Raw genomic sequence first — 72,089 nt, forward strand, 5'->3', positions numbered from 1 at the left:
GTGTTCATACCAGAAACGTGATTCTAAGGAGTGCAAACAGCATCGCAAACTGCCACCAAACTGTCCTGTCACCAGCAGCTCATGAAGTATTACCAAAAAGCCTACAGCTCTTGCTTGAGTTGCCCCACGTCTGCTAATGCAGAGTCACCAACTCAGGTTAAAGAAATTGCATGTCTTTTAAACACAGAGCATTCATAAAAAAAAAAAAAAAAAAAAAAAAAAAAAGGGGCATGCATCTTGTGGCCAGAATTGCCTAAAAGAAAGAAGGGGCATGCATCTTGTGGCCAGAATTGCCTAAAAGGCTATGAACTTGGTTTTGTGTGTACATGCTCAGAATTATGTAAACTTTTAAATGTTTATTTTCTGAATTTATACTTACATATATATTTACATTGCTTTTTACATGACTGTAACTATATAACAACCAAGTCCATACTCTACATTTATACTAAACGTTACTGCTTTGCACCTGGCATATACGTTTGATTAGGCTACAGAGTTTTTAATGGACAAATGACACAGGCAGTGCTCACTAGAAATGAGATGTGGCCTAGCTCAGTGGAAGCCATACTCATGGCTGATTTATGTTCAGTCTCTGAGCAAAACTTCTTATGAGGTCTCAAGAGGTAACACACTCTTCGTGGTCCCCAGCAAAAATCCTACCTAACTCAGTAGAAAAATTTCAGTGGCCTTCAAATCAGGTTATAAACATCCTCCCCGAAGTGTATTTTTGACCTCCCTCTGTGCTGAAGGAAGAGCTGGGTAGAAAAATCAGATGAGAACAAAGAAGGAGACTGTGGAAAATGTTTTTGTCAAAGGGATTGGGGTGACCACTGAGCTCTGACTGCAGTGTGAAGCCCTGAGCTGCAGTTCTGTGCTGCGAGGCATGTCCTGGCTTTGGAGGCTGCCCTGTTCCCACCTTCTCCTTCCCTGTGCCCTGCAGGCTCTGCAAAAGACAGAAAGGGGAGAAAGGGAACCTGAATTTTGCCGGTGACAGGACCTCACCCTCCAGCCCTGCCTCCTGCAGAAGCAGGGTTTGTTTCCTTCCCCCCTCTGGTGTGCTCTGGGAGGCTGCAAAACTGGCAGTCTGGCCAGTGCAAAGGTTTTTGTGGGTGTCAGTGCAAAGTCAAGCATTAAGGAAGGATTCAAGGAATTAATGCCATGGTTATTTACTTACAGAATTTGTCTGGGAGAAAGGAGAATATGGAAGAAAGAGCAAGGCTTTTGGTTTGAATATATCCTTCTGAAGGTAGGAGTCAGCAAGCAAAAGGTGAGTGAGACTTGGAGTAGGGCACAAGTGACTCTAAAGCTGAGGCACTTACCCTGGATTTGATAGGCACGGACTAGTCCATGGAGCTGGCATAAAATAGATAAGCAGCTGGGGAACAGTCTTTGCAGCATTGCTTTGAACACTGAAAGTGGGATGTGGCTTCATTTGGCAGCGCTGGAGGAAAAGCTATTGCTATTGAGCTGGCAGATGGGATACCTGTCATCTCACAGGTGCCTGGATGACATGGGCAGTGTCTTAGGTGGGGTGCAGCCAGCTGGAAGATGTTGAGGTATTATGTGGGGCTGTGGGCTGAACAATGCCTCTGGGTTGAAGGTGGAGCCCCTGGCTGTGTGAAGTGTCAGGTGTGTAGCCTTCATGGTGACCGCAGATACACCTGGGAGAAAGAGGGCTTCAGGGGATAAATGAGAGCTCCAATGACAAATAAAGCCTCAGCTGACCACTGCTTATCATGGGAGGAATTAGAGGGGCCGACTAAGAGTTGTGTTTGAACAGAGACTTCACCTTGACAGGAGTCCTAAATCAGGGATGAGCAAGTGGATGGAGATATAAACTGCCACGAGTCTCTTCCCAAGCCTCAAACAAACCAACCACTGACTTTTATTGTTTCCTCTGCCTTTCCACTTCCTTGACTTGTGTGAAACTCCACATGGAAATGTCAAATGCTGGTTTTCTAGTGTTTCCAAGAGAGATAAAATCAGAAAAACTACCAAAATTAGCTTGATTAATATTCTTGCCGTGATATTCCAGATGGACTTCTAGACCAAAAAGTGATTTTGATCTAGACATTTGGATACCTCCCAAACATCTGGATTTCTTGAAGTCAGATCAACTTTACTCCATCTACTTTTGTTGTTCTTCCTGTTGTACTATTGAAAGTACCACAAAAATACTTGAGCACAGGAGGAACGGGCTTATGGGGAAATTTTCCAGGAATGAAATACATGTATTTGGCTAGGTGTGATTGAAGAGGTGTGATGAGGATTATCTTCTAGGCATCCTGTCCCCTCCGAAGGAAAGTGAAGCATCCATGGAGAAAAAACAGTATGTAATTAGAAGTTATGCAGTCCTGCTCAGGCTTGGGCTGTGGCTCCTGGTTCCACTCAGGTTCCTAAAGCATTTATTTGTGGTCTGCAGTGAGCTGGCAGGACATGCCTCTGGCTCCTTTTTTTCCATACTATTTCTTGTCTGGGGAGAGCAGCCGGAAATTTTCTTTATACATTCATTACAATCTGCAGCTACACAAGAAGAAGATCAGCTAGATCAGTTGTGACTGCCAGTTATAGTCTTCAGCTCTCCCTATCTGCCTGGTAATGTCAGAGCAAATGCCTAAGGAAAAAGGAGACAAAGGAGCAAGACCGTATGGGGGAAGAAGCAGGGAGAGAAGAGCAGGATCAGCAAACTGGGCATTATTATAAACAAAAAAAAAAAAAAAAAAAAAGGTGTGTGCAGAGAAAGGGGGACAACAGATCTTCAGGACAGTATCATGGGAAGGCATTCAATCAGATGATGCTCTGATATGCTCTGATGTACACAGGGGAAAATCAGACCCCACTGGACATGAGGAATGAGGTGCTGAAAGGCAGTCTCCCAACTGGGTCTGTTGGCAGGCCAAAGCACATATGCTGTTCTTTGTTATTTCCACTGTATCTTAAGTAAACAGGAAATCCTCCTGACAATACATAGCCGAAATGGAGAATGGGTAGTGGAGGCTGAATGGCTGGAAAGACAAAGAGGGGGAGAAAGAAAGGTCAAGGCTCTTATCTGACCAGGCTATCATGTATCACAACACTAAAAAGGAAGAATTCTTATTACAGCTGTGACTTCTCTCACTGTTGTTCACACTTTCTTTCAAGTGCCTTTTTCTCAAGTGCCTATGGAGATGTCTATATTCTGTTTCTCAAAGCAGGGGGTGGATCTCTGATAACCTATTTGTCAGATGTCGATAAACCAGGACAGCTGCACACTAAGGAATTTCTTTCTGAATTAGAGTAAAAAGAAACTTGAGATATGATTATTATATGTTTACCTGGAACAGTTTTTGTACTGATTTATAAAGTTTATTCTCATCAGGTTTTTTTTTAGTGGGATTCATCCCATACCAGCTGTATGGTCTTGCAAATTATTCCTGCTCTCAATTGTAAAGAACTGTAGAATCACAGAATCGTTAAGGTTGGAAAAGACCTCCAAGATCATCTGGTCCAACCATCCCCCTACCACCAATGTCACCCACTAAACCATATCCCTAAGCACCATGTCCAACCTTTCCTTGAACACCCCCAGGGATGGTGACTGCACCACCTCCCTGGGCAACCCTTTCCAATGTCTGACTTCGCTTTCTGAGAAGAAATGTCTCCTCATTTCCAACCTGAACCTCCCCTGGCACAACCTGAGGCCATTCCCTCTAGGCCTATCACTAGTTACCTGTGAGAAGAGGCAGACCCCCAGCTCCCCACACCTTCCTTTCAGGTAGCTGTAGAGAGCAATGAGGTCTCCCCTGAGCCTCCTCTTCTCCAGACTAAACAACCCCAGTTCTCTCATATCGTAAAGTCACAAATGATTCTGAACTTCAAGTTAATCCGTACAGGCTGAAAATAAAATTAACACCCATTACAATTAAAGCCCAGGCTGAAAAGGCTCTTTAGTAATTCATTAGACAGCTCTTTCAACAACAAGTAGTTTTTTCTCTTCTTCTACTACTCTCACAACTACTTTTATTTTTTGTGTGATTTCATAATTAAAATGTCCTGGTTCAGAAATGTCATTTTGAACAGAGACTATAATCCCTGACTGGCCAAGGATGAAACAATACTTCTCCTTTTCTAAACTCTCTGATCCAATAAAGTCCTTAGAATAATCTAGCATCAAAGAAGCTATTTGTAGTTGCTTTGCAGTAGATCTCATGGCAGTGTAGCTAGTGTAAAATCCAGAGAGAAAGGTCAATATAACCTGTAAAGGTAAAGGTAAAAGAAGGAGTTACAAAAATCTACAATTCCTGTGGCCATCAATTGTACTTGATTTTTTCTCATCTTGGTTTTTCTCTGGTTGCCTGAAGTACATACTTTATACCTAGTTCATATGATGCTTCATGTATTTATGGTGCAACACAAACTTGGAAGACAAGGGTTCCTTTCTGTATGTGCAAATTATCTGTTCCTTTCAGGTTGTAATTGGGACTTTGGCTTCTTCTTTGGAACACAGTGTGCTTTGTGACTTGTTCTAATGTTTAGTTTTTTTCTATTTTACAGTGATCATAACTTGTGTAAGACTTTATTCATGGCCCAAGTAAAATAGGGGTCATACAAAATACTTTTAGTCTTTGATGATGTAATCATTAAATTGCAGCAATGTTACTCATAGCATTGCACATGGAGGTCCATAACATCTCAAACATTTCAACAGTACAGGTACACAATTTGATAAATAGTAAAGTGGATGCAGGTGCTTTCTGAACTGCTTTTGAGCTTGCAACACAACATTTTAGGTGGACAGAGGCAACAGTCAGATCTCTGGCAGCACAACAGAGCAGGAAGATAGCTGTGCCCTTTTCTCACTGTAGCATGGAAAGACAGGAAAGGACTAGTATATGAACACCAGGACACTGGTCTTGAGCATTTTATCTGCAGAGAGCAGGAGAGTTTGACTCAAGGTTTCAGGGAGCTGGCAAGTTTTGTGTGGGGACACAAGGCAATTTGACATGCTTTTGGGAATCTGAGGGCAGGCTATGTTGCTGGTGTAGCCATAGCCAAAGTACATACTAACATGATGAAGAGAATTCTGAAGCAGGTAGAGATTACCTTTGAAATGTTAACTCCTATCCAATTGTAAATACAGATAGCCAATACAGGAATTATCAGTAGATCAAGACTGCCAGGTGGAGTGGTGGAAGAGCAGAGATAATGCAAATACATCATAATTAATAATTAATGCAAGATCAGAAGAATAAAATCACAGAATCACAGAACTGAAGGGGTTGGAAGGGACCTCGAAAGATCATCGGGTCCAACCCCCCTGCCAAAGCAGGTTCCTTAGAGCAGGCTGCCCAGGTAGGCGTCCAGATGGGCCTTGAATATCTCCAGAGAAGGAGACTCCACAACCTCCCTGGGCAGCCTGTTACAGTGCTCCGTCACCCTCACCGTGAAGAAGTTCTTTTGCATGTTGGTGCAGTACTTCCTGTGCTCCATCTTGTGGCCATTACCCTTTGTCCTGTCCCCACAAACCACTGAAAAGAGGTTGGCCAAATCCCTCTGTCTCCCACACCTCGGGTATTTATACACATTGATGAGATCTCCTCTCAGTCTTCTTTTCTCCAGGCTGAACAGACCCAGGTCTCTCGGTTTTTCTTCATAGGGAAGATGCTCCAGGCCCCGTATCATCTTTGTGGCCCTCCACTGGACTCTTTCCAGGAGATCCCTGTCTTTTTTGTACTGGGGAGCCCAGAACTGGACACAGTACTCCAGGAAGGAAATGAGATACTGCTTATGGTCTTTTAATCCACTCCCCCCCCAACCCCAACTCCTCTCCAAGTTATTAGTGAGAGGCAGGCTGAAAAAATATTACCTGATCTTGTTTTTAACTCTTTTAATCTGACACTGTTCACGTGTAAGTGTTGGTATGCATGTATGTTTCTATATATATTTATATATTTTTCTGTGTAAGCAAATGTATACTACTATTACTTTGAAGCAATCAACCAACTTCAACTGTGATAGCAGTAACTGTCTTGTAAAATGAAGCATGCTGAATGGTCGCTGTGGAATTTTTTAATCTGGGTTGTAACAGATAAACAGCAAGACTTTTGAACTGCAGACAAGGAAATGTTTAGATCTACAAAAAGCCTCAGTTGTCAGCTCCTATCTGTAACTCATGTCACAGTGGGCACTGAAATGTCTTCTTAAAGTATTCTCTACGCCTGTCAGGTTGCTGTCTAATCCCAGAGGTTCCCAGTATCCATATGCATCAAAGCTGACACCCATAAATTTCCCAAGGTCCTAACAAGTACATCCACATACAGACTTAGGTACTTTAATTACATTAAATACATAATCCCAAAACATTTTGAAATGCTCCACTCATCTAAATTCCCTTGCCATATCATTTTATAATAGAGGGTTTCCTAGATGCCTCATGTTTCACTTCTTTTCATTCCCAATGTGCCCCAACTTTGGCAGAGCAGAGAAATTTAAAACTGACTGATATCCAGGCCTACTGGAACAAGGAGCTAGGTGTCTTTGCAAACAGGAGAGCTCAGTGCAGAAGGTGTTCACAGGGCACACCTAACTTGCACCAAAAGGATTAATGTTCTCATAAGAAAAAAGAGTTACAGCAACTAGTTCATTCAAGGAAACAATAGGAGAGTGATGGAAGGAGGTGTGCAAGGTGAGGAGGAAAGACAATGGGGCTCTTGTCTCTGCTCCCAAAACTGTTTATACATCTCAAATTGAATTACTGGGTGAAGTAGTGATCAGTGATAGGTCATCAGCCTCACAGGTGAGCTACTCTGACTACATGGTCACAGAGTAGAGTCGCCTAGCCTGGTTTCTTTCTGGGCTGACAGTATTGCGCCATATTACAGATGGTGTGACAGTTTCAGTATGAAGAGATGAAAGGCCTGTGACTTGCTGACTGAAGTAGGTGGAAGGTCTGCATTATTACTCCTCAGGCAAAGGTAGGAACTGGTGCTGTGTCTTCCATTTTATGTTGTCTAACATGAGGCCACCACCATTTTGAAAGAAAAATGCTCCTGAACAACAGGTGTAGGTACCTTGCTTCTAGACATGAGACAGCAGTGCGTGGTGAGATCAGGCCTGTTGGTCAGCTTTGGGCAGCTGTAAGGAATAAGGCAGTTGTCTGTTTACCAGGGGCAGGTATTTTGGGCTCCCTTCTGAGGTGCCTCCATCTCAAAGGGGTACAGAGACAGTTCAACGCTGGAGGTGGGTTGATCAGCATGAAAGTATAATAAGCATAACTGTACAGTGGTTAACATGTACTAGACCAATGCTAAGTATCTTGAAATGAAAAAAAAGCTGAGAAAAGAAACCGGTGATGACCTAAACTGAAATCCTCAAACTGTCTTCATTAGAACCAGGGCTCCACAGAGGGTCAAGACAGCTTTCTGCTTGGCTTTGAAAAACTGCTTTATATTCTTCCATTCTCAGCTATATTCTTCTGCTGTTGGTGGTTTAAGTAACAAAATAAGATTGAGAAAAAAAATAAAAACTTTTTCATTGTAGCTATTTTGTAGTGTGATTTTATCAGCTGGGGATGGGATAGAAACCAGGCTGTTGTGATCAGCCAGTGGTCCTCAGAGCTGTTGACACTGACTGCCTAGAAGTCAAGACTTTCTCTTCTAGATGGTTGTTCCTCTCCAAAGGGGTGGATGCAAAGGGAAGGATAAGATACGTGTGTAACTTGCCCTAACTGATTAATGAAACAATGGTGGGTAGAGGTACTAGAGATACAAAAATTTGCAAAGAGGATGGTTGCTAATTTACAGCTTCTAATGTGATATCTCCCCCACCACTGAAGATACTTTTAAAAGTGATGTTAGAATGACTATAAATGGGTCAATTTGTGAAAAGACAAATATGGAAAGCTTCTTTTTTTTTTTTTTTTTTTTTTTCTTCTCTTTTTTTTCCCCATATAACAACATTGATTAAGTGGTTATCACTTTTGGCATGTATCTTCAGCAGTGATATGTATGTAATGGCGTTGCTGCAAGGTGCTTCTGCAATCTAAGCTGTAGCAAATGAGTAAGAAATATCCTTCTCCTTTAGCACCACGCAGAAAACAAGGTTTTGTGGCTTAAGGGATGAATGAACAGTGTGGTTGCATACAATGTTCTGGATAAATAACATCAACTGACTACACTTTGGAGACTCCTTTGGGCTTTGCAAAAAGTTTTCCAGAGAGGCATGAGTGTCTTGAAGGACTTGAAGGGTTCTCAAAATTGGCCTAGGGTCAATATCAACATAAAGGAACACACTCAGCTTCAACAGCACTGTAGAGTAACCCAGGTCTCTCTGATGATCACTAAGTGATGTTCAGCAGCCTTCTCAGCTATCCCAAAGCAGAACCAGCTTGATGGCAATATCAAACTTTTTGGACAGTTTTTTTGGGCAGTTGGTTTCTTTACAGAGACCTTCGGAAAATCCAGTGAGAGAGAATTAATAGAAAAAGCACAGGCCAATTCATTTAGACAGATTTTCCACATGTTTTTTGGTTTTCAGTATTTCTAAAATGACTTGTCATAGAAATATATTTTTTTGTTTTATACTGCTGGATTTATGTGAAAACAATGACGTGGTTTCCCAGTGCAGTAAAGATGTAATTATCAAATCAGGCTCTGGCTGTAGATACAGCAGAACAAATAGGATGCTCATTTGTTTTACATGCACAGAGTCAGCACTCATTGATAAGACTCATTAACAAGAAGAAAAGAATACTGGCTGGAACCAGTAACAAAAGTAATTTTAGGTGATCTTGGAGGCTTCCTCAGTATTTTATGCTGTCAGAGCCTGGGTCTGCAACCTCAGATCTCTAGAAATACGTGGGTGTTAGCCATGGGCTGTGCACTGAGCATCTCACCAGAGTGAAAGGTCCAGGGTTTCGTATTAGCCTTGTTTTAAAATGCAGAAAGCACCTTCACTGAATTTTAAAAGCACCCTAGCAGATGGGTGCTGTTAATCCTAAATTGCTCTCAGAATTAGTGATTGACACATTGGTAAATCCTGCTCGATACTCTGGCATCTCCAGATACCAAAATGGATTTGAAAGGCTGGCTTTGATTCTTCCCAGTGGCTCCTGATTGTGAAGGCTGGCAGGTTACTTAGGAACACTGTGGGCGTTTTGAATGTTGTTTGAATTTTGTCAAAAATCTGGGAAGTCTTGGTTTTGACACTAGTCCTGTTGCTCCTGTTTTTATATGGAGTACTACACAGAGTCATTTGCAGGTCCATAAGTTTTAACGATAGGAACTGAACTTTGGCTAATCAGTGGCCTTACTCATACAAACCATTAGTCAACCATGCAGCCTGAGCTTGGTCTCTGAATTCTTTTCCAGTATTACCTTTAACATAAGCATATACCACAGCTACAGGCACATCAGTTCTAATGAATATGTAATAGTTATACTTGTTCTTTAATACTATTAGACAGGAGACTACTTTCAGGTAAATCACCGTAGCACAGAAGGATTCCAGGGATAGGGAATCCTAGAAGTGCTGACAACGTTATTTAGAACAAATCCATGCACTAGTTGCTCCAGATACTTCACTTTTACAGCCTGATAGACACTTGAAGACTGACACTGCTGTCACTCACCCTTGGCCAGGAGACTCAAAAGGTCATAGATGACCAAGCAAGTAGCAGTAACATTAGGAGGGCTGGAACAGCATTGTGGGTAAAGGAGGCATGTGATAAGGAAAGGATGAGGCCACGGCTTCACGTGCTGGAAGTCTTTCAACTTTCCACACTTCAGCAGGGCAGAGTGCCAGAACCCCACAGGTGTTTGCTTCGTGCAACTGACAACGAGGGGGCTGAGTTGTTCAGAGATTACTGCAGAGCTACAAAAGATCTTGGCCCTCATGTGCACATTTGAATTATTATTATATTAATATTCTTTCTTAATATTGTCAGAGAAGCCAACATTCTTCCCATGAGAAATTCTGAATCTTTTCCTTCACTGAAATCTGGCCAGGGCTCCTGCTGACGGAAAGGTTAATAAAGGAAGTGAGCAATCCAAAGAGCTCTGATAATGTTTATTACAGTTTGTGAGTGTGTGTGTGTGTGTAAGTGTAACATGCAGATTTGTATTCTGACTTTCAGGGTGTCAGGAGATACTGATGCAACGGAAAATGGATGTAACCCTCACCATAAATTGCGGGTGCCAATTTGGAAGTAAGTGAGAATTATGCAGAAGTTGCTTTTAACTTAAGCGTGTTTTTCAGACCGTGACTTGGATGCAGAAATGACACATTCAGAGCTCTTCTTTCCTCATAATCTCTCTTACTCTTTGTTTGCTTGTTTGTTTGAAGCACTTTCACTTCCTTCCCTGTTGTTACAGAGGATGCTGTGATTGCACAAGCAGAATTTCATATTTAAGGTGACAGAGTTGGACAAAAGTTTTCCCCATCAAAGGCCTAAGCCTGGGCCCTGGGAATAAATCGTAAAGCTTTACAGTAGTATTTTAGGGATTTGAGACCTGAGACTTTTAAACAAGCTTTTGTGGAATGGAGTTTTACTGGGTCATTGACTCATCTAAAATTAAACAGAACATTTCAAAGAAAAACTGCTGTGGTAGCAAAACCCAGTGAGAACTGAGAAAATATACAGCTTGAACAGAATTACTCTAGCAAATATTTCTAGCGTTAATTCTCCAGAATGAGGCAGCTATTTTGGGCTAACTCAGTGACTTAGAGTAGCCCTGAGCTCCCACATCTCATCAGCTATGGGACAGCATGGAGGGAATCCTTAAATTTTGAGTATGTTTGGCCTCAGTCAGAACTCTGGATCCAAAACTGGACTCAAGCTTGAATCTATTCATGACATTATGACTTTGAATTCTGGAAAAGCCCATTGTGGAAATGGTCATTGTGGAAATGGTCATTGTCAGAAAACTGCGTTTTGGTTTTCATTTTGACATACCTAAGATTTTGGTTTGGTTTTGAAAATACCCAGTTTTAAATCTTTGCTTCAAATCTAGAGATCAGATTTCTGCCTGCTGCAAATTTTGAATGATTTTTTGGATGTCGGAATGAAAGCAGCAGGGCCTTTTTGCTGTTAGAAATACAGAAGAGAAATCAGACCCTGATTTGTACTCATTTGTACCTGTAAGAACTGATGCAAGAAACTGAAGAATCAGTCTGTATGTCTTCCAGAGCACTGACATCTACTTAACACACACTTTCAGGCCTCCGTAGTCCCTAACTCTTTCTAAAAATTCTTCCAGTGTCTCATCTTACATTTGTCTTCTATGGCATTTTTGACAGGGAATACATCTTATCTATGTTTGGAAAGTCCTTTATAAATTTACAGCATATAAATCTTTTATAGGAATCAGAATGTAAACCTTTACCAGCTACAATAACATGAGTGGAATATTCTTTCTTCATTTCTCAGTGACTGACTAAATACTGCCTTTAGCGTTATATTTATAGGAAGTTACGTTGTGTGTGTTTTACTGTAAATGTTATTCTTAGAGGTGGAGTTAAGAAAAACAGCAATTCAATATGAATCTTTTTTTGAGTGGCAAAGAGCTTCATACAATTATGTTTCATCCTTCAAGCAGACAGAAAGTAAGATGGACCTTTAATGTCACATGTGAGTGGGGTAAAAAGAAGTATTTTGGCTGTTCTGAGGTTTATGGAGCCTACCTGAAAGAATTTTTATTTGTTTCCAAACCCCTGCAATTTACAAGCCTTCTCAATCTGGGAGTTTTCTCAGCCTCTAATCTCCAATAGTAGTTTCATCTGGAGACCAGGGTAGCTTCACGCCAGGGCTGTCTGAGATGGTTTATCTGTCCTTGTTTTGAGAAATCAGAAGTGTCCTTGCCTACTGTCTGTGTATGGCAGCCCTTCTCTCCAGACTGAGCATCTCTGTATGTTAGCCTGGCACCGGGCAGGCAGGGGAAGATGTGATGCTCTTTGGAAGTCTGCACTTTCCCATGGCCAAAATGGGTGCTGTGTTCAGTCCCAGGTGGCTCTGAATGTGAATGGCCAGATTTCACATCTCCCTTACCCCCATTTTGTACATGTTTGTGCAGGGCATGATGTAGTGGAAATCCCATCCAATAAATCAAGCTAAATTCCTTTGCAAAATCAACATGCAGACATGCATCTCTTCCTGCTTTATTGGTGAGGTTCCTACTGAGGTTTCCTGCTTATAATTTATTTCACATAAGCTGATTAAAAAGTCATTAAAAAACAATCAAATATCTTCATAGCTAGAACAGGATTACAAAGATGGAGCAATTACTCACTCGCCATCTTGCTATGTTAATAGAACAGCTGCTGCCACCACTCTTTTAACACTGCTGATCATTCTTGGCCAAGCTTATCTCCACTGAAAATAAATATTTTGGTTTTTATGTCAAGATGACTAACAGAGCCTGCTAGAGACAATGTGCATGTAGTTCTTACTTATCTATACACATAAATCCATAGGATCCTACAAATACTACTTGCAAGAGATCTCTGGAAATGATCCAGTTCAAACTGCTGCTCAGAATGGGAGCATTGCCAACACAAGACAAGGTCATCGGTGGCTTTGTCCAGCCAAGCCTTGAAAAACCTCTGAGGATAGAGGTTCAACAGTGTTTCTGGACAGTCATTTCCAGCATTATAGCATATTCCTACTGTAAGAGTTAATGACCAATTTATGTATGCTCTTAATTTTTGTCATACTAGCTGTAATAGAAAAATGTCCAATGGATTATGTTCTACTACAAGCTAAACATCCTGACATAAAAATGCACTCTATTTTGCACTGAAGAGAGAGGCTGCCAGGGGATGGTGCATTGAGCAAAAGGATTCAGAGGTCTGAAGTTAATTTCATCAAAATACTAACCCTCTGAGATGTTGGTCATTTGCCTGTTTAGATAAAGTGCGAGAGCTTGGCGTAAAGTGCTCAGCACAGACGAGGCCATCCCAGGAAGCTGATCCTGTCTTCTGAGGTCAGAGTATCAGCCGGAGTGTCCACACAGAGGATGATGTGGCTGCATATTCAGCAGATACATGTACACAGAAGGAGAGGGAGAAACAGTGAACACTTCTGTGCAGAATAGGAGCTCTGTTCATTCGTGAATGGCTGCACTGTCCAGAAAAACTCAAAAAAAACTAGATGCAGATGGAAGTACCAGGCAAGTGTGAAACAAAGCCATTTTGCCACCTCACATCTTCCCCAGTTACAGAACTGTTAAACGCTGGCAGAGGTGAGTTATTGCCATGCCTCTGCTCTATCTGTAGAACTGGGATTGCTCAATGTCTAAAGTCTAACAGCACAGGCCTCTAGCAGGAGAGCTAAAATTATATCCCAAATGATTGGTTACACCCACATGCTGTCTTTTCTCTTAATGGTAAGTTGTCTGCAGAAGGATTTCTTGCAGAAAATCATTTGAGAGGGCAGCATTGTTAGAGAAGCTGTAGCAGTAAGCCTACCAGGAGGCTGCTGTCCGGTTTGCTGGAACAGAGGCAGCATGCACTGCTGCACTGCTTACAGTTAAACAGATGGGAAATAAATGGAAAGAAATGTGCAGAGCATTAGCTGCTCACCTCTGCTTTGCACTGTGGTTGGCATGGCTGCTCAGAGAGGACAGGGATGGTCACAGGGACTGCATGTTCCCCTGGCTCTTTGCAATCGGAAAGCTAAGATTTCCGTAGCTGGACCTCGGGCTTTCCATGAGCTGATTATTATGGCTGGAGCATTATGTTGTCTCCCCTGGCAGCTACCTGAACAGGAGCCTCACACCTCTGTTCGGCAAATACCTCCTGACAGCTGTGTTGGAGAGCCCCCATGACCCCAGTGAACTCGTGCGGCAGGGTTGATGCTGAACAGTACGTTCCTGAGTGCTGGTTTCTTCCTCCGTGCGGACGCTCAGCTCCGCCTGCAGCTCCACGGGTAGGAGTCAGACTGGTGTGGCATTGTTCCTGCACTTGGCACGGACGTGCTGCATAATGTGATAATCCCTGTGGGTCGAATCTGCACCGTCCTTGGCCAAAAGGCTGTACTTGGAGGTAAACTTCTGACCTTGTGGCTTTTTTTTTCTTTCTTTTTTTTTTTTTTCCCCAAGAAATGTTTTGGAAAGAAGTAATTGCTATCCTTTCATAAGCCATTCCTCAATCCGAGGATCTGATTCTCCTGTGTGCTACTGTGGTTTTTAAAAGAAACAGAGAACTCTTCATACAGCCAAGAAACTCCAGCACAAACAATCGAGGAGGCATGGCACCGAGGCAACTGAATTCTTCTAAAAAAGCTCTTTCTGTAACTGTGAAGTCCCACTCTCACTTCAGCATGGGACACAAGAAATTGCAGTTTGTGTCTTGCAGATTAACTGTCTGAGTTAATCCACTGAGCAAGGGGCATTTATCAAAAAAATACCTTTATTATTAAAAAAAAAAAAAGTGGGGGGGGAAGCTCGCACTTGAGACATTGTTGACTTGGCAATGAATGAAAAGCACCGTTTCTAGAGAGAGTTTTTAAGCACTCTGGTTCAGTGCTAGCATGCATAGGATAAGTATGTACCTACAAGCTGAGACATGTAGCACTTCATCCTTAACTTGTAGGCTTGTGTAAGTATTTGAGGACACAATTTGCTGAAGAAACATGTACAAACGAAGAGCTTTAGCTGGGAGAGTTGTAATCTAATAAATATCGCTCTCTCCAGAGACAACTACAATCACATTAAAAACAGAAAAACAGTACAGTTAAATTTATATTACAGTACAACATTTTTAGGTTACACATTTAGAGGGTGGGAAAACTGCAAAGAAAGACAAATCTGGGTATTAGTCAGTATCTTAATGTGCTATAGTAATACTTTCTTACATGTAAGGGTGAAGAGAACAGCAGATTTGGTTTACTGCCCACAGAATGCTGTCTCCAATTTTTAAGCATCCTTCCCTTTGCTTCCTCTTTTGCATGTTATAATTTTAATATGTCCAATAATTGTAGCTGCAACTCCTTGTGGATTCAAGTGAGACTACACAGACATCTACCAGCCTGATTTGCTGCAATCAAGTAATTGATCATTTGTAGACTATATCCTCATTTGCACCCTGTAATTGTGCTGAAAGTTATTTGCAAATGCAGAAGTCTGTAATTTAAGAGTCGTGCCCTAAAAATGCTTTAAAAAAAAATCAGAGTGTGATTTAAGATCCATGTGATTTCCATTTCAGAGAAGGTTACCTATGCTGGCATTAAAGGTGGGGAACCACACTGAAGAGAAACCCTATGTGATGAGGAATGGGATGAGAGAAAGGAGTCATTTAGCTGCACTGGCTAGTGTTCCCCTAACCTCTCCTAGACATCCCCTGGGCCCTCTCCCCTCTCCCATCCCTTTTTGATGGGGGCTGTTTCCAGCACGTGCATCCCACACACAGTTCTTATGAAAGCATCAGAGCTGATGCTCTGTGCTGACCCAATGCCAGGTGGGAACCAGCAGAAGGGATGGGGCCATTTGCAAGCAATAGCTTTCGCACTCTACCAAATGACAACAGCAAGCATGGTGTGCATGCTGGGCCCCCTCCTTGCTGAGCATGCTGTCTGAGCTCTAGCTTTTGGCTGCAGGACCCTGCTGGAGGCATCTGAGTGCCCTGGGTATCCCATCACAGGCAGAATTCCTTCTCTTCTCCCTCCCAACCTGCACCATGGTTTCTACACACTCAAAATTAGGGCACAGGCTTTGGGAGTTGAGTCACTTTCAGATGTGATGCCCTGGCTGATGGCTTCTCCATATGTGTGTTCATTTATGCAGGGACATAGCAGAGAGTGGTGAAAGTTGCCCAGTCCTGTCCAAGCTTTTATATATCCAGGGACTCGGTCACATAAAGGAATCTGAAGGAACTGGGCATATGATACTTTTAAACACCCTGAACTATTGCTTACACCACTGATGGTTCCTTGGGGACGGTCGTTCCCTCATGCTGGTTGGAACAAAAAGCAGTGCAGTGCAGAGGGCACCAAGTGGCTCTGATCTGCTGCCAGTACACAGAAGACACGAGCCCTTTTGTACTGGCAGCCTGCAAAGGACTTCCAAAAACAAACCAGGCAAGCTAGAAGTACTCTCATAAATTTCAGAGAAACCACTATAAACAGCTCAGCTGAGAGACAAAAGTAATCTGGCTTGGGAGACAGGAATTCAGATGAGATTCCCAAGTCTGGGTGTTGATGCTCAGGTATTGCCCCTGTGACCCCTGTGTGGGTGGACTGAATGCAGGCTCTGCTCCCAAGCTTGGTTCTGTTGCTGAGCCCCTCATGTATCTGTGGCTCTCAGCCAGCACCCCACTGTCCAGGAGAGTCAGCCTGGGCAGCCTGCAGCATACGTTCCTGCGAGCCATGTCCTCCACCAACCTGCCAGCTTTGGCCAGTCCTCCCTAGTGCTGTCAGTCCTCCTCCCTTTCCACACATCCAGGTCTGTGATATTTTTCACTCTTTGAGACTTTTCTCCTCACTGTTGGTGAAACAGCCATGTCATGGGGGAGTGGAGTGGAGGAATTTTCTCTTCAAGGCTATATCCTTGAAGAGAGGGGCGCCCAGCACAAGGATGTTTACCTGTTAGAATGGGTCCAGAGGAGGGCCATGAGGATGATCAGAGGGCTGGAGCACCTCTCCTATAAAGACAGGCTGAGGGAGCTGGGGCTGTTCAGCCTGGAGAAGAGAAGGCTCTGGGGAGACCTCTCTGTGGCTTTTTTTACTTAAAGGGGGCTTATGAAAAAGATGGAGAGCAACTCTTTGCTCAATCAGATAATGACAGGACAAGGGTGAATGGTTTTAAACTAAAAGAGGGAAGATGTAGATTAGATGTTAGGAGGAAGTTCTTCACTCAGAGGGTGGTGAGGCACTGGCACAGGCTGCCCAGAGAAGCTGTGGGTGCCCCATCCCTGGAGGTGCTCAAGGCCAGGCTGGATGGGGCTTTGGGCAACCTGGTCTGGTGGGAGGTGTCCCTGCCCATGGCAGGGGGCTGGAACTGGGTGATCTTTGAGGTCCCTTCCGGCCCAAGCCATTCTGTGATTCTTTGACCCCTCTCCTGGTGTTTACTATGGATGTTCCCAATCTGGGCTCTTGCACTACCTTTCTTGTTTGGTTCTGTTAACAGCACTTTTTGACCCACAACATGAATGAATCAGAATCAGATGTGCTTCAACACACTTTGTTTCCCACAAGACAATATGGGTATTTCCTGGTTAATCATAAGCAGCTTTTGTGTAAATAAAAACAGAGCCCTAAATCTCCAAGGGTACGAAACAGACTATCATCAGACATGATCCTTCACAAAGATATGTTGTAAATTTGAAATGAACCAAGTGCTAACATGGAAATTTGTATTAGTTTCTTCTTGCAGGCAAACTCATGCCAGGAATTCATGTGGTCCTTGAACTCCAAACCTATGGCAGGTGTCTGTCCATCAGTGCACTGAGGGACACCAAGATGCCCACACTGTGGAACCAAAGCTGGGTTGGAAACCTAGGGTTCCTCTTTCCAGTGCTAACCCACAAAGGGTTTCAAAGAAGTCGCTAAGTAACCAGCCCAGCAGCACAGACATTTACAAGCGTTTGATCTCCAATACAATGCAAAGGAAAAGTACTGGGTTTGAACATGCCTCCTGCTGTGAGAGTCATGGATATGTTTTGAACCTCAGCTGCATGCACTGCAGCAGATGAGGTGCAATGATGGTCCCTATCAATTTAGCTTGCCTGACTTGCAGAGAAGCCAGGCAGGTCAGGATCCAGCTCTGCCACAGAGCAAGGATGCCACACTGGAGAAACAGCTGGCTCCTCTGCACTGCCAGCACCGCTCTGAGTCCATGAGAAAGACACGGGAGATGACTGTGCACCAAAGGAGGAATGAAAAACCCTTGGGCAAATGTACTGGTCTAACCCCATTTCTACACTGAACGTGGAGAAGACATGGACTAGAACATGCAGCTCCTCAGTGCCTCCTCCAACCAGCTCAGACTTAGCAAACCAACAGTAGGGGCTGTTGCCCAGCAGGCACACATGATTGTAAAATGGCTATGTGGCTAAACTGCATGGTTTTCAGAAAATCAGCAGGCTGCAGATAGGTTTAAGCAGCTGACATTCCCCATACTAGACCATTAACTTGCAAGATTATTCCAGTGCTTTGTGCCCTCCCTCTGTCTGGCAAAGATGTAATCTTTCATGTTTTGAACTAAAAACGTGCAGCAATTTGTGAAAGAAAATAACTCAAACATCCATGGGACAAAAATGTAAGGAAAGCAAACAAGATGGAGCACAGTGAAGGTCAAAACCCTCTGCAGCAGCAGTGTACAAAATCCCCAGCAGCCAGACTGCAAGCAACCACAAGCTCTAGCTCTGGATTATTGTGTCTTCAGGCAGCTGTGTGCCTCCTAGGTGGTGAAATGTTTTGGCTTCCAGAGAGGTGAGCTGAGGAGGAAGACATGAGCACAATCAGGCAGCTGCAGAGGCCTGCCAAACCCTGCTTGCCATGCCCAAGGACAAGTCTTCTCACAGGGCTGGAGGGTATTTTGGACTGCAATTCTGCACTGCAGAGATAATATTGGTTCTTAAGGACACGCAAGAGGAGCAAGTATGAGGGAAGAGCCAGAGGATAAGAAAAGAACATGAGCTGAAGACTCCTCAGCAAGGTTGGCTATTTTTGCTGCACTTCCAGGCAGGTGTCCATCCCTCTCTCCTCCAAGTAAATGTTGGCATGGGCTTCTGGGTCATCACTTCTGGATGTCATCTACCTTGACTTTAGCAAGGCTTTCGGTACTGTCTCCCATGACACCCTGATAGCAAAGCTGAGAAAGTGTGGGATAGAAGAGTGGACAGTTAGGTGGGTTGAGAACTGGCTGACTGGCCGAGCTCAGAGGGTGGTGATCGGCGGCACAGAGTCTGGCCAGAGACCTGTGACTAGTGGCATTCCCCAGGGGTCAGTGCTGGGTCCAGTCTTGTTCAACATCTTCATCGACGACCTTGATGAGTGAATAGTGCCTGCCCTCAGCAAGTATGCCACTAACACAAAGCTGGGAGGAGTGGCTGACACACCAGAAAGCTCTGCTGCCATTCAGTGAGACCTGGACAGGCTGGAGAGATGGGCAGGAAGAAACCAAATGAGGTTTAATAAGAGCAAGTGTAGAGTCCTGCACCTGGGAAGGAACAACTGCACGTGTCAGTACAGGCTGGGGAGCAACCTGCTGGAGAGGAACTCTGAGGAGAAGGACCTGGGGTCCTGGGGGATGACAGGTTGACCATGAGCCAGCACTGTGCCCTGGTGGCCAAGAGGGCCAATGGGATCCTGGCGTGCATTAAAAGGAGCGTGGCCAGCAGGTCAAGGGAGTTGATTCACCCCCTCTACTCTGCCCTGGGCAGGCCTCACCTGGAGTACTGTGTCCGGTTCTGGGCTCCCCGGTACAAAAAAGACAGGGATCTCCTGGAAAGAGCCCAGTGGAGGGCCACAAAGATGATACGGGGCCTGGAGCATCTTCCCTATGAAGAAAAGCCGAGAGACCTGGGTCTGTTCAGCCTGGAGAAAAGAAGACTGAGAGGAGATCTCATCAATGTGTATAAATACCCGAGGTGTGGGAGACAGAGGGATTTGGCCAACCTCTTTTCAGTGGTTTGTGGGGATAGAACAAAGGGTAATGGCCACAAGATGGAGCACAGGAAGTTCCGCACCAACATGCAAAAGAACTTCTTCACGGTGAGGGTGACGGAGCACTGGAACAGGCTGCCCAGGGAGGTTGTGGAGTCTCCTTCTCTGGAGATATTCAAGGCCTGTCTGGACGCCTACCTGGGCAGCCTGCTCTAGGGAACCTGCTTTGGCAGGGGGGTTGGACCCGATGATCTTTCGAGGTCCCTTCCAACCCCTACAATTTTGTGATTCTGTGGTTCAAAGTATGATCATGACCCTGACTTGGAAGGACCCCACAGGTTGTCCCAGCCAGCATGGACTGGGGACCTTGTGCTGGTCCTGGTGAACTAAGGCTAGAAGGGAGATGTGGAATTGGGGGGTGTCCTATTGTCTGTTGTTCTAATATCCCACAGGCACCCCTAATTCCAGCCTACCTAATGAAGAGGCAGCTAAATTATGTGTTCCTGACCCTGAAGATGAACCCTACTTAAGTACACACCTCTGGTCCTGTTGGCTGCTCCTGAAGGATGAGCTGACTGTTCACAGGGATGCAGAGAGGTAGGAGCCTGCCATTTGTGGGACTGGAAGAGTAGTTCTGGAGCATTATTGGTGCAGAAGGTTGCAGTGCTTTCCTCAGGGGAAGGCAAACCACATGCGCAATGTGATCAGGTACTATTCTTGCTCGTCTGTGGGAGGATGAGTGGGCACGAGCAAGCGCAGGGAATTGGCACACTCTGCTGTGCTCTGCATGACTGCCTTCCTGCCTGACTGCTGCTCACTTCCCTGTCAGGAGCAAAAGCTGTGTTGGACCCTGTTTTTTTTTTTTTTTTTTTTTTTTTTTTTTGTCACCAGAGTTTGTTAAGGTAGGTGGGAAGGGGCTGCGTGGCTGCTGACCCATGCAGCAGGCTGCGAGCAGGCATTAGGTGATCCCACCACTTAACCCTCGCCCACGTCCCACGCCAAGAGGAGAGGCGATGAGCAATGCCGGGCTGTGCTGGTGCCTGAAGGTCAGCACACTGTGTCATGGTTCCATCTTTCACATGGTCTTCCTCTCCAGGCTTGTGGCTTGTCCCAGCCTGCTGCCAGGGTCTGTCTCTGGAGGTATTTAGTGCATATTTGAGCTAATTTTAGTCTACCTTCTCTTAACTTTTAATTAACTGTCTAACACAGGGAAGGTAAGGCTATCCTAATACTTCTCACATGCTTAGTGTAGAACAATAATTCAGCTGCAGAGAAAAAATATTCTTATCACAGGAGAATGATTTCTCCTTCTGTTACATTCTCCCTGTCATGGTTAAAGATTAGTTTATGTTTCACAGGGAATTTTCATTTTCAGGAAGCTTGAGCTTGGCTTCAGAAAAGTGGTCAGGGATGGAACTCAGCATATCAAATCTCAGCTTGGAAACAAATAATCGTTTGTACAAAATTGCAAAAAAAATCCATTTGTCTGAAGGTTAATACTTATTTTAGAATATGTTGTACTTCTGATCTTTAAAAGTGTAGTCTAAAGGGTACTTATAATATAGTCCATCTCTCTCTGTAATTTAAGCAAAACAATTGACCTATCAACGAAAAACAGCTGCTTTGAAGCAGCTTCAATGTACAGCAACCACAGTTTGTATGATAAAGTGGAAAAGACTATCTTACGCCAACAAGATAGCTTCAGGCATTTTTAAACATCCCCTCCACCACCACTGCATCCTAGATGCAGCTAACCTCTGAAAAGCAGGAGTGTGCAGCAAAATGGCTGGTGCAGCTCAGCTATGTAGATATGAATGTTACTGTAATATAATCTAGATGTATGGAGTCAAAGTTTATAGCTCTTTTTATTGCTGCTTTCTCCAACTACTTCAACTAAACATCTCATAAATAAAACAAAACTCAAATTGGCTTCTCCCATTACCATTCCAGCAGAACTTTTTGTGCTGTTGGGGGTAAAAACATGCCAAACTATTCCTCTGGATTAAGCCTTAAATGCCTCATGATTTAAACTCTTCAAATGAGTGGAGAGGAGAGAGGAAAATCATTCACCATAAAGAGAGTCCAAGCATGCTTCAAAAGGTCTGCTGTGGCTCTGAATTCAATGCAGGAATGTCTTTAGCTCCACAGAACGCAGTTTTGGTTGTTGAAGTAACTCTGTGGGTAGCAAAATAATGAAAAGTTAAAGGCAAAAAGACTTAGCTGGACCACTATGGTCATTATTTCACCAGCATAGAAATACTCCTTGTTCTCTGTAACCAAAACTGTTTAATATCTGAAGTCCTGCACATGGATCATGTGCAGCACAAGCTAGCAGTGATGGTGTGGCCTCCAGCTAATGGCCATGAGACAGCTTGTAAGAACTGTCGTAGTCTCCAGTAAGTCCGCAGTGAATGGCAACCTCATGTGAAGAAGGATGGAGCTCCTGGTTAGCACAGGCTGTTCCCTGGGTCTGACATTACAATGCACATGGTTCTCCAGAACACACCAGGTGGGAGGATGCTTTGCTGGGACCTTTTGGGGTGAATCCCATCAAGCCAAGTAGGGACTTTGCCTGTGGATCCTATATGTTTAGTCAAGTGCTATGACCATTTTGCCACTGAATACCAGAGGAGCACATTTTCCTCTAGTGTTTGGTTTGAAAGGCTGAGATTTATTTGTTTTGTTTCTTTGTTTGTTTTTTCCAATGCCTCTTTCTTTCATTTATTTTGTGATGATTGTGTTACCTCAAGAGAAGGGCTGGGGACAGCTCTGTGTGGAGGGAAAAGGTGACCAACAATCAAAAATGATTGCTGAGAGTGGAAGGATTTACAGCATGCTCCTGCTAGTTGTTTATCCCTGTTTTTCACATGCCTGAGTGGATACTCCCCAGGCATAAATAAAATGGGCAAGATACATTCCCCACATTTTTAGCACAGTCAGTCCCATTCTGCTCTCCCTCAGTGCACCCTGTTGAAGACCCCTTCTCTGAGGGCCATGAGGTGGTTGCAGGGATATTGTGGATAGGGTGAATGCCACTGGGAACTGAAGTGTTGCCCTCCTTTCCACAGACCTCATGGTAAAGGGTATTTCACCAGCACAGCCATCATGCACTCAGCTATGTCCCCTGTAGGGACCTCATCAAACCTGTTGCAGCTGGTGGTCTCCATGGAGGGTGCCAAAACGCTCAGGGCAGGTGGAGGAGCTCATGTGGGTCTGTATTTGCTGGGTGCTTACAGGCAGGGGCCATGTGCTGGTCACCTTCGGCAGCCCCACTTTCAGGCAGTGGCATCTTTCATTCCCTCTGTGCGTTAGGCTGTCTGCTTCAAGAAACAAATAATAAAACTGTCAGGTTGAGATTCCTGGTATTTATCAGCCTGTCCCCAGCCAGAGTACTCACGGCTAAGAATATTCCTTGGGAAGATAAAAGAATTTCACTTTATTTACAGAATGAGCCCTGTTCCTGTTCCCAGGTTTAAGGCAGGCGTTACTGGTGTTGGCCTTCTACCAGTTTGGGGTCCCAGGTCTGCAGCCAGGAGAAGCCCAGTGCCTAAAGAGGCATTAGGCAGATCCTGCGTCAGCTAAAGTAGGAATTCAAGGAGCTGCTTCTTCCCAGGAGGGCACTTAGCAATGAGGAGGAGTGAAGCCAGGGCTGGCCAGTGGCCCTGCAGATCTACTTCACTGGCACACTTCAAGTCTCTGTAAGCTGAGCTGAAGGGATTTCACATGCCCTCCAAGAGCTCCTTCCCTCCCTACTACTGTTGCACATGGAAAATGGACACACTGAAGAATTTTCTCTTTGAATCTATTTTGCCTTTCAAAAAAACAGCGGTGAGCATATCATCCAGCCAGAACTGCACGGGGCAGCAGTCAGTGGGAGGCGTGCACCCCTAACAAGTCTTTTGGAGTCTTCTGGGACAATTGGCAGCTCCAGGATCATGTGGTCTGGACATTTTTGTACTTAATTCCCTCAAGACCTTTCCATCTGTGAATATGCAACCTCTCTCTCTCTCTCTCTCCCTCTCTCTCTCTCTCTCTCTCTGTCTTTGAATAATGCTTTGCATAACAGAATATTCTGGATGGGAACAAACAAATCTTCAGGCAGCTCTAGAGAATGATGCAGAAAACAATGGGCTGAACCAAATTTGCTTTCTCCTCCAAACCCTCTTGTGGCTCTTGATTGTCTCTGTCTATTGGTTTATTGCTGCTGCTTTCTTGTGGAAGAAATTTGGTTTGTTAACCTGATTATCTTTGTTTTGAAATGATAAATGACTTCACCCTGGTTGCCAATAGCCCATGATGCCTGGAAAATAAATCTGTGAGTCCAAGTTGTTCTAACAACTCGCTGATTTCTTTGGGGAAATATGAACAAAATTAATATGATGCTTATGTAATCACTTACTAAAGCTATGACTAATTTGCATCCTGGCGGTGATAAGAGGAGATAAGAAGATGTGGCATAAATTACACTCCTGTTTTTCTCCATCCATCTCTCTGGAGCCCGAGGGTGCTTGTTCACAGCTGCAGAGGTGTGCCTCTGAACCAAGCCACAATCACACCATCAGTGAGGTGCTGAAGCCGAGCTAAAGAGCCTCCCCAGGCCTGTGCTCTCTTGTGTCAGGCTAGCCTTGGCTGCTGAGCTTTCCCCATACCCCTGGTCTCTTTCCTCTAGGAGACTGGAAGAAAGGGCCGGTAGGAATTTCTTTGGACTTTTTCTGCAGCATCTGCCAGAGATAACCCTGTGCAGAAATCATATCCCAGCCTGGCAGGAGAGGCATGGGTGCTCATAAATCATCTAGACTAAACCCTCTCGTTTATACCAAGACATGCAAAGTTTTAGAAAACTGGCATTCCTTCTTCCTCTAGCCCTGAATTTCGTTTGTTTTGTTCAAGGTTTGTGTGCAAGCGCAGTTCCTCACTGCTGTTGCAGCACGGGAGTTGGAGAAACCAGGCAGCTTGTATCAGCCAGTGGAGTAACTGGACTCTCCCAACTTTGCTGTACAGCAGTGTGATAACTAAACTGCCTTTTAAGATAAGTAGCGAAGAGCCCCGGCTTTTTAATCTTGTTATCTTAAGTAGTGTTATTGAATGCTGAAACATTTTATAATGTGTGGGAGGAGGGCTCGTTCAAGGCTCCAAGCTCCTGCTCTCCAGGCTGCCGTTAGCACAGCCTGTACCAAGCCGTCCTGGCGCACAGACAGGCTGGATTTCTGGGGCAATCTCCCTTGTGCCCTCCCTGACCACCTCAAGTGAGATTGCACTGCAGCCCTTCCCTTGCTGGGAATATTAATTTGGGTGTCCCTCCTTTTGTGTAGCCACCTAATGCCATTACACACGATGTCTCCACCTCTCTCCAATTTATCATGAAAGGAAGGCAGCAGGTTCAAAAAAGTTTGAGAGTGGTGTGGGATGTGCATACGTACTGTCACTGCAGAAATCTGTTTTCCTTACGAAGTCAGGCTAAAAATGAGGCTAGTGTACTTTTCCACAGCACTGTCTGTATTCTGAAGGCATATCAGTACAGGGCAGTATTGAGCCTTGCAGGTCCTGAGCAAGTTCCAGCCGAGCCTTCATATCAATGACACAGAGTGTACTGAGATAAGTTTGGATACTGGAAGCATCTCTTCTGTCCAGGGGCAGCTGGGCTGTTTCTGGCTTGGGAGCCAGTTCATCCAGCATCAGGCTGAGAAGCTCTGCGGTACGTTGCATTGTGCAATGCAGACATATCCAATTAATTCATCCGAGTAGTGGAATTCCCTTAAAATGTTGCTCTCCAAGTAGGGACTAGAGGCCAAATTTGAGGTCATGTGAGCAAAGAACACCAAAGATGTAACCTCTGCTTAAAAGCATTATATGCCATCCCAGCCTTGCTGCTCTTGCAGTATTTTATTTGCTGGTTGTTAACACATCTGGATATCAAGCCATGACTCTAATCCTCCCCAGGCTATCAGATCCTGTACTTGGAGTATGGCGTTTGGTGTGGAATGGTGTTTGACACCCAACGACCCTAGGAGAGGTAATATTAGGGAAAGTAATGAGGGTTCAGTTCTGATCTCTCTGGATTAGGTAAAGGAAATTAGGGATGCATGCACAGCAGGACATGGTTTATGGGCAGTTAGTTGTGATGGCTCTGGGGATATGAACTACAGGATTGCTAACTTTTCACCTGCAAGCTGCAAGGGCTTTTTTTTTTTTTTTTTCGTTCACGTTTCTGCCCCTAGAGCAGAGCTTTCACCCTAGCAGGCAGTGTTTCAAAGGGCTCTGAAACTACACACATGCTCAATTTCTTCTAAAAGCTGCTGTGCCTTAGCAGGGCCAGAGGATAAATTTAGTCTGGGGCCACTTGACACAGCATGTTCTGTAGATACTGCCTCCCCACACACATATGCAGCTGCCTTCCATATCCAGTGTGCTCTAAAAGCTCCAACCTGCCCACGCCCAATAAACACAAATACTGATTTGCTGCAGCAAGGATGTTTGGCAGAAGTGGGGAGTCCTTCTTTCAAAGGGTATCTGAGGTGGGGAGCACAGCAAGAGAGCTGTCTACAACATTTTCCGGACTTTTACAGCTTTTACAGTGCATAGCAGGAAAGCAAAACAAAACAAAACAAAGCAAAAACCAAACAAACAAACAAACAAACAAACAAAAAAACCCACCAAACTCTCCACAAATAGGCTCTCTGACCTTGCACCAGGCCTTAAATATGACATGTTATCACAGTGCAGATGCTTTACTGCCTCCTTTTGAAGAGACTTGGCATCTAGCATTTCCTCACAGACCCCTCCCTGAGGGACACCAACCCTGCAGTGAACTTGCACGGGGTCCTCCTGTGCCTGCAGCATATGGGGCCAGATCTCAGGCATGGACATTTCCCTGTCCCTCTCCCCGTGACAGTTTATGTAGGCAATGCTGGGATAGGATGGCTGGTTTGGTGGGAGTCATCAGGGACCACATGGGGAATGTGGCATGGCTGCCATGCCCTCAAAGCATCACAAAAATGAATGGCAGTTATGTAAGGAGGTTAGTTGTGCCTGATACTTTCCAGAACACGAAGTCAACACTTAAAGGCTTAAAGTATAATTGACTTAAACCTCCCTGTACTGGGAAATCTGGAACTTGCCTTCTGCAATAGCCCTTTCACAACTACCTTAACTCTGCCCCTGTTTGAAATGCTTTTCTAACCACTGTGAGAGCTCACCAGACTGCCAACTTCCCAGCCCTGTGAAGAACAATATGGGAATGTGCAGGAGTCCTGTGAAGGGACAGGGAGGCCTCTTGGGGAAAAGATGAATTTAAGTCAGATGTAATGAAGTAGGAGCTAGCTCAGCCCTGTGTGTCCTCACTTGCCTGTTCCACTCGGATGGAGTGCAGGCTCTGAAGGAGCCCATGGGCAGACAATAAGGACATGGAGCAGTGCTTAAGCCTCTGAACCTTTCTGTTCCTCATGAGGCGAAGAGATGGAGCCATTCCAAGTCACTTCCATTCACTCCTGGAGCCTCTCAAATTAAGGACATGGAGCAGTGCTTAAGCCTCTGAACCTCTCTGTTCCTCATGAGGCAAAGAGATGGAGCCATTCCAAGTCACTTCCATTCACTCCTGGAGCCTCTCAAATGCAGAGCAGCAGTGTTTAATGACAGCCATAAATCATTAAGTAATTAAGCATGCAAGCTATAAAACACATGTGCAAACAAACCTTGTGCAGTGATGTGTACGTAGAGCTTGAGGTTAGAAAGCTAGCACATTGCTACATTCCTACAAAAACATACCCATCGCTGCACTGGAGATCAAGATAATCTGTGTGGGGAAATACTCCTCTTTCTCCCATGAGCTATTGTTATTGGCCTGAAAAATTTCATTACCGTAGTTATATGGGAGTTAGTAACCAGGGCTAAAGTTCAGGCAGCCAAGTCTTAAAAATGCTGGCACATTTCGTGAAGCAGGGATGCCAATTCCATCCCTGTTTATTCCAGTGTTTTTGTATTATATCCTAGCAGTCTTTATAATCTGATAATTTTGCCAAATCCCTTCACTTTTTCTTGCATTTTCCAGGGAGTGTGTATCTTCCCAGATCTTTGGCAGAATATATGAGAGCAGTCTGGCCTGTTGGTGGAGCATGGCAGGAGCAACCACCAAGGGCTGTGTCCGTGGACATCTATGTGGGGCCTGCAGGAACTTCTCTTCCAGCAGGTTGGGTTTTCATTTATTTCTTGTTATGCTGCTTCTGATGTTTTTACTGCTGTCTCTTTTCAGTTACTTTGGACTCTTTGAGGCTGAGTAAGCAAGGGACGTCACCAGGTGAACTCCTGAATCTTTTTGCGCTGCCACAGCAGCAGCTACAAGACGTGCAGGGATCTGTGTGTCTTCAGCTCCTACTGGGATGGCACCTCCAGATTACCACTGGATCCTGAGAGAGGGGGACCTCCCCTTCACCTTCAGACACAGTTTTGAAAGATGGATATTTTTAATTTACTCTGAGATGAAATAGCTGATACACATTTCTAGCATTTGGAGGGGCCTTCATGAAAGGGCTGACTGATTTCCTTCTTTTATTACTCTTGGATGCTACTGTACTAGCTCCTCTGGTGCATACGTGCATGCGTAGCCCTCGGGAGCCTAGATGACCAGCTGGAATGTGATTTCCTAAGTCATCAGCAGGGAGAGGGATGCAGCCCTGAGGCTGCTCCCTCCTCCTCCTGCTTTGCCTCCTGGCAGAGAGCTAACAAGACAACAGACTGTTTCTTGTTTGGGTTTGATGTTATTTTCCCCACACTGTAATATCACAGAAGAACCAAGGGCAGATAGTGCTCTTTGATCTGAGCACTAGAGATAATTATAAACATGCTGGCAGAAACCGTTGTTATATAACCATACAAGTGTTTCAAAGCAGTGCAAAAAGCAGGAAGGTGGGATTAAGATATACCCAAAATGAAAAGATTATGTTAGACCGGATGGATTTGTTTTGCGCCAAACTCCTCCCCACCTCCCGCCGGCAAATAATATTGCCAGATGGTAAGAGGTTGAAAATTTCTGGTCATGTTTGTAAAAGCTATCACTTCACTGAATGTGTAGATCTGCCCACAGACCTGAAGGAATACATGATCCCAGACGACAAAGGTACATTCAAACCGGTGAATATGGTGATCTGTTAGCTACTGAACACCTTGGGCCTTTTTCCCCAGGTCGCAGTGAACTGAGGTATCTGGTACTGTTTATAGTCCAATTCGAGGCCGTAGTGTGGATTTACCTTAGGAAAAACCGATAACAGACTGAAAGGGGCATTTTCTATATATTGAACCACAGGGGCAGTTCAAGACAAGGCGACAAGCATTCATTGCTGGAGAAAGGATGTGTAACTCAAAGCCCATCCATGGTAGCAGCACTACTTTGTCGTGTCTCAGTTTCATGGAGTTAACTCAGGAGTGGCTGTTCCAAAGTCTGTGGTAGCACAACAGCATAAATACAGCATGAATGGGGAGGCATTTGGAGCTCTGGTTGTCTGCGGAACAAAATGTCATTCGTTGCATCACTGGGTTATACAAGTCGTTTAGTGCTGTGAAATGTTTCACAGGCTAATGGTCTAAATGCCAATGCCCAGCCCCGAGTGATTGTTCTGGTGACTCTGCCTTCAGCTGAATTGTGTTAGCAAGATTGAATTTGATCATATGCATGTAAAAACTTAATATATTCAGATCTGATGTCCCACAGGCATTCAGGGAAGGGTGAAAATGTGTGACCCAGTTTTAGGGAGGATGACCATTGCTTTCCTCTCCCTTAGTGGTTTAGACTTTGAGGTAGTTTATGTACTTCTGCAGCAGGAGATGGCAGGGTCAGAAGTCCAGGTACCACAAAGGGCTTTGATATGAAACCAAAAATGCTACAGGATTTGTCTAGATCCAGAAAAAAGCAGGAAGAGACATATGAGGCCTCTCTGTTAGGCCCTCTCTTCTTACGGCTACTTCTGATCTTCTCACCTCTCTGCTGCAAGATGAAGCCACTGAAGAATGAACCACCAAATCCACCTGTTACAAAAGCAGGTCCTCTGGGGACACAGAGAGGCCCCTCCTTGCTGGAAGTAGTGCTTGCACCCTGCTGTCTGAGGCACAGGTCTTCTTTGGGGAGGTGGGTGCTGGTGCATGGCTTCAACCAACAGTACTCCCCAGCTAATTAAAGCTCCTTCAAGTGCAGAGAAACACAAGAAAGAGATTGCAGTAAAAAAAAATCAGATGATGTAAAATACATATTATGGGAGAAACCTTAGAAGGCTGCAGGTCATGTCATCTGCTTGGCTCTCCCAGGGCCTGCTTGTCCCTTACATGGCCCCTTCCCAGCACAAACGTCTAAACAGAGCATGCATAACTAAATAAGCATATACATACATATGCATGCATATAAATTGGTCTGTACTAACAGTTCTCTGGTAGCAAGGATTGCTATGATACCACATTAAAACATTTAAATATAAAGTGCTGGAGTTGGCATCCTTGCTGCTTCCGAAATGCTGCAATTTTGCCAAACATCACTGGCTGAACTTTAGCCTTGGATACAAACTTCCATATAACTATGGTAATGAGTATTTTATAGGCTGGTAGCTCAGAGAATGAAAACTGCTTCCTTCCCCAGAGAAATCATCCCAAGCTATAATGCTGAATATGCAAACAAAGATGCTGCTGAGTAGCATTGGGTCCTGCTTTTGCAGTTTTTCTACATATGACTTCACTTTCATTTTATTTTTTTTCACAGACTCAGGGAAGTTATAAAACATCTTTCCAGCTAGAATTACAAAATGTTTTGGCACTTTCCTCCTGCATCTGCTTTGACCAAATCTGGGGTATCTCAGGGCAACAGTGAGCTGGCAGGTCTGCTCCCACACAAAGGCAGCACTGTGAGCCTCACAGTGCTTTCAGGATGTGATCCTCTGCCAGGGAGTCAGGACTCTTGCTGCTCTCCAGGGCATCCAGGCTCCCTGAAGCTAAGGAGGGAAGACAGAACCTGTCCATCTTTACCTTGGAGCCACCAGCCCCAAAGTGTTTGACCTGGAAGCACTGGACACTTAGAAATCCATCTTATACCTTGGCACAAAATCTTCTTTGTCTTTGATTGTAAACCAGACATCAGACTGAGACCTTTTCTTTAAAAAAAAATAAAATATATAATAATTTAGTTTCAATCAGCTGCACAAGTTTTACCTAGTTTTTGACCTGGCCTGCTGTGTATTTCTTCTTTGCTATAGGTTCACATTTAAGAACCCTACTTTGCAGCAGTGAGCAGTAAAATTATTTCTTAAATGTGGTCCCAGCACACAGAAAAGTTTTTCTCACTAGGTGCTGCTTGCAGGTTACACCCAGCTAGTTTTTCTGCTGGGGGTTGTGGTTTAGAAGGATGCTCCTCCCCTTGTTGCTGGTGGTCAGATTAAGAGGTTGGAGGACTGTCCATGTAGCAAAATACCATAACGAGTCAGCATGGACTTTGTAGTGTGGGGCTGCTTTCTAACCAACACTGGCTTTCCTCTATTTTCAGGCGACTGTTAGGAGTTACTCTTATTCTAAGTCACTGAGGAACAGCTGTTCCAGAAGGCAATGTTGATTTGCAAGTGATGTCTTTGTCAGACCACAACAGAAGGCAGGCTAGAAAAAGAACATTCCATCCCGAATTTTGTTGCCTTAATGCACACATTGCTTTTTCCTCCCAGTTTGATTTGGATTTGGGAAAGTTTGTACATTAATGGAAAAATAACCGAGAAGTTCTGAACTGGTATTACCTTGACCTTGAACCTGCTGTCAGCTTTATTGTTATTCTAGAGAGAGGTGGGGACTGTGGTGTTCACATCACTTGGCAGGGCTCAGAGAATGGGATGGCAACCCTGGGCTGGATCCATAAGTTGGGAAGCATTGCCATGCCCTGTGATTGGAAGCTGCTGCCAAGAGAAAAGGGCAGTAGTGACAACTTCGCTGGAGTTAATCTGTCCAAATAACCTGGAAATGCAGGAATGCTGTAAAGCACTGGGGAAGGTCCCAGGGGGAACAAAGTCTGAGTCAGAAGGCCCCTCAAATTATATGCAGGGGAAAAATGAGGTTATCTGAGAATCTGCAGGAAATAAGAATTGAAACATACAGTGCTTGAACTTGCACACAGGTTGGGGAGAAGTATATGTGTGCAGTGAATATGCTTTATTCAATCCAACTTTCCAGCAATATGCACTTGAACAAAAGTAAAGTATTCACTGTAAGAGAGGCCAGAAAGGAGGTTGTCAGCATTTGCTGATGCAGACAGAATGATCCAGGGCACTGCTCAAATCAAAATAAACTCTTAGAAACATACTACATCAATAACTGCAAGAACATGAGAAAAAAATGGTTTCATTCTCTTGCTTGAGAGAGAAAGCAGTGAGTCTGTGGTGAGGCTGCTAGACTAGAAATATCTTATTGATAGCAATCTTATCTGCTCAGGTTTCTCCTGCACCTTGCAGTTGTTTTGGCAAAGCTAAGAGATCCCCTGGTATAGTGAGTTCATGGCAAGATTGTACCCTTGCAAGTGGTGGCAGGTTCAGACGTGTTAATTGTGCTGTGGTGCTGGGGCTGACATGGCAGCCTGGGGCTGGGAGCCTGGGGTGCACACAAAGCTGCTGCCTACATGGAAATGAATTAGGCACAGATCTGAAAAGAGATATCTGCATTTGGATTTGATTATGGCTTTGCGTCTGCAAGAGACATTGCAGGGAATTCAGATCATCACCTTCAGGAGCAGGTAGTGAAAAATAATCTACCAACAACAGCCCTTCTAGTGGGGCCAGTAGTAGTTCATAAAGGATAGCCTTTCAAAAATTAAATCCTGACAGATTTCAATCCTGCATTTCATAGAATCATAGAACCACAGAATGGTTTGGGTTGGAAGGGACCTTAAAGATCTCCCAGTCCCAAGCCCCTGCCATGGGCAGGGACACCTCCCACCAGACCAGGTTGCCCAAAGCCCCATCCAGCCTGGCCTGGAGCACCTCCAGGGATGGGGCATCCACAGCTTCTCTTGGCAACCTGTGCCAGTGCCTCACCACCCTCTGAGTGAAGAATTTCTTCCTTATGTCTAATCTAAATCTACTCCCTTTTAGTTTAAAGCCATTACTTCTTGTCCTGTCACCACATTCCCTGACAGTCCCTCCACAGCTTTCCTGTAGGCCCCCTTTAGGCACTGGAAAACCGCTGTAAGGTCTTCCCGGAGCCTTCTCTTCTCCAGGCTGAACAACCCCAAATCCCCCAGCCTGTCTTCATAGGAGAGATGCTCCAGCCCCTGGATCTTCTTTGTGGCCCTTCTCTGGACATGTTCTAATACTTCTGTGTCCTTCGCCAGGTGGGGCCTTACAAGGGCAGAGTAGGGGGGCAGAATCACCTTCCTCACCCTACTGGCCACACTACTTTTGATGCAACCCAGGACGTAGTTGGCTTTCTGGGCTGCAAACGCACAAGTATTTGTCTTCAAATAATCTGTATTTTTCATATTCAACTATCTGTATATCATGTAGGATGACATTTGTGCATAATGAAACTGGGGATCCTTATATTTATGTTTTTTACAATTGGTTGACTTTCTCCTTGCAGTTATGGTTGCTAATTGGAAGATTTTGTTGCACCATCAATCTTAACATACTGCTAGAAAAATTGCGAGCTTTTGGATTACATCCTGGATTCCTTGGGAGTGTTCAGCACAGCTGTGCAACAAGAAATGTGTGTACAGGTCAGGAAACAAAGTTGTCTTCATGAGCTGCCTGCAACAGTCCGTGTGTGAGAGTGATTTGGAGAAGAAATGGCCTCTTCTTATATAATAATCTCAGCAGATGTGAACACTCCAGAACTGATTTTTTTTAACAGAGTGATATTCTGGGTGAGATTCAACATATTGCTGTTGATAAGAGGTCTCTGTCTTCCTGTTCAGCAACTCTCATGTGCTGCTAGACCTGGCAACCTGTCCTGAAAATAGTAGCACTGTCAAGAATTAAAATAATGATGGCAATTAAAAAAAAAAAATATATATATGTATATATTCCACTTGGAGAAAAATGATCACAGGCATCTTTTTTTACATAGCAACAAAAATCTCCGACTGTTATTTCTGTTTTAGAAGCCCTCCTGGTACTGTGTCCCTCCCTTTTATCATTCATCAGTTGCTTGAGTGTAACATTAGTTATAGTACATTAGTAACATAGAACAGAGGAACTCTCCCTTTAAGAGCTGTTCTTGGGCCAGAGCATTTCTGGAAATGAATCCTCCTTAGCTTTCTACAGAAAAGAGTAGCTACAAGCTTATTTCTGAGAAACCAGAGCGTAAAAATGCAAGTTTGTGTCTTCTTTAGCTCTCATTTTCCTGTTTTTTTTCCCGTTTTGTGTCATTTAGGTGATATAAAACCTTTATAAGCATCCAGAAAGAAAAGTGCTGTCTTGAACAGTATTTATGTTCAAGTAGCATTGAACATATATGATTGCAATTTTCACATCAAGGCATTTGTTGAAGATGTTCTCCTCACCTCACACTGAGATGAAACTTAGAAAGGTGCTGCCCAAGACTGTGCAGTAAAGATCGACTCATACAGGTCAACATGCTTGGAAAGAAAGAACAAGGGAAAGCAAGGAAAGGAATTGAAGGCTTCTGGTGATATTTCTAATCCTTGTCACAGAGGATCTGATCAGTTTAAATGATTGCATAAGACAAACTAATTCTGTTAGTAGTGTGGAACTTTGTCCCTCCTGAGAAGTAGATGCTGAGGGTGGAAAGTAAAATGATCTGGACTGTTTGGAAAACGAAATATGATAATTTGTGTATATCCAAGCATGTTCCATTAAAAAAGGAAGGCAGGAAGGCAGGAAAGAAGGAAGGAAAGAAGGAAGAAAGGGAGAAAGAGGGAGAGAAAGAAAGAGAGAAACAGAGATAGAAAGAAAGAGAGAGAGAAAGAGAGAAAGAGAAAGAGAGAAAGAAAGAGAAAGAGAGAAAGAGAGAAAGAAAAGAAAGAAAAAGAAAGAAAGAAAGAAAGAAAGAAAGAGAAAGAGAGAGAGAGAAAGAAGTGAAGCAAAGTGAAGAAAAAAGAAAAGAAAAAAGAAAAGAAAAGAAAAGAAAAGAAAAGAAAAGAAAAGAAAAGAAAAGAAAAGAAAAGAAAAAAAGAAAAAAGAAAAAAAGAAAAGAAAGGAAAAGAAAAGAAAGGAAAAGAAAAGAAAGGAAAAGAAAGGAAAAGAAAAGAAAGGAAAAGAAAGGAAAGGAAAGGAAAGGAAAGGAAAGGAAAGGAAAGGAAAGGAAAGGAAAGGAAAGGAAAGGAAAGGAAAGGAAAGGAAAGGAAAAGAAAAGAAAAGAAAAGAAAAGAAAAGAAAAGAAAAGAAAAGAAAAGAAAAGAAAAGAAAAGAGAAAAGAAAAGAAAAGAAAAGAAAAGAAAAGAAAAGAAAAGAAAAGAAAAGAAAAGAAAAGAAAAGAAAAGAAAAGAAAAAAGAAAAGAAAAGAAGAAAGAAAAGAAGGACTTCTTTATACCTACATCCTGCATAATACTCTTGGCACATTCTTGTAGCTTTTCATTCCATGGCCTAGTAATAAGTGTCCCTGGACTTGTGGTAAACTGATTTAATATTCAACTTAACTTCACACCCATCTTACTAGTTTGTTTTAAAGGTCTGAACAAAGTAAGCATGCTTACATGGTATTGAAAAGAAATATGGTGCAAAATCTTAATCATTTGACAATATGAAGACTAAGGAGTTCATAATGCCAGCATGTAACATCTACATTTAGTCTTCTCTATGAAATCTGACCTTCCCACTAATCAGCTCTTAGGAGGAAATCCTGAGCCCATTGAAGTCAGTGGCAAAACTCACAATGACCTCAGCAGAGCCAGGATTTTATTATTATATTTATGCATGATGGAAATAATTGAACCAGAGCAAAGCAGGCTGTTTTTTCCATGTAAGCACATTTTATGCAATAATTCTTTTATTCATTGATTATTTTATGCAATGACATTTACATTTTTCAGTGTACTAGGTCCTTGTCAATATAATTATTCAGTGGTGAAACTGGGGAAGAAAATTCTAGCCCTCAAGGTGGTGATTTGTTTTGAAACTAAACTTAAAACTACCTATGCATGTCCAGTGTAAGAACGCTAATTTTAAGCTAATAATATGCAATGGATACACACACTGCTTTGGCCCTTTTCACTGTTGGCAGATTGCTTGTAAACAAATTGTGAAATCATGTAAATTTCACTCCTATTCCAAACCAGACATGGATTCCAACAAGAAATTCTTTTGGGGCTACTACTGATTTATAAATACTCACAGATCACATCAGTGAGCATGTCACAGGATGTTCTTTCATCTAAGCGAAGGATTTGGATTTGTCCAACTTAACACCCAATTTAATTTATGTCATCTGCCACATGACTCATGTACCTTCTTCTCTACGATGTGATCTTCTGACTAACAGAACCTAAACATGATGGATGGATGGACGGATGGACGGGTGGATGGATGGATGGATGGATGGGTGGATGGTGGTGAGTATGAAGGATTATAGGCAAATCAACAATTCACTGGAGTGATTTTAAAGATCTCTTGGCATAAAAGCTTTATGGAAATGTATCTATAAAATGGCAAGGAAATTTTTAGGAAGAAAAACTGAGATGCTGCTGTACATGTTTATTGTGCTGAAATACATAGCCCACATGTACATTGTCTATGACATAAAAGGAATTGAGGCTAGCTGGGAATAGGAAGGAGAAGATAATAGTGACAGAAAATGGAGGTAGTACTCCTGTTTATAAATAAAAAAGTGGTTTGCTCTATTATTGATACATTTTTCTCAATGAAGGGGCTTAGGGCAGGTGTTCTAACATTTTAAAGCTGTGATAGGAATATATGTCTCTGTACTTCCTCTACATTTTTCTCAGTGCAGAAATAGGAATATATTTCACTGTACTACCTCTACATTTTCTCAGTGCAGAAATTTTAGTGCTGTGGAAGCGTCCCAGCCTCCACAATGGCACTTGTCCAGTCTGATTTACTCACGTAACTAAAACCCTACGGTCATCTCTTCACATACAAGTTACTGTAAGTATATTTGTCATTGTTTACATCTATTTCATGTAGTGTAAATGAACTGTTGCTTTGGTTAGGGTATTTAGATACGGCAAAACGACAGCGTTCAGGTCTTTCAAACACAGGAAGCCAGGACACCAGAGGAGTGTTTAATAGGGCCTAACAGGAAACAGCCTCACTGGAAACAGAGGTTTATTTACAAACACATCAAACAAGAGGTACCCTCGGGCCCAGGCATGGAGGAAGGCTGCGTTTTGTTCCATAAACATCCATTTGAACAGCTCTCGTCAGCCCGCCACCCGCGTTGGGGGTGAGTGGAACCAGCCGCCAAGTCCCACTCACGGTGGTTGACTGCTGGTGGGCCTGGTGGTGACGCTGCTCCCACCAAGGCAGTGCCAAAGGCTTGCACCTTGTGTTTGGCTTGTGGTATGGCTGTGGGAAGCCAGCGGATGGATCTACTGACTGAAAAGTCAGCCATGGGTAGGACATGCCTCTTTGCTTTGCTCATGAAAAACGTTTGGAGAAAATCTGGCCTTGCCTCAATTTAGGGGTGGATACTTCAGAGGAGACATATAAGTTAGTAGAATGTGTTAAACGAGAAAGGGAAGGGGCCTAGTCCAGAATTCGGGGCCCAATAACTTTGGATTTGCGGAAGTCCCTGTCATGATACGAGCTTTGCTGTTCCAACAATGCCGTGCTTATGGGGTTGGGGCTCCATTAACTCCTTTCTCAGAAGCATCTGGAGAAGCTCAGATGGTTCAGAAACAGAGCAACTAGTCATCTGATGACTGCGCATCAGAAAGTGGAGGATGACCAGAGAATAAGGACGCGTCAGGCCTAATGAAAATCATCCTGGCTAAACAGAGTTAGCAACAGCTGATTTAAAAACAACAATAACAACAACAAAATGCTATTTCATCCTCTTCTGGCTCCCATGGGGTCAATGAGAATGAACCTTTTTTTTGGCTTTGTCCTGGAACAGAGGAGCATCAGGCTTTGGGCCACTGAGAGGCTGCATGGGAAAAGCTCTCTGCAGACAGTACCTTGTGGGAGAAAAAATATTTTAAATTAATTACTTTTTAAAAATAAGACTAAAATCAAAGAGATAGTTGGAGACAACTGCTTTGGCACCTGGGCTGAGACAGGATAAAGCTGTGAGTGCTGTGGACTCCATAGCCTCCTCTGCACAGCATTATCCTCAGTCTCTAGCTTTGGTGGGAGAAATGCTAGGTGACTCCTAACACAAAAAAATCCATTTCCACAGCCTCTCTTTGTTGGGCTACCTATTACTCAGTTCTTCAAGGCAATTGCTAAATCTGGGAATTTCTCAATCAGTTGTTGGAGCCACAGCTGTTGCTATAGGCAGGTGATGGCTCCTGGCTCAACAACCCTCACTGCAAACCCTATCCTTTTCTCGGCCATTGGCTGCATGCAGAATTTAGCCAGGGTAAGGGCTGAGTAATGACTTCATCGTTTGGACCCGCGTGCAGTATTCATCAGGCTGTGACAGGGCAGGCTTGCAAGTGTTCTGACCATCTTCCAAGAGGCTTTCTGTGTAACATAATCTGGTAATGAATTTCACATAGAGGTACAAAGGATGCAGATAAGCAACTCACTGCCTACCACTACTGTCTACATTCATTAGAGAGACAGATTGTTCAGAGTCTACATAATCATGTGAAAAAGGTAAAACACAAACAGGCAGGAAAGAAATTAAGGCAAGCAAAATTATTTTATATTTTTCTTATTTAAAAGAGAAGCAAAATAACACTATTGATCAATGGCCTAATTTTTTCATTTCTTATTAATTATTATTGTTATTATTATTTTTATTATTGTTATTGTTATCATTATTATTATTATATTTTTATTCATTTAACTATTTTTTTAATGGAGAAATTGCTTGGAAATATGGTGTATGGAAAATCAGGACATTTCCAAGCTGTGCACCTCGCAGAGTGAGTAAACCGGGGTGTGATTCTCATTCTCGTTGCATGCTGCCAGCAGAACTAACATTTCGAGTCGATGGCCCCCTGGAAGAGGGATGTCTGTCCCACTATCTCCAGGACATGCAGTGCCAAGCTTCTGGGCTGTATCCTGGCCTCCAGGTGAGAACTGAGATCAGGTTTCACATATACTAGCCCATCTCACAGAAGTGTTTTTCATTGAAAACCATTCATTTTGGGGAGTAGTGTTTATTTTGCAGGTGAAAAATGTGGAAGCTTTTTTTTTTTTTTCTTTTCTTTTTTTCTTTTTGACAGATGGGAGGATCATAGGAGGTCAGGGTGAGGATTTGTGATGAGACTCAAAATGACTGACACGTGAATGTCACACATTCAAATTAAAAAGCTTTCAAAGGAATCAGTGAAAAAAACACTCTCATAGATTTTTCACAATCTGGTCAACAAGGGTGACCTGATCTGGTGTTTTCAGCCACTATCTGCCATGGGATTAATGGGTGATTGAACCATCATCATCCTGCCAAGACTAGTGAAGTACTGTTGTCAGGAGCTAGCGGCCATCTGTTCAGTAGAGATGTAGTATAAAAGCATAAAGAAATTAAAACAGGGGGGAGAGAAGAATAAAAACACATCTCTTGGTTGTTTCATATTTTGAACTTAAAGCATCCAAATAGTTATGATTTTCATAACATTTTTCCTAGAATATTTAAAAAGACAGTGGAATGAATAACCCTAATGAGGGTTTCAGCAAAGGCACTTTGTTTATTCAGTAATATAATCTAAATAAACACTTTAGACAAAATATAGTTGTGCCTTTTCAACATTTCCTTTTTTTTTTAAAAAAAAAAAAAGAAGAATGTGGAATTATCTGCAATTTTGACTCAAAAAATTAGTTTCTTCTCGTGGTCCTCCTGATACACAATACTTTTCTGCACTCAGAAGAGCTGCTGAAAGTTTTCCGAAGTAGTAAATATATTGTGAGGCAGCTTTACCAGTCCCAGCCCAAATCTGTCAAGATACTTACTAAAATTTCAAGTGTACAATATAAAATATGGCTTCTAAGGGTGGCAATTACAATGACACATGGATATACTGTCTGAGGTGAAATTTGTTTTGGTTCATACCTCCCCAGGTCCATTTTCTTTGGACAACAAGGTAAGGGTTCAACTCACCTCAACTTGCAGGATCAAAACAGAGGCCACGCTGCCCTCAAACAAGTATTATTTACATCAGAAGAACAGTGTTCTGGCATGTCAGCAGTTGTAACTGACAATTACAAAGGCACTGCCAATGCTGGGTAACAAATCAGTTATTAGTAGAGGAGTCAGACGGCACTAATCTCTTCACCAGCTAGTCAGCACTTTCAAACAGCCCGTGGATATGGCAGATGCTGTTTACTTAGAACAGACTTCACAACTACTCTTTTAGCGAATGCTGGGATCAGTCAGTGGTCAAAACGTCATGTTGGTCCCTCTGAAGAGAAGTCTTCAAGCATCCCCCGCTCCACAGCGTGCTTTTCTGTCTTTGTTTGTTTTGTGACTGTGAAGTTGCATCCTTTTGGGCATCAGGTGGATTCCTTCTTCTTCTCTGTTCACTCGGAAAATTTATTTGAAATAAAAAAGCTAATCCCCAAATACTGGTCTCTTTGGCTTCTTGGGCGGAGAAAATATTGCAATAAAGTGGTTGGGATAGTGCAGTCTCCCCAGGCCTATGCAGAGCAGTAAGCCCACACCCAGTGCACCCTCTGCAGAGCTGCCAGTGCTTTTAGATGTCACTGTCACTGCTGGCAACAGGGACGGGGCAGGGAGAAGCCACTGCATGGAGGGGTATACTGAGCAACACCTAGTCAGCTATTTGCAGATCCACACCTTGTTGGCATACAGAAATAAGCTTGGGGTGCTAGTCCTGGGGTTTTTCATCACAAAAGTGCCAGGAGCTCTGGGCAGCAGGACGGTGTGAGCAAGTGCTCCTGTCCTCACTCAGGAAAGTGGAGCAAGACCAGCAAGCTACAACAGCCCATGTAACATCAGCGCTGCTGCCCAGGGCTGCCTCCTGGGGTAGGGCTCACCCTCGCCTTGTGCCATGGTATAAACCACCAGCACAGCCCCAGCGTCAGCAGGGCAGCTCACTGCTCGCAGCACTGTCTGTCACACTGGCCCTGATGTCTCTTCTCAGTGTGCTGGCTTCTTTACAGAGAGGGATGATGTTATTTCTCCTTGTCTTTTTTTGCCAATGCTGCCTGGACTAGCAAGGTGGGGCTTTTTTACTCGTGTGTCTTGTCCTAAAATCAGCCTTGCACCAGCCTGCTGGGAGAAGGAGCACAGGGGCATGCACACACACACATGCACACACACACATAGATATGTATACATGTATATACACACGCAGAGGCACCTTGCTGCATGAGAGCTGAGCACAGGTCTGCTGGGAGTAATGTGACACTCCTGAGTGTGGAGGCTGAAGATGACAAGAAAGCATCCTGCTTGGGGAAATAACAAAACAAGGAAATTCAGCAAAACTGTTCCTTTATGTAAATGCAAGTTGACAAGTGAGCAGGCAAGGAAAGGCCTTCCTCCATCTCCTTGCACTCCCCATACAGGGGCAAAACTGTGCTAGGTGCGTCGCACGATTTCCTTGCATTGAGCTGGGCTGTGGCATGAATGGCTGGGGCCTTGCACTGCTCGTTCTCTGTCCCACACACCTGAGAAGCAAAATAATTCCTTCTAACTCCTGATTACTTCTGGCATTAAATTTGTTGCTTGGGTTTTAAGTCTCACTTGTATATGTTGTTCCACTACTGAGACCATCAACCACTCTGCCAGAGGCAGGGCTGGAGCAATACAGGGGTCACTGATGGGGACAAGTGTGTCACCACAAATATCTCAAGAAAACCTGACAACTTTCTGGCAACATTCACCGGGGCTCAAGCTGCTTCAAATACTTCCCCTTGATTTGAATTCACTATTTCTTTATCTGTAGCATAGCTAAATCTATTTCCTTGATTCCCCTCAGTTTCAAATCCATTTTTTCACCCTTCAACGCCTTTTCTTGTGCTGGGAGATTTAAATCAGCCATCTGGGAGAGCTCAGAGCCGTGATGGGTGAAGTACAAAACAGTGTCAGGATCATCACAAAGGAACTACCTGTCCGAGAGTTCTGCAAAGCCTGTGTCAGTCCTGTGAGGCACCTCTTGCTCTGGCTCTGACACTGCAGACCCCCTCCAGGACTGCTTTGAGGTGACACGTCCTACTGTGATCTGTCCATAGAGGATGCGAGAGGAGAAGGATGCCCAGCACAGCCAGCTTGGCTTGAAGCTAACTGAACTTGTAAAGGGACACGTGTGCCTGTCCCCAGAGCAGCTTCAATCAGCATTATGCTGTTTCAGGGCACTTTCAGTTGAATCAGAGCAGCTTTGGATTACAGATAACAACAAAGCCTTGGCAGCTAAGACCTTCAGCAGTGTCAAAAGCATGTACATTTAATTAAAAGTAATAACTGCTGCAAGCGTACTTGTGAGAACATATAATATTCAACTACTCAACAATATATTATGTCCCAAACATTGCCTGGGCATTTATTTTCATATTAACATAGGAGCCCTCTCATACCTTAACCTCAGAATGAAATTTATTGGAATGCATGTTTAAGATCTGTATTATTTGTTTTTGTTGTTGTTTCTTTTAATTTTTTTTAAACAATATAAGCTCTTGTGCATAAAATGTATTATGAATTTTCCCATTTGGAACCAGAAAAAAACAAGCCAGAGGTATAAGGTAATACAAGGTTTGATTTGGATTCTGATAGCTGAAGTAAAGTTGTATGAGCAACTGTAGGAAATAATGTATGCACCATTTATAAAAAATATCATATGATCATAGTAATTTTTAACACTTCTACAGCAATAGCAGTAAAAAAAAAAATAAAAAAAAAAAGTAAAATTTAAGATTTTACATGTACTCCTTTCTGATATTCCCCTGAGTCAAATATTTGCAATTTCACTCAAATATAGAAAAGCTACTTGTTTGCTTGCTTTTTGAAAATAAGATCAATTAAGGGTAAACAGGACAGCACCAAGTAAGTTTGTCTTCTATTTTACCCCCTTCAAGTTATCAACACAAAGCGTGAAAACCATTTGTGATGAACCATGTATGTCAGTGAAAGTCTTCCATAATGCCATCAAGATGCTCCCACCAGTAACGCAATGCATCATGCCTGTGGTCTGCATGGAAGGAAACGTACCTCTCCACGCCTGTTACCCTGTCCTGGGTGCCACTTCTCCATGCCTGTTCCCTGCCTCCCTGCGCCATCTGCAACACAGTGGGCTGCTGCTGCCTACCTTGGCTGCGGGTGGTCATGATGCCATACACACAAGGTATTCTCCCTCCGCTCCCTTTAATTGTCAAAAAAAAAAATGGTTTATCTCTTTGTGAAGGAAGGCTAGACAGGCATAAATTGTTGTAGTGACCTTTTGCCCCATGATATTAGTGAATTATGCTGGTGCAGAGGTGGATTTAGGGATTTAGTAAATGGCAAACCCCTCTGGCCTTAATTACACTAATGCCTCCTTTAATCCCATCAGAGCTATGCAAATGAGATGTACTTCCTGTGTTCAGAATAAAGACTGCTCCATCAGTTTTAAGCTGCAACCAGGGCATACAATGTTGAAAAACTGTAACAGAAAGGCATTCAGGCCACCTGTTGGGCAGATCTCCATGGGGTGATGGAGCACCGTGCTGGGGGTGCTCGCGTGGCCAGCCACAGCAAGGCAGGGAGTCAGCACATGGCTGCTTCATCTCTCCTGCTCCCTGCACTCACAGAAAGGGCTTCTCTGGGGGGGCTGTCAGGGTGGAAGCTTGCCCTTAGACTCCTTTGATTTAATCCCACATAAATATTCAGGATCAACCTACAAGCCAATGGTGTTATATATGTATGTATATATGTGTGTGTATATATATATATAAAGGGTGTATGTATGTATATATATGTGTGTGTATATATATTTTATGTACATATATGTATATATTGGCATATATATATATGCATGTACAGCTCTGAAGAGCTAAGGATATTTGTAGATACCAAGGAGGCTTTGCTGTTCTTCTGGATATAGGAATTTGGAAGCTAAAAGCATCATCCTAAATGTGTAATTCCCACCCCTTATCTCACACTCCCCCCTCCCTCCCCCCCCCAAAAAAAAAAAAAAAAGTATTAATTTAAGACTATCTAAAAAGTTATCTTGAGGTGCTGGGCTGTTGGAAATGTTTCAGTGGATGCCCAGAAGCTGGTATGTCCATCACCTTTTTCTGAGTACCGCCACAGGACGCATTAGCCCAGGCTCAGCCGTGCTGGCACTGGCCCAACTGGGCATGCTAGCATGTGCTTATGTCCCAGCAGGTACCAAATCCTGCTTGATCCTCAGGATCACTGCTACTGAGGGCTTCTTCTGCTTCTGCCAGCACCAAAGAGAGCTTCTGTCATCCCTGTGCCCCAGTGTGCAGCACTACTTGCACATTTCCCCTGTGCTGAATGAGAGTGATGGACACTGCCATGTGTTGGAGATCCTCCAGGTGTCCAACTTAGCTGTGTATATTTTTTTACACAGGCTTGTGTCTTCTTTCTTACAGTGAGAGCTGGTGCATGCTCAGTTGTGCCTATCTCCAGTGAGGGCTGTGAAGATGTGAGCACCCCTTCTCTCAGGGCTGGAGGATGGAGCACCACATTGCTGCTTCACAGCCACATGGACACAGGCATGCTGTATGGGCCCACTAAATTAAATCTGCACTTCATTTTTTTTTCTTTGTTTTTGTTTTTTAAAGTAAAATTCCCATGGTCGAAACCTTAGGGGCTACCAAGGAATAGAAAAGCTGCAGCAGATGGGCGAGCAGCCATCCTGTCCACAGGGGTTTGGGGCATGCCTTGGCCAAGGAGTCATGCTAGCTTTCAAGACCTGCATTGGACACCCAGGAGTGTTTGCAGGATCCGAACACAATCCAACCTGTAGGCCAGGCACTTCTGTGTTACTGGCACCATTTGTACTTTCAATATGCATTAAACAACAACAAAAAAGCAGAGTTAAACAAATGGGATATAACTTGCAATTTATTCCATTTTTATCTACTCTGCATGCCTGTGGTTTTCTTGAATGTGTTTGCTATTCTAAATCAGTTACTGAAGAAATCAGATCCTACAAATAATTACTGACCTGTTGATTGTGAATAGCTAGTTCTAAGCATTTGACATTCAAAGTGTATTGGTAGCGTTTAACTAGGCACACAGTACTACACAGAAGTATTTCTGCTATTTTGCTGTATAATTCCTGAAATAAGCTTTTGGCTGCAGACAGAAACATCTATGACCTTATAATTAACTTTAATAAAAGTTCTTTCTGGATTAATTCAAATTTGTTTTTCTTTGATAATATGCTTGCAATGTGTATTTATGAGAACATTGCTAGGAATTGATTTCAACAAAGGCCTGAATGTGGATGACACTAATTAGGATTTGCTGAGACCAATTTTCACCTTTTCATGTATTACTCCAATTCTACGATCAGGCTTAGCTTTGAGAAGGACAGTGAAGTAAAACTGGGAAATGACTCACCACTGAGCCTGACACTTAAGCAAAGAAACTTAGTGCATCAAATAAAATAAATTAGTGTAAATTAGAATAGAAGTACCAATATTGACTACCTTTGAGCAAATGATATCAAACAGCCAAAAAACAACACATAAAGAGCTTTGCTACACTTCACGGCAGATGTATAACGGCTGGATAAGGTGATTTTTTTCTATGGATTACATTTGAGATTAATTCAGTGGAAGCTCAGGAAGAAGTGACAAATCTGGAATTTGAGCTCTTATGTTTTGTGCATATTAAGCGAGGATAGCCAACACAGCTCTGAAGAAAGGGTTGGCAGTCCATGACATGTAAGTGCCAGGCAATGGCGCTGAAATGGGAAATATCAGGAAGCGTATCTTACTTCCCACAGCTATACCTCATCTTCAAAAAGTGTTGCCATCACTGGAAAACCATACCAAGCAGAGAGGCAGCTGTTGCAGGAGAGCTGTGGGGCAGATTAAAGCCACCAGGGTCCTTCCTCCCTTGCTTCAGGGTCTCACTTGACACACCAGAAAGAAGTGTGATGCTATGGTGAAACTCAGCCATGAATGAATCAGCGATGTCTGGAGCAGATTGTGCCTGGCGCATGAGAGCCTGGAGGTGTCACCTGGATAATAAGTTTGGTTTGACTGCATGGGTGAGTTGGACAGCAGAAAAGGGCCTGGGGGTCCCGGTGGACATGAGTCAGCAACGTGCCGTTGCCACAAAGAAGGCTAACAGCATTCTGGGCTGCTTTAGGCAGAGTGTTGCCAGCAGGTCCAAGTGAGGTGATCCTTCCCCTCTACTCAGCACTGGTGAGACCACACCTGGAATGCTGTGTCCAGTGGCTCCCAGTACAAGACACACCTGGACATAATGTAAAGAGTCCAACAAAGGGCCATGAAAATAATGAAAGGACTGGAGCATCTCTCCTAGGAGTACAGGCTGGGAGAGCTGGGACTGTTCAGCCTGGAGAAGAGAAGGCCCAGTGGGGACCTCATCAATGTCTATAAACACCTGAAGAGAGGTGCAAAGAGGACAGAGCCAGTTTTTTTTTGTAGTGGTGCCTAGTGCCAGGACAAGAGGCAATGGGCACAAACCAGAATGCAGGAGGTTCCCTCTGAACATCAGGAAGCACATCTTTACCATGTGGGTGACAAAGCACTGGCACAGGTTGCCCAGAGAGGTTGTGGAGTCTCCACCTTGGAGATCTTCAAAAGCTGCCTGGAGAAGGTCCTGGGCAACCTGCTCTGGGTGTCCCTGCTTGAGGAGGGGTTGGGCCAGATGGTCCCAGAGGTCCCTTCAAACCTCAACCATTTTGTGATTCTGTGATTCTGTGATCTGTAGTCCGGACTAACTTTGTGGTTTTCAGTGAAGGAGATTTTTCTATGCAACTGCAAATACAGCGTCCTGTTTTGCCTATCATCTTCATGAGAGATGCAGTTGTATTTCCCATCAAAATAAGTATTCCTATCCCCACCACACTGTGCTGTGCATTTGTTAAGTGCTTCACAGCCTCCACCACCTCTTTATGCTGGCATCAGGGCAGTGCTGGGCAGATGTGGACAGATGTACTGGGATATCTCCCTCCTGGTCCTCCTCTCTTCCCACAGTAACCAGCTTCTCTTTCCCATTTTGTGGGCAAAGCAGTGTTGAGAGTGTTCCTCCAGAGCCCTTTTCGTTCATGAGCAATGCTTCTCCTTTTTGCTTGGAAAACTGGAGAGAGGAGAGCATTGTCATGGGAGGCAGTGACTGGGGTGTGCATGCAGGATGAATCACCCTCTACATCCCACTGGACCACCAGTCAGGCAGCAAAAACATTGCACAGGCAAAAGCACATACTGCTTGAGGCTGCCCCAAACCTGCCCTCTTGCCTGTACCCCAGACAGCATGCAGCAGCTGATGCAGGAATGAGCAGACCATGCAAAGAAGCCTCCTGAGCTGTTCACATTTTGCATGGAGATGGCACCAGAAACCCAGAACAGCCCCTGTGCCCCCCACTTCAGCAGTCTGCTTGTCACCCTAGGAGGTAGTAGCTGCACGGGAAGGCTGCAAAACTGCTGCACTCATTCATTTTCTCCTTCGTGCTTAGTCTTGTCCTTGTTGCCACATCACTGCAGATTTTGTCTTCTTATAACTTCCAGCCTCCTCTGATAGGTCCATCTCAAAATCTACTCATCAGATAAGGGTTCTCTCCACCTGTCTTTTGCTAGGTTAGCCACCAAGAGAGCAGACTTAAAAAGCTTTTTTTTTTTTTTTTTTTTTTGGTCTAGATGTGTTCATTTGTTAATTATTTTTTATACCTCAGTGATTCAGAGGCAAACTTGCAGGTGCTGGTCTTCCTTCTCGTCCTGCAGATGAACAAGGCACGGAGTGCAACAAAGCATCAGAAAAATGAGACACATACAAACTACTAAAGTGAAACCAAGTTTGTAAGCTGTATATATACCACCTGGTAGCCAAATTTTCAGAAAATGAAAACTAAAGCCCTAACACTTGATCAATATCATTAAGTATTTTTAGATGGGAAAGTAATTTCTCCTTTATACTAGTTATTAGGTGGACTTCTTAGCAAAAAAGCTACCTAATTTCACTATGCTCCCTCTCTTTTCCAGTAAGACCACAGCTGAAGTGACAGATGACAACACCAGTGAGGAAGGTGACATCTGGCCCACAGGTCTCTCAGTGTGAAGAAATGGGGAAGATCTGTGAACACAGATGTTTCTAATGCTGCTGTGAGTGGTTGGGAAATTCACCAGTTAACTCCTGTAAGAATTTCCTCAGAACATACACATAACCTATAAGTTTAAATTTGATATAGATTTTGATTCTTCAAGCTTTTATCCTCACCTACTTTTAATTTAAATTTTAAATGCCTTTTCCCCTATTAATTCTACACAAATCAAAACTTTTTGCCTTGGAAAGCAATTCTTCTATGTGTCTCATTAGGCATCCATTGGCGGTCTCAAGCACCTTTGAAAGTCCTGTGGGAGCCCAAATGATTTTTGAATAGCACTTTGTCTCTTAGTTTAGTACCACAAAGTCCCTCAAGAGCCCATCTAGAATAGCTGCCTGACTCAGTTGCCACAGCTGCTCTGGTATGTTAGTTTTTTTCAGTTCAGTGCACAATACTGCATCTTTCTCCCTGTTGTCCGGGGCTGCTGAAGCATGTCTCCTTGTCTGCCCAACAGAGAGAAACAGTTTTTTCTTCTAAGTAAGGGCACATTCTCATTGTGGCTTGTACCCAGGCTAGAACTGAGGGTTTCACTAAATGAGAGTGTCTCATTTTAAAAATTCATATCATTCCTGAGCCGGCATCTTGCCTTTCCTTGGATCAGTGTTGGAGAACCAGCACGGAGTGACAAGGTGGTGCTGGACTTCCACATCAATGGCACCTAAACCACTGAAGCACATTGTCTGACCGCATCCTGTAGTCCTTTTGCAAATTTTATCTATTCCTTGGCCCCTGTCTGTTTCAGACAGATGGGCCAGCCATTCTGCAAAAATCTGTATACAACCTGTAGAGCCTCTGACCATGATGGAACAGCAATGGCCATAGTTCTGACCACATTGGCACGTCTTCTTCCATCACCAACATATGTGCACTTAGTGCATCCTTCTTTTGTGATTTTCTTTTCTTTTTTTTTATTTTTTTATTTGTTTTTATTAGGAAAACAATGAGTGAATTTAACTCTGAGAAAAATGTATATTCTCTCAAGAGTACTTTTAAGTCATACTTAGCACATAACCTAACAGTACAAAGTACTGCTGCATTAGACCATCAACAATCTTAACAGTAAATCCTCTGCATAAACCTGGCAGAGGAAAAACTTGCAAAAATGTTCCACATAAATGGCACGTATGGGCCTGTGTGTAAAGAGTGAGAAGGTGGATGTCACATGGTCTATTAGAAAATAACATCTTTATTGTTGCAAATAAGCCACAGCTTTTTATAACAGCACTTGTTGCATATCTGTTAACAAAAGGATGGAGGCCATTGGTAATAAGAAATGATGAAGCTGGTGGATTCAGCTGTGCTATATAATGATCTATTTTTAGAGTATTTTTTACTATTTTTTTCTTTAAACAAGTTAACAGGAATCTATATTTACTTGGCATCTGCCTCCACAAAAGTCCTCTTGCAAGCTCTCCCTCTCTCACAGTGTTCAGCTTTGTTTGTGCTGTTCCATTCCCTGATTTCTTCGGCACTTATGAGCTGGTGTGCAGGTATTGTTAAACTACATATAAAAAAGAATCCAGTATAATACCATACAGCTTAAAATATGGAGCACAGACAAAATTAGATGTTTTTAACCTGAAAAAAAAAATGCTTTCAAGCACATTTCACAAATTAAGGATAGGGATTCTCAGTTGCAACCCAACCTATACTGCAGGGCTTTGACTTTTTGCATGATGTCTATGGTAACTCTAGAGTGGAGCCACCTGACTTCTTACCCGAAGTCAGGCTTTGCTCATGCCTTTCCACATACATAAAACAGCTAGAGCTGTGACATGTTCTGCCCTATGTGGAACCTGCAAAGACTAGAGAAATCCTACGCTGGGATTCCCTTTGTTATTTACAAGCATCTGTCTGGGAGCTCTGCTGCCTTGTCCAGTAATTGTTGACTTTGGGCACAACTGTCCCCCTTCAAGATGTGGTCTGTGATAGTGGCACAGTGCTTCTCAGTTCTGCTCAGGTTCTGGGAATCTGAAGAAACTGGCATGGAAATGAGGCTTGGCACACAGTGAGGCTCAAATGCTGCAGGTCATGCTAGTAAATCAATTAGCAAGGAGGAGGTTGAGCTGGACTGTTGCCATGTTCAGATGACCATTCGGTGGGTTAGCAACCTTTCAGGCCATAGCCTGTTGGTTCATTGAAGAACCACCCCCCAGCACTTCAGCACAACAACTAACACTTTTGTAGCACTCTCCCAGCCCAGAATTTACTGTACCAGAGGTGGAATCATAGAACGGTTTAGGTTGGAAGGGATCTTAAAGATCATCTTATTCCAACCTAAAATGGAATACTTACTTTATGACCTTAAAGATCATCTAATGCCACCCACCAGATCAGGTTGCGCAAGGCCCCATGCAGCCTGGCTGTAAACACCTCCAGGGACGGGGTGTCCACAGCTTCTCTGGACAACCTGTGCCAGTGCCGCACCACCCTCTGAGTGAAGAATTTCTTCCTTATGTGTAATCTAAATGTACCATCTTTTAATTTAAAGCTTTTAAAAGTTTTACTTCTTATCCTATCATTATGCTCCCTGGTAAACTGTCCCTTCTCAGCTTTCTTACAGGCCCCCTTTGGGTGCTGGAAGCCTGCTTTAAGGCCTCCCCAGAGTCTTCTCTTCTCCGGGCTGAACAACCCTAACTGTCCCAGACCTGGACACAGCACTCTGAGTGAGGCCTCACAAGGTCAGAGCAAAGGGGGACAATCACCTCCCTCAGCTTGATGGCCGCTCCTCTGTTGGTGCAGCCCAGGATGTAGTTCACCTTTTGGGCTACAAGCATGCACTGCTGGCTCATGTTGAGCTTTTAATCCACCAGAACCCCCAAATCTTCTCTGCAGGGCTGCTCTCAGTGAATTCTTCTCCCAGTCTGTACTCATTTTGGGGATTGCCCTTACCTAGGTGCAGCACTTTGCACTTGGCCTTGTGGAACCTCCTGAGGCCTCTCAGGCCTGTCCAGGTCCCTCTGGATTGTATGCCCTTCCTCCATCATGTCAACCGTACCACACAGCTTGGTGTCATTGGCAAAGAGAATTGATATTGCCGAAGTTAGGAGTGGATGAACCCAGAAGTCATCAGAAGCCATCTACCAGCAGAGCAGCATCTTGCCTATGGAGTGATGGATTTCTTGGGTGTTAAAGCACATTTCTGCAGAGTGTGCTCTTGTAGTCTACACCCATAGAAGAAAATGTGAAAAATGTGTTGATGTCTGAGTGGACAGGACAGGATAAATGTAGCGATACACAATAGCTTCTCTGAATATACTAACTGACACTGCCAGCAGGTACACAATGGGTTTTTGAACCACTGAAAATTGCAGAAAAACTTCAATCACAAGAGAAATCTGGAGGTCATCTTGTCTAACCTTTTGCTCCGAGCATGATGTTCAAAGTTAGTATCTGCAGACATGAATAATATCTCCCATTTATATGACAACATTTCATTTCTTAGGAGTCTGGAGTGTTTTATAATGCATCACCACAAATGACTACATCCACTACCAGAAACCTCTTAGGTGATTTTGAGGTGGAATGTAACAATTCCCTGCAGCATGTAGAGAAACTTCCCAAAAGCTTAACAGGTGCTAAAAAAGCACTTCATTTCTCCTCATCATAAACCTTTCATCCTCTCTCCACTGAGTGCCTCCTTATTGTTAATTACATCTAACTTGCATCACAAGCCCCTTGTTTTCCCTGAAAACAGGAGGTGGTTAGCATTCTGAAAGAGGGCCATTTTCTGAGAAAATCTCTAGGGGAAACTGCTTGTTCCCTCTAATACCAGACCCTGCTTTCTTTTATGGAACAGAAGAGAGATGGGAAGAGAAAAAAAAAAATCTCTGCAAAAACTTTAGATGTATCCTAGTACACATGGTATTAGTATGTCTCAGCTATGGAAGAACATCAAAGGTCTCACTCTGCCCTTTAACACAGCAATGAAAAACAGTTAAACAGAATGATAATTATCTTCTCAGACCTTTTTTTTTTAACTGATGGATATGCATTATCTAATTACAGGGATTGGGTGTGAATTTTCATTTAGCATACAGACTGTCATTTCAGACACAATACTCCCAGGTTTTTGCTTGCAGCAAAAATAGAAAATGCCTTTCCCTGATGTGAAAAACTCAGATCCTTCTTGGGCAGTGGGCTAGTGGCCCACGCTGCCCAAGCACCAGCCCACTGCAAGGGGAAGGTACGTGGGCTGCATGGATTTGGCCAAGCCATAATTTGAGCAAGATAAGAATGGCTGTCAGATAAAACCCCAGAGGAGTCTGAAAACCTCAGGGTTCAAAGGGAACAAAGAGACTGCGTGGTGCTATATAGAAGCATGTGTTCAATAGCCACAGACTGGGAAGGCTTATCTGAGTACCTTCTGCATAGAAAAGGAAATCTGCTTCTTGGATAATTATTTAGTAAAGACAAAATCTGGGCAGTGATTGGAATGCTGCAAAAGCCAATGTTGAAATTGGATGTAGTCACGTTTTCCTTTCCTCCAAAGAGAAATACCAGACAATTTCTTTTGAGTCATTGGGCAAGCAACCAAAACGACCAAATGAGTGTTTTCTAGATATCATTATCGATAGCACATGGCTGGCGCTTCAACATGTCCGCCCCTTCCCAGGCCGCCATGCTGGGCCCCCCGAGCATGCAGAGGGCTCGGTGCCCCTGGCACTTCCTGTGACCATGCCGAGGATCCTCCGGTGAAACACCAAGATTGTGAAAATGGGGAAGGCCAGTCCCGTCTTGCTAGCTGGCACAGGGGCCACGGCAGAGATATGAGGAACTTCGCCTTCCAAGTACAAAATGATTGCTGGCAGTACACCGTGAACATGTCAGCTTAGGGGAATATATTAAGAAAAGGCCCATCAGTGGTTTTCTTTCTTTAAATGGTAGCCACTGAAAAGTTATGCAAACACTTCAGCTGTGGAATATATAATCTGACGTTTGGCAGGGCTCCTCTGTTGATCCAAGGGGTGAAGTATGCAGTGGATGGCTAGCAGTTGTTTCAGTGCTTATTCAAAATGATAAACTATATTAGATGTGTTTTTTCACCCCCTCTTCTGCTTTAACCAGGTCACTCCCCGTAAATAAACCCGATTCCCTTGTTTTCTAGCAATGAAACACTCTTTCAGAGGCCACAGGCTAGTGCAGAGGGAACTGCAAGAAGGAGTCTGTGAGGGACAGGGAGAATCAGCTTGTGGCTAGAGATGAAAATGAGCCTAAACCAGAGCCAGTTATCTGAAACAGGCACCCAAGCAAACACAGTTGGTTTTAATAAAGCAGTTTCCTGATCCAAGCCACCCGAGTTAAACAGCTGGTCAAAGAGGTGTTGCTAAATCAAAATCATTTCAGTTTCTGCCCATTTCTTGTCAAAATGGAGATGGACAAAATCAGAGCCCATCTGTGGAACTTGCCACTGTTTTCACAAGTTTTGGGGTACTGGTTGGAATTGATAAAGGGGTTGATTTTGCAACCCCTCTCCTTACCCTCTTCTCCTCTGCTGGCTTTCTCCCCACAGCCATCAATCTCTCCCACTCAGCCCCTCTTTGGGAAAAAAAAAAAAAAAAGAAGGAAAAAACTCACAGGTTGTGTCTCAAGAAGTTACTCAGATTTCACTCACTGCCTGACAAGGTATAAAGGATAAATAAAGAAACCACGCTTCCCACAGAAGCCCCTACAGCACCTGATATAACATTCAGACTGTGCAGCTTCTGAGGAAATAAAACATCGCTGACTTTGTGTATTCTTTTTATTACCCTTTGAGGTAAAAAAATAAAAGGCCTGATTAAAATAAAATATTAGTTTAAGCTTTTCAACATGTTTTCTTTCTGAGTGTATTTCTGTTGTGTGAACACTCACCTACTAGTTCATATGAAAGAGTTAATCTCTTTGTAAATGAAATGAATTTTGAGTATGAGAAACAGCTACATGGCATGAAAAGTCTTACAGCCCTTCCTTAAATTAAAAAGGCAGAATGCACTAAAAAAAAAAAAAAAAAAAAAAAGGAAGTTGAGATACTCAGTAAACTCAGTAAACAGGATAAATATGAATTTATTAGCTATGTATCATTCTGCTGCCGCAAGAAGATAGTCCTTACATTTCTTACATTATTTGAAAAATTAGAGGGAATTTGAATAGAATGCTTATCCTGAGAAGGAAAATCAGGGACGGAAGAAATATGTGAGGACAACACCACAAAATACTTCAATACCACTGGAAAACAACTACACAAATTGGAAATCATGGATTATTGTCATTTTCTGGTCAAAGCTACACATTTATATTTCCTATGATTTTCTGACAGTTGCTTGCCCATATGCCTGTTATTCAGAGCATTTGAAACTACTGTGGGTTGATAATGCGTACCTCTTTGAACTGTGTCCAAAAGCCTATAACAACTCCCTTTTTGTCCTGCATGGTGTTAGCACCTACTTCAGTCATCACAGGAGCCTTGCTTTCCGTCAGCCAGGTCTCTTTGTGCTTCCCTGTTTGTTTTGTTACAATACTGTTTTGTGGTTCCTCCCCAAGGCCTTCTTGAGATAAAAGGGCTAAAATGGGTGATGGAAACCTTTGGTCCCACATAACATACAAGTCTGTGCTATGTTCCCTCTTCTGATTTTTCTTTCACATCCTGGAAATGGACTCACATCCACAAGCATACCCACAGACAGAAACTTCACATCCTGCCACTAGGCTTTGAGGAATATAAAATATATTGTATCCTTGTGGTTGAAGGAACCCTGTGGAAATAAATCCAACCCAACCAGCGTATGGTGCCTTTGTATGAAATATTACCCAAAGTAGTCTCGATGCTACATAGCATCTGCTGAATCAAAGAGAAATGAAGGAAGGAAGCCATCATTTAAAACACATAAAGGAATAAAAGATGTTCAGGATCAGACTGCCATTTTTTTTTTTTTGAGAATGAATTATGCTCCATGTTCCTTGCAGCATTCTTTGCTCAAATACAGCAGCTATAACTAAGACATCTGCATAGCACTGGTGATACTTACTCCACAAAGGAAAAGCCATGCATAATGCCATCAGCTTTGCTGGGGAGCAAATTGCTTTTGGTGTCCACCAACAGTGAATGGCTGGGTGATAAACAGTCATGATGAAATTTAATGTTGAAAAGAGCTTTTTGTATTATGCACACAGGAGAAAAACAGTCCTAAGCTTACATACATATGGATAGACTCTAAATGAGCAAAAGTCTCTCAAGAAGAAATCCAGGAAGACTGGAATCACTGGAGACAACCCTTCACTAGCACCAGCTCCATGCCAAGAAATCTGGATGTGAGGATTTGTTGAAGAGAAAATGAGAAGCCAGCAGAAGAGAAAGTGTCATGTGCCATCACAGAAAGCAGGAAGATGTTTATTCCAGCAATACTGCATTCAATAGAGGTTACCCATGCCCAGAAAGAAAGAAGTTTAAAAAAAAAAAAAAAGTGTGATGAGGAAGATATAGGAATGTGGAGTGGCTTCTGTATGGGGACGGTGATCAGCCATCTGACTCCCTGGCTTGGAGAGGAGGAAACAGAAGTGATATGCTGGGCATCCATCATTGCCAAACTGTGTGAGCTGCTGCTCTACCCCAGTGGGGATGTCTGAGTGCAGGTGGGTCATGCGCTGCACAGCGTGATGTGGAAATTTGGCACGGCAGCTGTGTGAGGTTGCTGTCATGCCCGGGCAAGACAGAGCCAGAGGGGAAAGAATGCGAGCCCTCTCTTTGGAAGGGCTCGGTGTGATGGGTGCGGTGCAGAGGGGAGGGGAGTTAGAAATGTGCCACCTTGTCTGGACGAGGGCCGGGTCCCGGCGGGGAGCGCCTCGCGTTCCCTTCCCTGCCTTCCCACATGCTGGCACCAGGCCTCTCGCTGGTGCTGGATGGTGTTTAGCATGGTGGGTGGCTTCTCAGCCCATGCCGTCTTGTGTTTGGGGTGGGAAAGAAAGGCCAGACCCCCTGCTTGCCTGCCGGCACGGTAGGCAGGAGAGTGACTCAACTGGGATGTTCTGCCCTCCTTGTGCTCTGGCCTTTGCAATGCCAAGCGCTGTCCCGTGAAACAAGGGCAGGTCAGAATCCTGTCACAGTCTGGAGGTTTATCAGAAATGTATCAGAAGTAACACAGCCGCTGGAAAGCGGTCTGGAGTGCCCACGAGAAAAGTTTTATTGTGCTTCTTTCTTCCAGCTGGGCTGGAGTTGCTGTAAGAACGTTTTCTTTCTCTCCCTCCCTTTCGACATCTGACAACTCAACTTCTGCCTGGAGCCTGGAAGCCTAGAGGTTGGTAAAAAGTAATCAAGAAGTAATTACCCTTTCAGAAATAATTCAGTTCAGGTTTGGATACAATTTTGGATGAAGGCTTGAGGGCAATGGAGAATTTTTATTGTATTGGAGTCTTTTGGCTTCGCCTTTGGCAGCATAAGCTAGGCTGTGTTTTAGCTTGCTCATTAGGGCAGAATAAACTGGCTAAGAGGAGTGCATGTGAGCGTGTATTTGTAACAAAGTTACATTAAATTCAGTGTTCTTTAACTGTCCTCTCTCCTGTCTTTAAAGAGAACAGTTTGAGTTTTCAAGTCCTTGCTACTTTCCATGAACCCTTCATTTTTAATGAAAACATTTCCCTCTTCGATTCTCAGGTTTCATCGAGCAGCTATTTTCTGTTGCGGAGATGGAGAGCTGGGGTCAGTGCTTACCCAGCCAGACCGAGGCCTGGCTCGCATCACCGCCCTCTGACGCCAAGCACCAGCCTGCTTCTGTGGGACCACGTGTGGCAAGTGGGCTCCTCTGACTGCCCATCCCAGCAGATAATAGTGTTAAATGAAGCTTTGGAGGCTGAGTCCCTTCTGTAACAGCTCTGATACACATAAAATGGCTGCCTAGCCTCCACTGTGTGGGCCTTCCATGTCTCCGCTCCCTTCTGCAGCTCTAGGGGACTCTCCTGCTCGCACATGCTGGGTAGGAGCTATCGGAGGGCCCTGTGACCCCACACAGCACACCTGTGTCCTCACCAGCTCCCAGGGCTGGGCTGCGCTGCAGGAGGCCAGGCTGGACGTGGGGCTCCAGGGAAACACGGTTCAGACAGTAGCTGTATTATAGTTCAGTCCCTAGCTTGTCCCAGGGAATAAATTGTCCTTCACTCTGGGCTTGAGGGTAAACCCACAGCCGAGTCCTCAGTGAACCCAGAGTGCAGAGATAAAGCAAACCAGATGTGTGATTTCCTGAGTCTCTCGCATGAACCTCACATGCAGAGGGGCTGCTCCTGGAGGCAGCTATTGCTGTTATACCACTGTTGAAAACAACGTTCTCATCTCAATACAGCCCAAATCCTGTTGCAGCACACCATGCACCATGTAATGCAAGGAAGGCAAGACAAGAGATGCCTTCCCTGCTGCAACCTGGCCCAGCTGGACAAGACACTGTAAAGAGTGCCATGGGGTGCTGTAAATCCTTTGTAGCCAGTCTGCCACTTCCTTAGGCCAAGCTGTGCCATCCTGCAGCAGGACAGCATGTGGCAGGAGTATGCTTGCTTCATGAAGATGTCAGCCACACAGCTAGTCGCTGGAGTGAATGAAGTGTCGTGCCCATCAGATACATTTGAAGTGGATGTGAGTTTTTTTCACAGCCTCTTTTTACTTCTTAATTAGATCGTAAGCCTGGTGATCAGCCCTCCAGCCTGAGCCTGCACAGCTCCCAGAGGGACTTTGGTCCAGAACTGGTGAATTTCCTTTGAGGCACAGGGCAGTGTTTTCTCAGAGAGCCTCCCTCCATGTACGACAGCTACCTATATGTGAAGCAGTCCCAGCACCACCCTTTCCTCCTCCTTATGGCTTTGGAGCAGAGTAATCTGGCTGCAGACCAGCAAAGCAAGTAAGAATATGCTTAATTTTAAGCACGTGACTAACTTTAGTGGAGCTGATGATGGGACTGCTCCTGGGGATACTTAGATGGGGATTCATATCCTAATATCTGCCAGCATGGGTGCTCGGTGTGTTGTTTCTGCAGGGCTCTGGAGCCATCCTGGTCAGCCTGGTGCTTGCAGCTTGCGTGCACAGTAGGCTGGAGTGCTGTGCCAGAGGCTGGCCACAGGGTACCAACAGTGGCACTGCTCCCTAGCCCCCAGTGGCATATTCCCACCTGCCTCAGTGCAAGAGGAACTGGGAACGTCATGGGCCCAGGATGTATGTGATAAACATCTCCATACTTCTCTGCCTTTCTCCTTCAACCTCCTTTTGTTCTACATAGCTTTGCTGGGGCCCTGGGTCTGGGCTGGGCTCTTAGCTCCCTTACAGATCAGAACTAACAGCACATAAATCAGTGGTGCTACCCTGGCTTTACATCAGAAGAGAAGAAAACATCCCTTTCCCTGCAGCTTGCATGGCTGCCCATCTTCTCCCTGCTGCCTGGATGGGTAAGTGTGATGGACAAAACTCTGGGGACCACCTCACTACATGGTGCCACCTGCACCATAGCCCTTTTTTGTTCCCCATTACCTGGGGTGGACTGCAAAGGCCCTAACACTTCCCAACTCCTTGGCATGGCTGAGGCCCCATTCCTACTAGTGGAGCCTGGCCTCCAGGGCTCAGCTTGTAGCAACGATCCTGCAGATTCTGCCTTCCCATTGTTTGCGTGCAGTCAGTTCACAGTGCTTTGCAATCTAGCATGCAATCATTTTAATGGCTAAACCCAGGCTGTTTGAGTTTCACACGCCAAGCAGCTTCAAGGCAAAAGAGCTGACGTGTTCCAATTCGTCCCTGCAAGCTTTAGCTTTCCTCCACGTGTTTCACCAGGCCTCGCGAGCAGCTAGCGGTGGGGACCTGGGTCCCACTGCTGCCTGTCTACATAGTTAGGCAGCTTGCAGCCTTTCCTCGGGCCAGACCCATGCTGAAAGCAAAGGATTAAATCCTCAGGGCTTGTTCTTGGATATTTTAATTTTGCTCCCCTCATTTCTCTTTGGACAAAGATCCATTATACTGAAAGAGATTTTTTCAAAGTGCAGCTATAGTCAACAGAAGTTCAACCTGAATAAAGACCTTTGCTTTAAAGACAAGCCAAAGATAGTTAAATATGCTTTGCATTGAGTACAAACTCTTCATCATATTGGGAAGTTTCCAGCTCTGCTCGTAATGGGATCCACAAAAGAGCAAAGATAGGCAGGTAGACAATTTTGAAAAAGAAGGCATAATTCCCTAGGCACTCCCCCAGTTATTTGAAGATACCATCTTGGGTCTGGTTGAAGTATCAACTAAACAGAGAAATACACCATGGCTTACTTGTTTGATTTGGGTTTAACCCAGTGGTCCTGTATGTCATTCATCATGCAGTTCCAAATGGCCATTACCAAAATTCATGTGTGCATTTCATGAGCTTGCTGTTAATGAGATGTATGTGCTGCTACAGTGTGGTGCAAATCCACAATAATCCCACTTGTGAGCAAATGTCCTGGGCTCCCTGTGCTCTGGTTGTTTGTAATAACCTCATTTCAGTGGCTCAGAAGTTGAGTTCTTACTTTTTTTTTTTTTTTTTTTTTTCCTTTTAATGCCAGAATTTCAACTTTTAACTTGGAATGAAGCAGACATGTGGAGTTTTTCTTCCAAGCTGTGTTTGTGGGCTACCATTATGGTACTTACAGTGTGGACTTAAAGTAAAAGAATTCATTGTGACATTATACTCGCCTTAGAGATGACATTTTGCTGCCCTTATTTCCTTGGCTTTCTGGAGCTGTTCTGACTATAGAACCTACTTCCTTATTGTGAACAGTGAGCTTGATTCTTTATTAATAGTTGGTTTGCATTAACTACAGCCCAGTTAAAAAAAAAAAAAAATCATGAATAATTTTGCATATCTTGAAAGTTTCTTCTATTTCAGCATGACTGATCCACCACCTGAGACTTCTTATCAAAAGCAAGTGGTTTTTGACTGCCATCCATCACTGATACTTCTCTTTTTAATATATTCACTAGATGAGATGAATAAAAAGGCCAGGTAACTGATCAGCAAAACAAACATTATCTACATGGAACAGAAAAAAATAAAAAACTGTTCTTGATGAGTATTAGCAAAATAATCATCAATGAAAGAAGATATTTCACAGTAGCCAGCTTGGACATTCCATGAATCACTGAGTTTTAGCCTGGAAAATCTGAAAGAAGGCAGTTTTGGCATCTATGATTTCTGAGTCTTTAGCCACTGCTCATTTCTTTGGGCTGTGATATAAACAACAAAACTCCCTGATGGCATATTATTGTATAGATGTTTAACCAGAGATGATATTTGGTCTGCTACCTGTAATATTTAACAGAATGATATTCAGTAGACATGCTTAATTAATATTAGCGTCTATTAGAAAATGAAGCATCATGTAAAGATATACGAGGAGCACTGCAGAAGGGAACAGAATAACCACACTTTGTAGGAAAATCCATTCAGTACTTGCTTAAATCCATGTCTTTTAAAGGTCCCCTGTTTAAAGCTAAGGGCTTGTTTGAATTACTTTTGAATATGGGCAAAATGGTGAATTCTGTAGAACAATTTATTTTGGACTTTAACAACCCCCTTCTTATTACCTCCTCTCCAGAAACTAAAGAAAACTGTAAATATTCACTGGCTGGGTAATGCTGTTAGAGATTAAAAACTAGCCAGTGACTATAAGTGATCAAATTGCTGCTTGCCTGGTTTTAGCCCACCCTAGTTGTGAAGCTAAACTTGTTAGTTTAGACAATGGAAGTGGCTGAAACTCCAGGGTTTTGTCCCCCGTGAGTAGTGAAAAGTGAGCACCTGGGAAGGGGATGGTTTGCTTGGCAAGCCACATGGCCCCAGTGGTCACACTGGGGGCTATTGGGGGATGCAGTGGGGCAAAACAGAAAGCTGTGACCATGGGGAGAGTTTATCCATTGGATTCACTGGCAATAGTGTAAACAGCTGCAGAGAGGAAGAGAAGGAAGGCAGTACCTGGGAAGAGAGAAGGGGGATTGCAGAGGATTTTGTTGTTAGTTGTGAGTTTGCTCTGACATAAAAACACCCCCTTCAGCCTGCCCTTTAAACATCAAGAATTGGATGAGGAACATCTTAGAGACCAGACCAAACAGTCATTGCCAGAAGCATTTTCCCTGAGGGGCAAAACCCTGGGGCCTGCCATGTCTCACTTCAGAGCTGTGGCTTGGAGGGAACCAGGCACAGCATTGCCTGTGGGGCTGTGGAAGACCTTCAAGCAGTTACCCAACATGGGGCTCAGACCAGAGTAAGGTATCAGACAGGAGAAAATGACCACAATTCACCTTACCCCTGACAGTCATTGTGTGTCTGAACTTCATCAGTGGTAGATGAGAGGTGAAACACAACTTGCTTGACTCTGATTCTTTTGAGTATTTTGCTAAACTAGTTTAAATTACCTCCCTTGTGCTGTGGGCTATAAGAGGGATGTATTGCCGGCTTTAAAATTAACGAAGTGCTCAGACACATCTCCCTGACTTTTATATTAACCACTTAAGAAGAAAACCTAGGAGCGTAGTCAACTCTTAATGCTTCTAGATAGCATCTGATACTGATCACGATCAGGTACAAAATGCTAAACCATTTAGACCACCGTCTGATCTGGGTTTGATAATTTTTGCTTTGCTTAAAACAAAGAATTCCAGATAAATCTTTTCTAAGTGTTTCCATATTATGGTAGTTGAATTGTTCATGGAAAAAAAAAATTAGGTAGTGATCCTTCTTTTTAGTATTCTTACTGTTGCCCAGCAATGAGCAGTGGTGGATTGCTACTTCATTGCTTAAGTTCATATGTCAAGCCAGGGCTGGACTTATCAATTCGCATATGGCAAAGACATCAGCCTATAGCAGCTGGAAGTAGGCATGCTAAAGCACAGTTTACTGAAGTGTCTTTCAGCTTGCAAGTTTGCTAAATGAACATGCAAGCTCTTACTTTGTAAAGAGCTCTCTGTGGGTGTATCTGTGTGCTGTTGTACTTCAGCAGGAGTCTTTGCTTAGATCTCTTTTGGAACATTTTTTTTTCCAGAAATGCTGGCCTTGTAATTTGCACAAGATTCACATCTTGATGCAAAACTTCTCATGTTCCATCCCTTTTACAAGAGCCATTTGCCCAGTTCCTGCTGTCTCTAATGTCATGGTCACTCTTACTCACTCATATGCACTAAAACACATCAACAGGATGAACCATGCAAGAAGGAAGGAATTTGAACCTAGTTCATCTTGAACATAGCTAACAAAATCTGTGGACTAAAGCTAAATTCATCAGCTTCTTCCCTGTGTGACATCATATATAAATTGTTCTTCCAGCTGCACAATGACAAACATTTGACAAAATGATGTGTCTGAAAAAGACTTGGTGTGATTTTGCAAATGCATTTACTGGCAGGCTTTTTTCAACCTGCTTTAGCAGCAAACAAAAACAGAATAAATGGCTCTAGATTTGGGCCAATATTCACTGCTGGAATCTTCCTTCAGGTCATGAAGTGTTTGGTTATGACAGATATGTACAGCTTGAAAATATTCTTCATCTTCAAGCCATTTTGTGGTACCTTTTCTGCACGTTGCCATTGCCTGCAAAGCCTAATGAGCCATAATTTTCTTGAACTACAGCATGCTGCCTAAGGTCTGGTATTTCTATCTCTCTCTCTTTCCCTCATTTTGGCTCCTTCTTTGATGGTTTCACTTTAGTCAGATTAGCAAAAAAGATAAAGCTGCATTTCTACTAATAAGTCTCCTGGAGTCCCAGCCAATTGGCTGAAGGGCTGAGGATGTTGAAAATACATATCCAATTATGATCTGGCTGAGGTCCCCATTTGGCTAATGTATCAAATGTCAGTTCCAACTGAAAAAAGCACACCCTGTCACTAGTGTTGTTTTATACATAGCACAAAGTGTACTCTTGAGAAACAGCCTCATCTTCTGATACACTGAAAAGCTTTGTCAAAAAGCAGGGAAGCATAATCTATCCAAAATGTAAACCTAGACATACAGGAAAAAAATTATGCAAGATTCTTCACCAAACTAAGCAATATAGAGACCAGTATATTAAAAAAACATTATTATTTCCATGCCATGGATTTTTCAAGATACGCAGCTGCATGTGCCCAAATATCACAGATTAGCATCAAAGTCAACATCTAGAACTGTTTTCTAATTGCAGAAAAACCACTAACGGCATACATGTGTTTTATGCAGCAGGGCAGGGAACAAGGCAAGAGTTCAAGAATATAAAACTATGAACTTGGGGAACTGTGGTTAAGGTAAGGAAGCTGTCCAGGGACTATGTATTATTTTACTCCTCCACTCCCAGGCCTTTCTGTTCCAAGCTGGGCTGCTGCACTGAATGCTGAAGAATCAAAGTCTTGTTCTCTCCCTTAAGATCCCGTGGCTGTTTGTTTTACTATTGCTTTTCCCCCTTTCTACCGAAATATTTCTATAGTGTAGTGGAGTTCTGTGTAGAAGAGAGTCAATATTATTGTTTAGTTTTCCAAGATGAAAGACTGCTGGATAGAAAAGATCCTCCCCTTGATTTGTGGATTGTACTGCCCATGCTTAGTAAACGTTTATTTATTTTTTCATGCCTTGGAAAGAAGACAAGTGCTGTGGTTATAAAAGGTTCTCTTTCCTTTGGTTCCTGGCAAAAAAATAAAAAAAAAATAAAACAACCATAAGCTGAGGCAGAAGAAACAAGAATATGTGAATGTGTTCCAATATTTTAGTCCCAAATCAGTCAGCTATAAATAAATGCAACAAATCTTCAGAGAACTGGGTTCAGGAATCATTTGTATATCTCATAATCATAGTTTGCTTTTGCAAACACCAGATCTCATGTACTTCTCTGTTCAATATTCGCTAATACTTGGGAACACAAAATACTTGCATTTTCCCTTTATACCAAGATGAAAAATTATAGCATATTAAAAGAAGAGTGCCACCACTTCAAAAAAAAAAAAAAAAAGTTTTGGCCCTAGTAATTCCTATGCATACATTCATTCAAAAGACAAAAATAATATTGATCTAGGCTGAGCAATGGCAATGTCTTCCTCACCCTCAAAAGCACATGCTAATCACTTAAATCCAAATAGTCTGTCACCCCCAAAATGGTATTTAAGATGGGTGTCTGACATTTCTTGTAGACTTGAGTCTTGCATGGATTTCATAGAATCATAGAATGGCTTGGAAGGGACCTTAAAGATCACCCAGTTCCAACCCCCTGCCATAAGCAGGGACACCTCTCACCAGACCAGGTTGTGAAAAGCCCCATCCAGTCTGGCCTTGAGCACTTCCAGGGATGGGGCATGCATGTGTACAAAACCAGCTGTGGATAATATGCATCCCTTGAAATATCCTGGCTTATGAAAACCATGCTGTAGTGACCCTCACACAGCTGATGGGACATAGGAGGAAGACATGGGGCTGGCTGAGGTGGGCACTACTAAGAGGACCTGGGGAGAAGGAGTGGGCTCCAGGCCCACAGGCAGAAGGACTCTGAGGGAGAGCAGGTACTGGGATTTTATCTCGTGCTGTATCCCAGGTGTGCATTTGCACTGCTGACGAATCCTGGGAGCTTTTTTCCATTCTCTTAGATATCCTGCAGATAATCTCCAGGGTGTATGCATGGAAATCCCAGAACCTGCTACCACCCCTTACCGCTGAGCTGAAGGTGGCAAACCTCACACAGGAGGTGAAGCCTCTTAAGGGTATTTCAGATTCACCTCTACTAACATTCTCTGACCCCTGCTGCCATGTATTTTTAAAGCCATTGGCGATTATTTCAGTACGAGAGGTTAGGCCTGGCACGCACAGTGTTCTGTCACTCTAGAATAGTTTGAGGAGAGCTTAGCTAGCTGATTATCATTTCAATTTGTCTTTCTAAAACTAGGCCACTAGGGCCTGGCAAATGGCCTGGAAAGTCCATATAGACCATGTGCTGTCAACCCAGTTTTACAGATCTCATTTTGGTCTGGCAGGTTTCAAGCTGCCCAGGGAGAAATTTGGCCAGTAGCTTGTTAGTGCAGAGGACATTTTCCAAGTGGGAATGAAGCCAAGTTGTTGTGAACTTTACTAATGGGGGACGGAGCACAGAGGCTGTAGGTTGGAGCTGCTTTTCCAAAGACTAAACCAAACTCCTGAGCATGCAAAATGGAAAATATTGCAGCAGATGTTATGAGATCTAGAAACAAGCTCTTGGTCAGGTTTGTCGGTGATCCTTGCATGACTTTTCCACCCTTCTTTGCTCCAGTTTCTCGGAGATTTGGCCTCGCAGGGCCTCTGCAAGCCCCGAGTGGTTGGAGGGAACTTGGATAGTTGCTTAACATTTTGGCAGCTGGTGGCCAGCCTTGCTCAGCAGCAATGAGAACCAGCAGTGGTGGCGGTGGTGGAACCACCAGCTAGCAGTCACTGAATAAGGGCCTGACTCATGGACCTCCACAGCCATGTCCTTGGTGAACTGCAGCCTGCCCCACAAGTTTGGGAGCCATCCCAAAGGGAGCTGGCCCGAAAGATCCCTCAGCAGGACCTTGACTCGTCTCTGCACTTCTGCAGACAGGTATTTTCTTGTCCTCATGATAATAACACACTGTACTCCTTAAATTTTCCAGTGCAGCGCTATAAATTTACAAGGAATATATTTGTTTTTCTTTGAGAATTAAACGAAAAATGCATAGTCACTGAAGGAAGTGCCTGTATCCCCTTCTGATCACTGAGGCATATTTTAGTCTCCAAGACCAGAGCTGTACACCTCCATGCAGGAATTGTGTGAGAAATCCTGAGGTCTGAGGACTAAGAGATAGGCAGGAGCTATGCTTGAAAGCTGTCAGTGGAGACAGTGTATGTAATACATGAGCCTACACACACAGTGACTGAAATATCTCTGAAAAGAAAAAATAACTCAACGCCGAGGTAGAGAAGATCAATCCATCCCTTCTCCCTCCCCTTCCCCCCAACCAGCTTCTCAGAGTCTAGGATGACACTGATTTGAAGTTTGAATTAATTCACAATCTGTCAATAAATTCTTGACAACTGTGTTCTAGGGGAGCCCAGAAAAGGAATCTGAACTCTCAGTACTAAAAAGGGAAGAAAAGAAAAGCAGGTATACAATTCTCATCTCTTGGGCTGCAAGTTAAATGTTGGGTACATCTCAGAGCCCATTAGGCCTGATTTATGTAACAAACAAACTAGCCAAAGCACGGACCTTGAGAAAGATGTGAACTTCCACATTCAGCTCTATAACTGCTCGTTATTACTGGTATGTTTTTGTGAGAGCTATTAATGACCTGTTGAATTAAGTTGCCCAATATTTCAAAGGCAATATACTTAAAGACTTTTTGAAGAGGTTCTAACATTTTTGCTACTCTCAAAAGACCTTTGAAAGCCTGTGGGTTGAAGAACTACCTTTTATTTTTTGCATGAAGTTCCTTCCAGGAGCTGCAAAGAAAAAAAAAATGCTACATTTCACTAATGCCCTTACTCTTATTGTGTTTTCTGGGGAACAAAAAAAAAAAAAAAAAGAGAGCGAGAGAGAGAGAAAAAAAATAGACATCTCTGAAAGCACTGAAAAAAAGGAAGCAAAACAGTCAGCATATTTGGATCATGTCCTGTACTCTTACTTTATTCCTATGAATAAAATTGTTGATGACATAATTGGAAAAAGCCAAGAGGGTTCAACTGGACCAACAATGGATATTACCAAAAGGCCTTTGAGATATTTGCACTGTATTTTTAATGCTGAGATATAGTGAGTTCTGAAAATCTCCAATAGCATTTTCTACGAAATTATATATGTGATGTACAAATGATTATAGTTAGTTAAACAGTACTTCTGGAAAATTACTGTCTCCAGTTACATTCTCTAGGGTACTTTATAAGAGTCTTTATGGAGTCCCAGAGTCCCTTCCTAAGGTCAAGACTGCTCACTGAACCTCAGATAGGACTGTATATGTGTTCTTCTGTAAGGTGTATAGAAGGCATTTCTCCATCTGCTCAGTCAGTCAGGAATGAAGGCTGATCACACAAAGGAAGGTATCATGATGTTATGTTAATCAAGACAACGGCATGCCTGAAAATTAACAGTGTCTGTGATTCTGTCTGGTGTTCCAGGGTATATTTAAGCTCTGTGTACTATTTTCACATGCAATTTTATACATTTGAAAGCTATAATTAAATTTAAAAATAATGAAAAACTTATTTGAATTCAAATTAGATAGAAACCATGCTTTAGCCTTAAGCCTTTTCTTCCTGCATTTTCCTGCTTGTGGTTTTTTTGTGTTGTTGCTCTTGCTCTGTTTTAAAGAAAGAACAAAAAGACAGTGGAAAAACTCTACATCTGTGCTTTAATGGTAGTTCTTGTGTTTCAAAAGAATTTGGACGGGACAGTGATGGTGTTAGGACATGATGTCAGAGGCACAGTGAGAAAGTTTTTAACATTATCCTGCTTTAAAGAATGTTTCCTTGGAGAATAAGGACCCTCCAGCTGGGCAGATGCCTTGGAAGAGGGAGAAGGGGTCTCATCATGACTCTTCCCTGCATTCTCCACTTGACCTTGGTGAGCCACCCAGAGCAGGAGAATGGCACTTAGCCAAAGCCATCTTGAAGATAGGTATCTCAGCTAAACTAGTTATTTAGGCCTCCCCTATCATTCAGGCAGACAGACAGGCATCTCCAGAGTACGATTCATCCTATTTTAGGATAGTTGTCCAAGAAAGGAGGAATGAATCATGATCTGGAGGTACCTGTCTTTCTTCATTGACTGCAGAGAGAGCCTAGATGACTAGGTTTGATTAGATGCCTGATCTGGGGGGTAGGTGAAGTGAGGTGAGCTCAATCCCACCTTTAGCCTCTCTGCATTGTCATTCATTATTCTGTAAAACAGTCCTGAGCTCTTCCCACTGGGGCATGTCCAGCAGAAATGTTGGAAATGTCAGATGGGCCAGCCATGAGGGCCACACAAGCCTCTGAGAGGGCTGTTTTGGAAGACTTCTCTGGTACTTAAGATCAGGAACACCTTTTTAATGAGGGAAAATGTCCCAGGTGGAAGGAGCTTTCCAAGTGCAACAACTATCCCAGGAAGAGGTGTCTACTGGAAATGCATCTTGTGCATGTGGAGAGAAATGGCTTGGCCTTTGCACACAACATCCATATTTCTGTCTGGCAGGTGACCGCTGCATTACAAGTGGAAAATATCTGAAGCAGTTTAACAAATGGCTGCTAAGAGACCTTCTGAGGAGGTAAGAGACTGTATTCTGGAAATGGGAGGGGGGAGAAACAACTAACCCCTCCAAAACCTTCAGCCTGTGGTGGCCTGCAGGGAAAACTTTGACAAGGGGTTTCACAACCAGGATGAGAAGCAAAAGAAATACCATGCAGAAATGTTCATCATTAGTAATTGAGGAGGAGGTGAAGTGCTTCCCTGTACAAGAGAGTTAGCATTTCAATGAACTGCTGTCCTTTGAAGAACGTTAAGCCTTCTGCTCAGCATGCCAGGCTCACAACTTCCTGTTCACATGAGAGTACTTGGCGCTAATGTATGCTGAGTGCTGTGCTGCTCTCACAACTGCAGATAACAGGAATAAAAGAAGCTGGGAGGTGATACTCTACCTAGAAAAGGTACCTTTCTGTGTCAGGAGGGACCATGACCCAAGGGATGCTTCTGCCACAGTCACCCATTAGAAAATACACTTGTCAAGTGACCCCATCTGCCTGCATGCTGCCATCATGCTGGATAGATGTAGTCACACTTTCACATGCAGAACATAGGAGATATGAACTCACAGGGTGAACCTGGTACAGCTGTGGACATTGGGACCCCTTGTAATGAGCACATACAAAGTGTGGTGAGAGCCAACCCCCCTTTCTTGTAATTGTGGGGTGGAAATTGCCTGAGGGGCAGAGCTGGCCAGCAAATAATTTGAAGATAGTTTTCCAAGCCTTTTGATTCCCAGTCCATGTTCTCATGGTGGAGAACAGAATATTGCCTCTTCTTGATACAGACTCATGTTATCACTCCAAACTATGGATCCCAGCCCTGGTGTAAAGTGCTCTGAAACAAGAAAGCTCTATAAAGTGTCAGTATGAGTTACTGCTTCCCTTGTTCAGGCTAAGACATGGATATTGCAAGGTGGTTTAACGACTTGCTAGTTCTGCTAACACTGTTCACCAGATTAGCGGGAATCATATTTAACGCCTACAGTTAACTTGCATAGTTCCCATTCAGTTCCAGTGCACATTGCAAGACAGGGCCCATGATAGCTGTAGCAGTTACATAGCAATGGCTGCAATATTTCTGTCTGCCTTGCTTTTAAAAGACAGTGAGTCTCTACAGTTGGACTCCATTTGTAAAGTTTTACAAGGCACTGGGCACTTTTGTTGCAACAGACTCCATGCCAGCATGCAACTTGTTCATTTTATGTTCTGAACATAACATTGTCCACATGAGCTTCACAGTTGGCGGTCACCAGCAGCTGTTTTTCTTTATTCACCAGCTGGCATACTGAATGCACTCAGCTGTAATTCACTTTTTCATTCCCAGCCATGAATACTGATGCAGCTTTAGAAGCTGAGCTTGCATTCAGAGAGATAATTTTTACTAGACCTTGAGGGAGAAGGAGAAAAAACCACTTTTTTTTTTTTTTTTTTTTTAGGACTGGACCTTTATGAAGCTGCCTTTTGCAAAAGTACGATGAAAACAATTTATATCTACTTTCATATTATGTATGTATAGCTGTGCTTTAAGGGCTTTGAAATGATCCACAAAGTTTTCAGTCCTGGGTGCAATTGTAATCAAAAGCATATGTTTATTTGGAAAAGTTATACCAGAATAATTGTTACTGTGGCTGACAGATGACGCCAGTGTAGGTCAGTTTTTTCCGTACACTCGCTCTCATTTTATTCATTTTTTTGCTTTTGCCTTCTTCTCTTACCCTACCATTATTCTTTTTTTTTTTTTTCATTGACACTTAAATCTTACTGATGCCAAAGCCAACATACGATGTTTCTCAGGGCCACCATTGCTCACACTTTTGCTTCCCTTTTACAACAATTTTTGGTACTCCCAGCGTGTGTTATGCTCCTGGAATATCTGTTCCATCAGGAGTCTGAAGAAATTATGTTTCAAAAAATGCATTTCAAACCACCAGGTGACCCAGATACTTCAAGTTTAGGCAAAACCTTTCAGGTCAAAGATGACCATTGCATGTCTCTCTGGTGCATTTAGAATCTCTCCAATGCAAAGGGTTTCTGTTTTCCAGATTGTGAGTTTCTGGCTTTGTCTTACAAGCCTGTGGAGTTGGCATATGTGCACACTTTGCTTAGTAGTGCCCCATATTTGTGCCACAGTTGGAGCTTAGATCCTGTGACTTGGCAAAGAGAAGTGCCATGTGGTTTTCCAGAGAAGGGGGAGAGGATCTCACCCTCACCCCAAAACAGGCCCCAGACAGACGGCAAACCAAATTCCATTCAGCACTAGAAAAGGGGAATACCAAGGTGACAAAGGTGAAGCCATGTGCATTCTTGGTATGTTTGGCTCATGCTTGACTCCATGTTTATCTCTTTTTATAGTGTTACGTATCTTCACCCTTGTTTTTTTGTTTGATGAATATTCATTAAACACAGCTTTCAGAATACAACTTTTAGTTCACAGACAGATAATAAACTCCATCCAAGAGAAAAGTACATCCAAATACTTCAAATAAACTGTATGCAAAATTTTGTACTTATGTAAGTGGCTAAAGAAGAGACCTGTTGAACTACAGTGCAGTTATTGCTCAGGACTATGAAGGTGCCAGAATTCTGTTAAAATTATTGATTTGCCCTTGCGAGTCTGAAAAGAGTACAGCACATAAACAACAGCATTAAACAACTTCATGCCAACAGAGGGATTTCTAGAAGAGTGTATACTGTGTGCAAGCCCCTGCCCAAAAATAATTTACACCTCAGTCTAATAGCATGAGATATCAGGAAATAAATTCATTTCCTCTTGTAATACCAGGAGGAATTACCAGAATTACAGCAGGCACTCTATGTTTTAGGACATTGTTTGTATTAGAAGGTTGCTGACTCAGGGAAGGACAACATTTTTTTCTTTTTCTTTTTCTTTTTTTTTTTTTTAACTCGAGTCTTTCCAGATGGATCAAGTTATTTCATGTACAGTTTCTTTCTCAGAGGAACCAGTTTCTATTGAACTGAAGTGAACTGATCCTGCTCACAGCCTGAAGTGAGATTAGCCAATCCAGATCACAGGGAAGTGACATATGATTTTCATTATTTGTCTTCCCTCATATTCTGCACCTCAGTGAACTGTGATCAAACCTGAAGGATAAAGTGAGCTGCAGCCTGAAGCTGCTAATGAGTAGCCAGAGTGAGCAAAACACATCTGTGAGATTTCCAGCTGTGGTGGTTTTGCAGGGACAATTGGAGGCTCCATTTCACTAGTGCATGGAGGATACAGACTCAAACAAGGGAGGAGCTGGAGGTCATGAATGTAAATGTAGGTCATGAAACAGGTAGTGGTGAATTTCTCTAGTCTTATAAACAACAAATAAATAGGCAAGCTACAGCTGAAATCCTCAAAGAAACTGGAGCATCCCAACATTTCACTTCCAGTTTTCCTTCCCTTGAATCACCCACCACTCGTTCTCCATGATCTCCTATGAAAATCTCATGTATTTTAAACGAGAATAAAAAGGGTATACATTATCTACTCGTTGTTACCTGTTACCATGTCAACCAGTAGACTACTTGTTAGAGCAGCCTAGATGCAGATTTGGTTATAACAAATGTACTGAATCTTTATCCCTCCCCAAACTGGACCAACCCCTTTGCACAGAAAGGCAGCTTCATCTCACCAGCCTAAGCAAAAGGCAGGACAGCTAGAGACAGCCCTACTAGAGCAGAAAGAGCTTTCCCTTCAGTGAACTTCCCTCGTAGGAAAGCTACAGAACAGCATAAACTGGCAGAAAGACAAGGAGGTGATTGTGTAAGGATGGCTGAATAAGAGGTGACATGGTTGCATGGAAGTACCAAGTATGCTGGCTATTTAGGGATCCTTGTACAACTCCAGTGGTCCTTTTTCTCCGTAGACATGGATGAAGGAGGACATACAGATAAACAAATACACACGTTTATACTTCTTGAAGCTGACAGAATACAGAATTATTATTATTATTAGTGCATCTTCTTTCTG

The sequence above is a fragment of the Cygnus atratus genome, chromosome Z (genome assembly GCF_013377495.2).
Source record: "Cygnus atratus isolate AKBS03 ecotype Queensland, Australia chromosome Z, CAtr_DNAZoo_HiC_assembly, whole genome shotgun sequence".
In the NCBI taxonomy this organism is placed as follows: domain Eukaryota; kingdom Metazoa; phylum Chordata; class Aves; order Anseriformes; family Anatidae; genus Cygnus; species Cygnus atratus.